General features: G+C 42.7%; 1 long non-coding RNA gene across 1 annotated transcript; it reads right to left on the bottom strand.

The window, feature by feature from the left end:
* Positions 1 to 61,415: 61,415 nt before the first annotated feature.
* LOC146351472 (uncharacterized) lies at positions 61,416 to 71,242 on the bottom strand. The gene is made up of 3 exons (XR_014789614.1): positions 71,133 to 71,242; positions 70,289 to 70,468; positions 61,416 to 65,263 (listed from the first exon to the last, which is right to left on the bottom strand). It is a non-coding gene; the product is annotated as an uncharacterized LOC146351472 (long non-coding RNA).
* Positions 71,243 to 72,089: the final 847 nt, after the last annotated feature.

The raw sequence follows: 72,089 nt of genomic DNA, 5'->3' as shown, positions 1-72,089 counted from the left end.
AGATTTCAGGGATTAGACCTGATAGACAGAGTGCCAGAGGAACTATGGACGGAGGTCCGTAACATTGTTCAGGAGGCAGCAACGAAATCCATCCCAAAGAAAAAGAAATGCAAGAAAGCAAAGTGGCTGTCTGATGAGGTTTTACAAGTAGCTGAGGAAAGAAGGGAAGCGAAAAGCAAGGGAGAAAGGGGAAGATATATCCAACTGAATGCAGAGTTCCAGAGAATAGCAAGGAGAGACAAGAAGGCCTTCTTAAATGTACAATGCAAAGAAATCGAGGAAAACAACAGAATGGGAAAGACTAGAGATCTCTTCAAGAAAATTGGAGATCTCAAGGGAACGTTTTGTGCAAAGACGGGTATGATAAAGGACAAAGAAGGCAGGGACCTAACAGATGCAGATGAGATGAAGAAGAGGTGGAAAGAATACACAGAAGAACTATACAGGAAAGCTCTGAATGTCTCTGATAGCCATGATAGTGCTGTTAAAGTGCTGCACTCAATATGCCAACAAATTTGGAACACTCAACAATGGCCGCAAGACTGGAAAAGGTCAGTTTACATTCCAATTCCGAAGAAGGGCAACCCAAAGAGTGTTCAAACTACCGCACAATTGCGCTCATTTCACATGCCAGCAAGGTGATGCTCAAAGTCCTACAAGCTAGGCTTCAGCAGTATGCGAACCGAGAACTACCGGAAGTACAAGCTGGGTTTCGAAGAGGCAGAGGAACTAGAGATCAAATCGCCAACATTCACTGCATCATGGAGAAAGCAAGAGAATTCCAGAAAAACATCTATTTCTGCTTCATTGACTACGCTAAAGCCTTTGATTGTGTGGATCACAACAAACTGTGGCAAATTCTGAAAGTGATGGGAGTACCAGACCACCTTACCTGTCTCCTGAGAAACCTGTACGAGGGTCAAGAAGCAACAGAAAGAACCAGACATGGAACAACCGAGTGGTTCCAAATTGGGAAAGGAGTACGACAAGGCTGCTTATTGTCACCCTGCTTATTCAACTTATATGCAGAGTACATCATGAGAAATGCCGGGTTGGATGAATCAGAGGTCGGAATTAAGATTGCTGGGAGAATTATCAACAACCTCCGATATGCAGACGATACCACCCTAATGGCAGAAAGCGAAGAGGATCTAAAGAGCCTCTTGTTGAAGGTGAAAGAGGAGAGTGCAAAAGCTGGTTTGAAACTCGACATTAAAAAAACTAAGATCATGGCATCTGGCCCTATCACTTCCTGGCATATAGAAGGGGAAGAAATGGAAGCAGTGACAGATTTTACTTTCTTGGGCTCCAAGATCACCGCAGACGGTGACTGTAGCCATGAAATTAAAAGACGCTTGCTCCTTGGGAGGAAAGCTATGGCAAACCTAGACAGCATAGTAAGAAGCAGAGACATCACCTTGCCGACAAAGGTCCGTCTAATCAAAGCTATGGTTTTCCCAGTAGTAATGTATGGCTGTGAGAGCTGGACTATAAGGAAGGCTGAGCGCCGAAGAATTGATGCTTTCGAACTGTGGTGCTGGAGAAGACTCTTACAAGTCCCCTGGACTGCAAGGAGGTCAAATCAGTGCATCCTAAAGGAAATCAACCCTGAGTGCTCATTGGAAGGACAGATACTGAAGCTGAAGCTCCAATATTTTGGCCACCTAATGCGAAGAGAAAACGCTCTGGAAAAGACCCTGATGCTGGGAAAGACTGAAGGCAAAAGGAGAAGGGGACGGCAGAGGATGAGATGGCTAGATAGCATCACCAATGCAATGAATATGAACTTGAGCACGCTCCGGGAGAGAGCACAGGACAGGAAGGCCTGGCGTGCTATGGTCCATGGGGTCACGAAGAGTCGGACACTACTGAACGACTGAACAACAACAACAAAACATTTCACCATAATGGAGAAGATTAACTAGGTGACCTGTGTGCCTGCTCAGTCCAGGTGCTAACTCTTGATGGGCAACTTCAAGGTCCCTCCTCTCTCTCCTTGTGCTTCCTTGACTTTAAACCAGACTTTGACTGGATAGCCCATGAAATAGATGCTTCAAAGAGAGGACTGTCCTTTGCCAGCTCTCCAGAACAGAACACTGTAAAATAGGACACCTAGCCACCCTAAGTTTAAGGCAGCCAAGAGTTTCTACTTCTAGGAGATTTTGTTAATTTTCTATCTCAATATGGATTATTAATTCATGCAGAATCAATATTTTTGCCAGTTAAGGCAAGAATAATATTAACTGATGACTACGTTATAGGCACCCAAGGTCTCAACAAAGAGACCGTTGTTAAGTCATGTCCGACTCTTCGTGACCCCATGGACCGTAGCACACCAGGCCTTCCTGTCCTCTGCTCTCTCCCACAGTGTGCTCAAGTTCATAAAGAGACCATGCCAGAGATCAAATAAGGAGGCTAATTCTTAGAGTGAGGAGGGGAGAGCCAGATGGGTATTTGCAGACAACTGTAGAAGGTAGAAGAAATGGCAAGAAGAAGCACATGGGGATGATTGGATCAGAGAGAGCCAGGTATGGGCAGAGGAAGTGACAACTTGAAAAGTAGGTTTGATTCTATTATAGTTTTGGTCTGGTCTGAGAGCAGATGATAGGACGTCACTCTTAAAAAACCCCCATTCTGAATAACAATTTGTCAAAAGTACCATCTCCAGATCTTATGCTAAATACTATCTCATGGGTGCAAGAAGTAGCACAGGCAGTAGGAACTGGTGGCACAGTTGTATAGGAGCAGGAAGGCATTTGATCCTGGGTATTTATATATTTGTTACATTTATATAATTGCCTTTCTTCCATAAAACTCAAGGTGACACACAGAGGATTTTTAGATGGTCTCCCATCCAGACCCTGACCAGGCCAAGATCTGTAAGAACATAAGATACATCACCATGTGCCATCAGACCATACCCTGGCATAAAGCTACACTTATTGTCCTGTCTTTCTAGCCCAACACTGTAGCTTGTTTCCCCGCTGAGTAGACGGGAGGCAAACCTGCATCAAGGCATGGAGTGTGTCAGGTCTGTATATATACTGTAGAGTACACTAATAATAATAGCAGCAATTTTTAAAATATCGCTAGAGTGGAACTAGCGCATGATTTGGACTTGACTTAAGGCATAATTGCTAAAAAGACTGGCCACTACTGAAGTCTGACTGTGGGTAGTTTCTAGATTAAGGCGTTAACAATTACATATTACTGTATTCTAGAAAAAAGTATTTGTTACTGTGTTGTTATAGCCAACGCAAGGCCTTCATTTGCTGTTATCATGATCAAATAGGGTCATCAGATGTCCCACTTTACAGAGGAGAGTCCTCTATTTTGGAGAGCTGGCAGAAGACAGTCCTCTATTTGAAGGTGTCCTCTGTTTTGTGTGCTGTCCAGACCAAATCTGGTTTAAAGTCAAAGAACCATAAGAAGACGAGAGGGGCAGGTTTGAAGTTGCCCAGCAATAGTTGGCACCAGGATCGCAGCTGGAGCAGGCATACGTCCTGATATATCCCTGCCTGTCACCTCTGATTCTTTGGCTCTACCACTTTCCCACCACTCGGTAGTCACTTGCAGGTAGTCCTTTATCATAACTATGCCTCCCCTTCTGCCCCCTGAACATGGGATTCCTTTCCTGAAGAGATATAGTGTGCCATTCTGCTCTCTTCCTTCAAGTCCCTCCACAAACATGTTTGTACAGCTGCATTTGTCCAGATTCACCTAGACATATAAAATTAGCATATGCAAATTTTATGTAAATCCGGGACCTTTTTTGTCCCCCTTTTCAGCAATGCAGGAGTGGCCACTCTAGGGCTACAGAGCGTATGGCTGAGATGGGCATCAAGAGCTCCTGCTGCTCAGCAGCTCAGGGGCGGAGCATTGAGCAGTCTTTTGTTTCCATCTGCTCCAAATGCTGCCCAAACCTCTTTCTTGTTTTGTTTTTAAATAATGTGTTTTAAGTAGGTTCCCCCACCCCATCCCATTTAATATCTAACAAAACAAGAGGGCCTTCCCAAAGGCGAGGTGGGATATACTCTACCAAAAGTCTTCTGGGATGTCTCTGCGTAGCTGGGCACTCTAGGAGTAAGCGCCCTGGTCCTGTGATGGCGATTTTTCACCTTGTGCAATGAAAATAACCAGAGCCAGGCCCTGGCAATCATATGATCTGCAACCAATTGTGTGGCCTCTAAAAGACCTCTAACACTTGTTGCCTGTAGGGTGATATTAGTTTATTCATCTTCCACTGCGGGTTACTTTCCCATAGATGATGGAAGAGTTTAAAAATGTTTATGGTGATGCCAAGCAGAGTTAACTGCCTGCATATAATCAGTGTCTTCAATCAGAATTTTTCTGGGAACAGATTTATCCTCCTTGTCCTCTTGGCATGACAAGGTGGAAAGTTTGTGGCTGCTCTAGATCCCAAATTGCATGTATGCCACCGGCAGCTCCAGATGCGGAGGAAGTCGATTTTGGAGAGTCGTAATGAAAGTTGCATTTTTGTAGCAAGTCATTCACCATCTGCACGAGAACGTAAGCATACAGTTCATTACCTATTGGACCTGGCAATCACTTGAGTTCAGTCCAGAGGAAGCATACAAGCTGGTGCATTGACTCACGAAATAACTATTATTTGCATATGCAAATTAGACCACAGTGCAAAAATTGAGTGACTTTACTAAAGCGATAAAGAAACCATACTGAAAGATTCCAGTCTAGAGAATATAATGCGCCACCTTGTTTGTGTAGCATGCCGCAAGGCAGAGAAACTTTATTTTCCAGAGGGCCATATAATGAGAGCCACTGTGGTTTAGTGTAGGACTAGAACTAGGGAGACCTGGGTTCAAATCCCTATTCAACCATGAAGCCCACTGTGTGGGTGAATATGGGCCAGCCATTATCTAACAATCTAACAGAGTTGCTATGAGGATAACATGGGAGGGGGACCATATACCTTCTGAACTCCTTGGGGGGAAAATGTGTTGGGCCACTTACACATTGGCAAAATAAGAGGAACTGCATCACCAAAAAAGAGGACAAAAGCAGACAGAAATTTGCAAAAGGTGTGCATATGCAAATGTATATGTATACATGGAAATTTAGAAATAATAACTATTATTACTGCTGTGCCTGCTCAGTCTGCTGTCTGGGCGCTAACTGTGGATGGGCACATACAAAGCACCTGCTCTTCCTTCTTGCAGTTCTTTATATTTAAATGGAGCTTGGACTGTGTAGCCTTTCCAATGAAGGATGCCTTCAAATAGAGGACAGTCTTCTGTAAAGCAGGACACATGCCCACCCTGGCTCTGAATTCATGGTAGGCTGATCTGGCTGGGAAAGTACTCCCACCAGCAAGGCCACTACCCTATAACCATATGTAACCAGAGAGATGAGATCCTTGACCTCATTTGCTGAAGGAGAAGACCTGATCAGGGTTAGGGGTAAAGAAGACCCAAGTAGGCTAAGGTCTACTATTAGGTTGGGTTGTGTATACTGCAACTCAATAGTAAGGTTGACCTGGGTAGCAAGGAGTTTAATTTCCCTTGCCTTACAGCCTGTGATGCAAATTTAAAAGACCAAGGAGGATAGACTGCAGTGTTCGATTTCTCCCTTCTCCCTACCAGCTCCTGGTCTAGTGAATAGTAATTGACAGACTTTCCTTGCTCTGGCAAGTGAATGAGGTGATAACAAGGCTTTCAAGTTTTACTATAGTTTATGACAGGTTAGCATAGAGGAAGTCAAAGAATGAGGAAAATAATCATGCACAGGCTGGATCCTTCTTCCCTTTGCTTTGAGGTTCCTACTTCAGACTAGGGGTTGGATCCAGGATCTGCCTTCCATGAGAGGATTTTTGGGGATCCCCTTTCCCCTCATAGCTCACCCCATTCAGCAGGGTCTCCTAACTCTCTGTGTAGCATTTTCAGGGGGCTGGAGCAGCTGCCATGGGAAGGAGGGGGTGGGGAAGTCCATGTCTGTCACTGCAGATAATCCAGTGTAAATCTGGATCCAACCCTAGTATCTTAAATGGTAATACTTCTTTGAAAGGTTTCATTTAAAATTAAAAGGCAACTGTTCTATTTCAGATGACTGAAGATCTGTTTGTTAAAGCTCAATATAAAGTTGAACTTGTGCAGTCAGAAGTAAGCACCACTGAATTCAAGGGAGGTTAGTCCTAGGTAACTATGCATAAATATAATTGTAAGATTTTTGTTAGAAGTTTGTTTTGTGTGTGTGTGTGTGTGTGTGTTATGATGGAGTTTTAAATCAGAATGATTGTGATGAAAATTAATGATAAACTGAATATTGTAGTTGCCTTTCTCTTTAAAAAGACCAAAGGTGACTAAATAAGAGAAAAGCAGGACATATGCATACCTAGAAGACAAATGAGAATTCCCATCTTAAATATTTGAACAGGTGTATCTGCCTCTAGTGTCAGAGTTTAGATCCCCCAACACTGACATAATGTTATATTGACATTGTTGCACCTGAAACAAGAAGCCAAAATAGTCCATTTCTCTTCTCATTTTTCTTTTTTTTTAAATGGCACACAGTTATGGTGGTTGGAGGTAGGAAAGTGTTGCCACCATCTGGAATCTATTGTCTGAAGTAACAGCATCATGATAAGTCCTTCCCTGATGTCCTAATTTGAGATGTCATTGTCACCCTAGTGCAGATGTTAGTGATTCACATACTTTGCTGGTATAATAACATTTTAGGCCCAGTCCCAATGTTACTTTTGCCTACTTAGGTGAGCAGAGAAATGAGTGAGCTAGAAGCCGACCTATCTCAGCAACAGTGACCTTTGATATCTGAATATATGATGACCAATGGAAGATAAGGCTGTGGTACATTTAACAGCTGTGTCAAAGGAGGAATTTCTGCTCATTATACCACAGTGAGAAAAGCTGTATCAACAGAAATCCTTTCCCCCTACACAGCTATTCTTTCTTCTACATAATTCTTTCTTCTACAGCAGTCTTCCTCAACTCGGTGCCCTCCAGTTGTTTTGGACTACAACATTCATCATGTCTGGCCTTTGGCTATGGTGGTTGAGGCTGATGGGAGTTGCAGTACAAAGCATCTGGAGGCATCAGATTGCGGAAGGCTGTTCTATACAACTAGTGTAAGAGCCCTGTCCGCTCTGTATGTCGTCACTCTAGTTTTGGAAGGGAAGATGTATGTTTCTCCGTTGGAGGTCATCCTGGAAGCAACCACAGTTGAGATTTGTGTGTGTCCCGATCCCATGCCACAGTGCACATATGCGTACATTACGTCTCTGAATGAAGAAAGCAGTCAAAAATAACATGCAAACCAGCATTTAATATCTATAGTTCCGTTGTTTACTTTATGCCCATTTTGAACAATGAAGCACTGCAGATGTTTCTAAAGAGAATTCCAGTTTGAATTACATGTGATTGACTGCATAAATAACAAGTTGTTGGATGCTAAAGAAAGAGTCACTAACAAGCATCTTTATTAAAGAAAATATCAGACAAATTAAATAAAGACTATGTCTATTTACAATCCATTCTAAAGCATTACTGACTAGATTAGCTCAATAATTGGGCCACACAGGCTGATTCATAAAGTTTAGATACCAGAATAACATCTTAAGACAATAGTAATTTAATTCCCCTCACCCTTCAAACATGTTGGCATAGATTTTCCTAGCTGTTTTACAAATAGTTATTAAAAGCACATTGTGAATCTGAGTTCCCTGTGGGCAAAATGTTTTTATGCTTAACTTTCATTTAGTTCAAAATTACAAATGGCTGGGGCTGTGGGAAGAAATCAGAAAGCCATTCCCAGTTATCACAAAAATCAGTTGAAGCCAATATACAGCAAGATCAGCAAAGGACACCTCTGAGTCTGGCTACAGAGTGCTGTGCAGTTGTTTCTGAAAGTGAAGTTACTCCTTCAGGCAGGAAAGACTTGATCTTTCTATGGACACTGAACATCTCAGAAATCAGGAACATCTATGGTGCTGGTTTTCAAATTTTCCATCTTCGAGGAACCCTTTTTATGCCAGTTTTCCCTCCTCGAGGAACCCAAGAGCACAGCTGAAGGTTCTAGGGCACATTCTAGGGTGTGCACAGTTCAGTTGTGTCACTTGTGTACACTAGCCTTCCTCATCCTGGTGCCCAGATGTTTTGGACGATGACTCTCAGCATTCCTGACCATTGGCCATGCTGACTGGGGTTGATGGGAAATTAAGTCTAATACATCTGGAGGGCATCAGGCTGGAATACACTGTTGCTACACTGGAAGTGAGAGGGCACCCTGAAACACACCCCTTCCAGTTACCTACTGCAGAGAATGATTGGAAATGGCATGCAAGCCATCATTTGAGGAAATGCTAGGGAGTGTTACAGAATGTAACCAGGGAAAAAAGAATGCAACAGACCTCACTCAGTTTTCTACATAAATGCTATTATGGCACTTGGCATAATTAAAAAAAATCTTCCCTTAAATGTAACATTCTGATGAAAAACCTATGCTTACACATGATTATTAGTATACCTAATGTTACATACTTTTGCAAGATTTATTAAAAGAAGTAAAGGAAAGAGGGCAATAAAGAGAACTAAGAGGAACTGAGGAAAGGCAATAAAAATATAATGGTATTCTTGGAACTAAATTTATTGGCCAGGATTCAAAGAAATATGTAAGTAGTTCCAAATCCCCAAGGGTGTTTGGGATAGCAAACTCCCTATATTGTGCAGCAAGATGCCTTCAGAACTGACCAGATTTTCAAAAGCACGGGAGTCTGGTTTTCAAAGAAAAAGTTTTTAAAAAATCCTTATGGACATGTCCTAGCTCTTGAGGATGCCTAAGGTTGCAATTGTACCTGGGAATAAGCCCCAATAAAATCAATGGGATGGTCTTCTGAGTAGACATCTATAAGATTGCACTGTAAAGTTCCTTTTTAGATTCCAGCCATTCTCTTTAGTTGATAACATGATGGAGGCTGGGACAATGTGATAGCTTCTCTTTACTCCCATATATGACCCAAAGTACCCCTTGGAAGGAGGATGTTATTTCTGAGTACATCAAGCCTGTTCATCTCCCCTATGTTATCCAGGAATGGAAGACATTTTAAAATGATCTTATATTTCCATTTAGCTTTGCAAAGCAGCCTAACTTTTAACTTGGGTTTAACTTGGGTTAGGCTGGACCTAGACATTCTGACACACACACGATTGTGTCCCTAAGCAGCAGTTCTGCAATCTCCTGCAGTAGTGTCTGGTAAGTAAGACAACATGTGTGATGGGACCACCTCCTTTTGTAAGTTTCCCCACCCCTTCATGCAGTAGTCAATGAAATGGAACACAATGAGGAAACTTGTCTTGTGATGACGTCACATCAAAGCCCATTTCACAAGCTGCCTCAGTGCACAGACTAAACCCATAAGGGGGTAAAGCCATGCTTCCAGGCCCTGCTGTCAGCATCACTATGCTCTGCACGATCTGGAACCCCTACCACACAGGGTTCCAGATTGTGTGGAATGCTAACGCCTATACTAGGGTTGGGAACTTGTGACCCTGCAGATGTTGTTGGACTATAAATTCCATCATCGCTAACCACTAGCCATACTGGCTGAGGCTAATGGGGAGTCTAGCAACATATGGAGCATTACAGGTTCTCCACCTCTGGCACATGCAGTCCAGATGTAGAAAATAGTCCACTAGCTACTTGACCTGTATGGAAGCCTTTTTGGAATGTGCATTCTGACAGCATGACTGTTATTTCAGCCTGCTGTGGTGTGGATCCAGAAGGAAGAGAGCATTGGTTTGTTGTTGTTGTTGTTCAGTCATTCAGTCGTGCCCGACTCTTCGTGACCCCATGGACCATAGCACGCCAGGCCTTCCTGTCCTGCACTCTCTCCCGGAGCGTGCTCAAGTTCATATTCATTGCATTGGTGATGCTATCTAGCCATCTCATCCTCTGCCGTCCCCTTCTCCTTTTGCCTTCAGTCTTTCCCAGCATCAGGGTCTTTTCCAGAGCGTTTTCTCTTCGCATTAGGTGGCCAAAATATTGGAGCTTCAGCTTCAGTATCTGTCCTTCCAATGAGCACTCAGGGTTGATTTCCTTTAGGATGCACTGATTGGACCTCCTTGCAGTCCAGGGGACTCGTAAGAGTCTTCTCCAGCACCACAGTTCGAAAGCATCAATTCTTCGGCGCTCAGCCTTCCTTATAGTCCAGCTCTCACAGCCATACATTACTACTGGGAAAACCATAGCTTTGATTAGACGGACCTTTGTCGGCAAGGTGATGTCTCTGCTTCTTACTATGCTGACTAGGTTTGCCATAGCTTTCCTCCCAAGGAGCAAGCGTCTTTTAATTTCATGGCTACAGTCACCGTCTGTGGTGATCTTGGAGCCCAAGAAAGTAAAATCTGTCACTGCTTCCATTTCTTCCCCTTCTATATGCCAGGAAGTGATAGGGCCAGATGCCATGATCTTAGTTTTTTTAATGTTGAGTTTCAAACCAGCTTTTGCACTCTCCACTTTCACCCTCAACAAGAGGCTCTTGAGAGATCCTCTTCGCTTTCTGCCATTAGGGTGGTATCATCTGCATATCGGAGGTTGTTGATAATTCTCCCAGCAATCTTAATTCCGACCTCTGATTCATCCAACCTGGCATTTCTCATGATGTACTCTGCATATAAGTTAAATAAGCAGGGTGACAATATGCAGCCTTGTCATACTCCTTTCCCAATTTTGAACCAATCGGTTGTTCCATGTCTGGTTCTTACTGTTGCTTCTTGACCCTCGTACAGGTTTCTCAGGAGACAGGTAAGGTGGTCTGGTACTCCCATCACTTTCAGAATTTGCCACAGTTTGTTGTGATCCACACAATCAAAGGCTTTAGCATAGTCAATGAAGCAGAAATAGACGTTTTTCTGGAATTCTCTTGCTTTCTCCATGATGCAGCGAATGTTGGTGATTTGATCTCTAGTTCCTCTGCCTCTTCGGAACCCAGCTTGTACTTCCGGTAGTTCTTGGTTCGCATACTGCTGAAGCCTAACTTGTAGGATTTTGAGCATCACCTTGCTGGCATGTGAAATGAGCGCAATTGTGCGGTAGTTTGAACACTCTCTGGCATTGCCCTTCTTTGGAAATGGAATGTAAACTGACCTTTTCCAGTCTTGTGGCCACTGTTGAGTGTTCCAGATTTGTTGGCATATTGAATGCAGCACTTTAACAGCATCATCTTTTAGGATTTAAAATAGCTCAGCTGGAATACTGTCATCTCCGCTAGCTTTGTTGTTACTAATGCTTCCTAAGGCCCACTTGACTTCACTATCTAGGATGTCCGGCTCAAGTTCAGTGAGCGCACTATCATGGCTATCAGGGACATTCAGATTGTTCCTGTATCGTTCTTCTGTGTATTCTTTCCACCTCTTCTTAATCTCATCTGCTTCTGTTAGGTCCCTGCCTTCTTTGTCCTTTATCATGCCCGTCTTTGCACAAAACGTTCCCTTGAGATCTCCAATTTTCTTGAAGAGATCTCTAGTCTTTCCCATTCTGTTGTTTTCCTCGATTTCTTTGCATTGTTCATTTAAGAAGGCCTTCTTGTCTCTCCTTGCTATTCTCTGGAACTCTGCATTCAGTTGGATATATCTTCCCCTTTCTCCCTTGCTTTTCACTTCCCTTCTTTCCTCAGCTACTTGTAAAGCCTCATCAGACAGCCACTTTGCTTTCTTGCATTTCTTTTTCTTTGGGATGGATTGAGTTGCTGCCTCCTGAACAATGTTACGGACCTCTGTCCATAGTTCCTCAGGCACTCTGTCTATCAGGTCTAATCCCTGAAATCTATTCCTCACCTCCACTGTATATTCATAAAGGATATGATTTAGGTCATACCTGAACGGTTTAGTGGTTTTCCCAACGTTCTTCAATTTAAGCCGAAATTTTGCATTGGTTTACATGGAGGAAAAAAGCTTCTTTTATCCAAGTTTGCCTAGAAACATCTCCTCTCTCTCTCTCTCTCTCTCTCTCTCTCTCTCTCTCTCATAAAATATAATCAAAACAGAGATTCTGGAAAGGGATAAAAACAAACAAGGACTCGAGGCCAAATGTGGCATTGGCTGGGATCCTGAAGTGAGCAGGCGAGAAATTCTCTCCTCATTTGCACTTGTGTAACAAGATTATGCTGCCTAAAACCTATAATTTCTCTTCTTTCTCATCACAAAGGACATGAGATTGATTTGGCAGGAATCATGTATTTCATGGAGCAACTGTCAAAATGGTGAAATGATTGAAGGGATTTAAGTCGGGTGACTCTTCTAGCAATAAGTGCCACAGAACTGAATGATTTATATGCCTGGAAGTGTTTGTTAGGTTACTATCATTTCCTAATTAGGACACCATAGTAACCACTTGGGTCACTGAGAGGGGCGGGCGGGGGAACAGGAAGCCAAAAAAGAGCATATACATCTGCAGCAAATCCAAGCAAGGTCTCCAATGAGCTTAGGTACCTCAGGCTCCGGGGAAGAGGCATGCAGGAAATCAGCGTATTGTTATGAGCATTATCAACCACAAATGGGAAACAATAAAATCCCCTGCCAGTTTGGACCAACAGAACTCAAATCCTGGCAATGCATTTCTCTAGATGGTGACAATATGTCTCCTTTGCCGCTCCAGAATCCAGTCTTCAAATCATCCCTGTTCCAAATACAAATGAAGTAACTAGAATCAAGGGAGCTTTATCAACTGGAAGACAAAATGAAAGCAATGTTCTACACCCTCCAAACAGAAACTTGCTGGCAGAGTCAGACCTTTTGAGGCGGCCCTGATAGCAATTGGTCAGCTCAACATATTGACAGGCCATTGGGCAAAAGAGCTATTGGGTGGCTGAAGCAAAAACCCAATCAGAATCTCCCCTCCCCCCTTTAAAGATGGTTGCTCAAGTGATGGTCATTACATGTTGGTGGTTACTAAACGTTAGCAACTCTACCTGCTCTTTCCCCTGTAACATATATTTTCCCAACTCTTCTCCATTTCCTTGGCTATTGCTTGTGGGGATGGGGATATTGCCTGGAAAGGCAGCCAAGAAATAGTTTAATTAATTAATTATAAATAGAAATAGACTACTTGCAGTGCGATGATGCCATGGCATGCAATTTGCATCAGGAAATGGTGCCAGGGGAGAGCAGAGCAGAAGAAGACATGGGTTTTCTACTTTTGGTGTTCACTTTTAGTTGGCCATAGTATCAATGCCAGCCTCATGCCCCATTGATTCTGGCAGAATTTACACACACCAGCTGTGCATAGGATGACAACCCACAACCACAATCCAGCAATTCCTTACAGGTTGAAAAGCTCCCTTGTGTCCAAGGGTTGCAACCTGATGTTTTGAATGGAGCCTGAAGATTCATGTACATATTCACTTGGGCTATTTGTATGTGCAGAATCTCAGTTTGTTCACTGGAGCACATGCAAAGCTCTGGTTTGGAGAGGGAGTCTTCAACCTGGACTGCTAATAGATAATGGCCTGGTTTGCATGATATGTTGTTGTTCAGTCATTAAGTCGTGTCTGACTCTTTGTGACCCCATGGACCATAGCACATCAGGCCTTCCTATTCTCCGCTCTCTCCCGGAGTGTGCTCAAGTCCATATTCATTGCGTCAGTGATGCTATCTAGCCATCTCATCCTCTGCCGTCCCCTTCTCCTTTTGCCTTCAGTCTTTCCCAGAATCAGGGTCTTTTCCAGGGAGTTTTCTCTTCGCATTAGGTGGCCAAAATATTTCAGCTTCAGCTTCAGTATCTGTCCTTCCAATGAGCAGTCAGGGTTGATTTCCTTTAGGATTGATTGATTTGATCTCCTTGCAGTCCAGGGGACTTGTAAGAGTCTTCTCCAGCACCACAGTTCGAAAGCATCAATTCTTCGGCGCTCAGCCTTCCTTATAGTCCAGCTCTCACAGCCATACGTTGCTACTGGGAAAACCATAGCTTTGATTATATGGACCTTTGTCAGCAAGGTGATGTCTCTGCTTCTTACTATGCTGTCTAGGTTTGCCATGGCTTTCCTCCCAAGGAGCAAGCGTCTTTTAATTTCATGGCTACAGTCACCATCTGTGGTGATCTTGGAGCCCAAGAAAATAAAATCTGTCACTGCTTCCATTTCTTCCCCTTCTATATGCCAGGAAGTGATGGGGCCAGATGCCATGATCCTAGGTTTTTTTAATGTTGAGTTTCAAACCAGCTTTTGCATTCTCCACTTTCACTTAATAAGCCATGGTAGTTTTTTAACCACCCTGTATGTGCTGGTCCGATTTACATAAATACCCTGGCCGGGGACGGCTTCTTGTGTTGTCTGAAACTGGTGAGGGTGGCTTGTTGGGGTAGTTAAAAAACCATCCAGAACCCATGGCTTGTTATGAGATGGTTTGTTAACCATCCCAGCAAGCCACCCTTGCTGGGTTCAGACAACATGAGAAGCTGTGGTGGGGGGCTTGAACCTGCAACCTGGCACCTGCAGGCACTGCAACCCACTGTGGCTTAAAGAAGACAGAGTGGGCTGCAGTGATCATGTGAACCAGGTCTGAGGAACTGGCTGAGGAACGGCGCAGGCCTGCAGCTCCCAGGTGTTCCCAAAGCACTCCCCTGCCATTGCCACTCTCCCTTTCCTTCCCTGACCTGGACCCACAGCTTTGTTCGCTCAAATCAAGCCTCCCCTGCTCCCCTGCCCTCTTCAGCATGCCACTTGAACCATATTTTTTCCATTCTGCCGCCATTGCAGGTAGTAAGGAAGCCCATAACAATACAACTGGGCTGGGACAACTGGGACAGGCTAACTGGTGATGAGAAAGAATATATACAAGAATATCTGATAGTATTTTATCCGTGCAGGCTAAAAACATATATTAAAACAATAGAGGAAAGTACAGTATTATTGTGCTATAACGTCCTACAATACCAGAAGTTTTATTTGGTACTGGTTACCATCTAGCAGTGGCACCTCGGAGGGGGAAGGAAGGAGGCTGGGGTGGCTATAGGAAACAGCATACTCCAGCTGCCCTGGTCTCCTCTCCTCCCCAACTCTGGGAATGCCCCCTTTCCCCCACCCCCACACTTTGTTTTCTGAGTGCGGAGAGGTAGCCGGCCCTAACCCCAAGCCTAAGGGGTTGGGGAGTGTGGTTTCCTAGTCCCAGGTTGGAACCCCATCTCCAGCCTCGTAGCTAGGAAATCGAACAATCCTTTGCCCCCCCCAGATGCTGTCTAGGGGCCATAGGATGGCTCTCTAAGGTGTGAACTAGGTAACTGCTGATCAAAAATGCACTGAAACGAATTTCACATTGATCCCTAAAAGCACTTTGCAATATTTACAGTATTGGCCTTGCCTGGCTGTCCAGCAACCTTGCGAGTGAAGTCACTGACACAAAGAGCTTCCAGAGGGACCACATGTACATGTCTGCCCATCTAGCAAGGATCTGAATTCTCAGGTCCCAGGATCATGTCCAGCGCTTTACTCACTGAGTAAATGCATTAAATGCATTACATTTAAATGCATTACATGTAAATGCATTACATGTAAATGCATTACTTTATGCTTAAATGTAATGCATTGTAGACACAAAATAGTAATGTTAACAGCAATCTTGTAAGTGACTTTTAAAGGGCCATTTTGGGGGACTTTTCCTGCCCCATTGCCTGGCATAACAAATCACAATATCCTGAAAGCCTGACATTCTCTTCCACCCAAGCTTTTGGTGGTTAGCAAACATATCAATTTCTTTGGGGAGTTGTTTTTATATTTGACTCAATTGTTTTGAATATTTCTTTCATTCCGTTGCAAATTTCTTAACAGAAGACATATTACTTCTATTTATTTTTTCAGAGTAGATTAGGGAGAGATGGAATAGGAGATGGAATGGTATTTGAATATGGGGGATTGCTTTAAAAGGGTTGCAATATGCACTGGTACATATAATCCAAAGATCGTCAGGCACCAAACAGCGTGTTTAAGTCACACTGACTTCATTGAGATTTAGGTGTTGATGGCCAAATGCAAAAGATGATGGGGTTCCTGCTTCTCTAATACTTGTGCAGAAGAGGGAATTTCATGCACGCTGTGACTGCTGAAATTCCCTTTCCTACACAAGTTTTTTATCTACTCAGAAGTAAGTCCCACTGAGTTCAATGGGACTTTCTCCCAGATTAAGGGTACATAGGATTTCAGACTTGGTGCAATGGGACTTCTGTTCAAGTAAACATACCTAGGATTGGGAAAGTTCTGTTGGAAACAATGAGCGTTAAGTCTACTCAGAAGTAAGACCTACTGAGTGGGTATAGGATTGCTCCCTTACAACAAAGCTGGATAAGGGCCAATGAGATTTATGCATGCTTCTTCAAAATTTGCATAAGCATATTTAACAAAATGCATCATTGATGTGACCAACAAGATTGACAATATTTTATACCTTTTGACTTTTATATTTTATTAAAGATATTTCTCCAAAGTCAGACATAGAATTGATCACAAACAAACAAATAACTGCAAGAGTCAAGGCACCATATAGACAGAGGGAGTACTGAATTCCCGGCTATGTGGGATTGGAAGATTTCGGGTATCAAGGCGTGCAAAACTTACAAATTTGGTACAAACAAGGGAAGGAAAGTAACAAATGAACAACTTTTCTAATGAACTTTTCTATTTATACAACAAATTCCAACAAAGGCCCTTTACATGGTCATTGTATATTGAAAATCTTATAAAACACCCCCTCCTCTCTTCCTTCTTGCATTTTGGGTAAGACAATAGTTTGTGGGTTGGATCCAGACCAAGCCAAGGCTTAGTCCCATTTAAATCAATGGGGGCAAGTTGACTACCTTAAGTCCCATTGATTTCAATAGGCTTACTTTAGGCATGACTAAGTCTGCCCAACCCATCATGTTTATTAACTTGTAATGTAAAATAAAAATGTAGAAACCAAACCAATGGTATTCTTGCCTGCACCACAAACTTTCCGATTACGTCGGATTGGATCCAAGATCTGCCTTCTGTCGATGGAAAGTTCCGCCCTTAAAGGTAGCCTAAAAATAATTTTAGGGTGCAATCCTATGGGGATAGGCAGCTGCCTCCGAACCCGGAGGCGACCGCCTATCCAATGCAGGGCAGGAGAAGGAACGTTCCCTCTGTGCTTCTCCTGTCCTGCATTTGTGGCTGACTCGGTGCGGGAAGGCGGAGCAGGGGAGGAGGCTGCCAGATGACACATAGGATGTTCCATACCAGCATTTCTGCCTTCCCCACCCTGGAACGCCCCACGTTTTGGCCGCTCCATGCTCCTCTTTGGAACACGGAGTGTGGGCTGTTCCACGCTGCCTGCAAGGGGGTAAGGTCAGTTCCTGGAAAACCAGATATCTTATGGCCGTCTAGCTGCTGACTAGTGGCCATAGGATGGCTCCCCCCAAGAGCAATCCCCCCAAGAAACAAACACAGAAGGGCTGTGCTTACGGAAGTTGCCTTCACTTGAGTTTTGGAGAATCCTCCCCTCCTTCCTGCATCACAGCTCATCCCATTCATCAGGTGCCCCTTCCCCTCTGTGCATCATTTTGAGGGGACCGAAGGGGCTGGCATAGGGAGGAAGGGGTGGGGAAGGCTGCTTCTGCCAGCCCATCTGCATGTGTCCAAATTTGGATCCAGCCCATTAGATTTATTGTTGTTGTTGTTGTTCAGTCATTCAGTCGTGTCCGACTCTTCGTGACCCCATGGACCATAGCACGCCAGGCCTTCCTGTCCTGCGCTCTCTCCCGGAGCGTGCTCAAGTTCATATTCATTGCATCCGTGATGCTATCTAGCCATCTCATCCTCTGCCGTCCCCTTCTCCTTTTGCCTTCAGTCTTTCCCAGCATCAGGGTCTTTTCCAGAGAGTTTTCTCTTATAGGATGGGTTTAAAATATGCCTGATTGCTCTTATCCCCAAGAGGCGTTCTGTGTTGCTGGAGACCAGCTGGGCATAGCGATTCCTTGGCAGCAGCCAAGCCTAGGCAGCGAGCGCTGTTAGGGTCCAGGCAACTGAATGGTTCTTTCAGAAGCTGTTCCTTAACATCCATCAAGAGCTGCTTTTCTTCTGCTGTATTGGCACACCAGGATCCCAGCACTTATGATCTGAATGGAGGTGATGGTGATTGTATTGAGGTTTTTTTGGTGCAGTGATGCCATTTCAGATTTTTGCAGCAAGGATGCTGATGGAAAGGTCTGCGCTGGAATATTTCCAAGATTTACAGTGCAATGCAATCCCAAGCATGTCTACTCAGGAGTAAATCCCTCTGTGAATAGTGGGTCATACAGTTTAATCACATGAATGTCTAATCAGATGTAAATCCCATTGAGACTTACTCCCAGGTTAAGTGTGTATAGGACAGCAGCCTAAACTGCCCCAAAGCAGTGAATTTTAAGAGCATTTGTTGCAAATACCATTTTTAAACATATAGTAACTACAGTGAAGGGATCAAAACACATCAGCCTCAGGTATGCTCAACCTTTACAAAATAAATAAAGGGATTAGTGCCTCTGGCATACGTAGTACTATAAAAGAACACATGGAGAGTCCTGCTGGCTCAGACCATCCAGCTTCCTGTTTTACACAGTGGCCAGCCAGGTGCCTTCATAAGACCCACAGGCAGGACATGAAGGCGAAAGCCGTCCCCGGCTAATTGACACCCACCACCCTATCAATGGATATTCACAGGTATACTGCCTCCCAACATTCAGCCACCGTTGCTAATAGGAATTGCTAGCAGTTGATGCATTTGCTTCATAATCCATTTCCAAGCCATCTAAGTCAGTGACCACACAGAAGCCCCCTGAAAGGGTAACTTCATATGTAGAACCAAGGAAGCGTCCAAAAATATAGAAAGTCTTGTGCCGTGTGAAACATGGAGGTATAGTGGAGTGTATGCATGTCTACTCAGAAGTAAGATGGAATGGATTACTCAGGTGTAAACGTGGGCAGCAAGTTCTGAGAGCATCCAAAATCCACCCCTCTGCCTGTTGTAGTTGTAATGATCATCATCACCATCATCCACAAAGCCGCAAAAGCATTCGTTTGGAGCCACATTTTTCTGTTTGAGCAATAATCCACATTGCAAAGAGCAGGAAACTGAATCAAATGGCTTTAAGCTCATAGCATCATAGGGTTGGAAGGGGCCTACAAGACCATTGCGTCCAACCCCCTGCTCAGTGCAGGAAGCCTGATTCCCAGGCGGTTCCCCATCCAATTACTAACCAGGGCTGACCCTGCTTAGCTTCTGAGATCAGACGAGATCAGGCGCATCCAGCCCTTTGCTTGAGTCATGAAAACAAAACAGTGTGTGTAGGATCCACTTATGCCAGGCAGAAATCCACCCACCCCACGCTCACTCCAGGCAAGAAACCATTCACCCCACATTCATGCCAGGCAAAAACTGACTCTCCCCCACGCTCACACTAGGCAAAAATCCACTCACCCTCACTCACCTGCTCATTGTGGTGAGATTAGGGATTTTAATATATCAAGCGGTGTAGAAGTATTATAAATAAATAAATACTAAATAATGTATTGTACTTTGATTTAAATTATAGCAATTATTTCTAAAGTTGTATCTATACATGTAAATTAGCATATGCACAGTTTATGCAGCTCTCTGTGCCCCTTTGTCCTCTTTCCTGATGGTGCATAAGTGGCCATCCTACACATTCGTGGTGTTCTTTCAAATCACACTGGTGTGCCCCACTAGGCACACTGTTGGAGGAAGATTTCTGCATGCCTTAGAGATCTTATAGCCTTATGAAGGGCTAGGATGTGGTCCAATGAGTTCCTCATGGAGCGCTGGAATTCAGACCCATGTTTGTGATTTATGTGTGATTTTACAATCATCTGCTGCAATGTTCCATCTCTAGTTTAGTGTGGACTACAGTGCAACTTCATTGATCCAAACGGCTTGGAGGGCATCCAAAATATCTGGAAATTCAGCTGTCTGGACAGAGAGGGCGACAGATACAATAGGACATGGAAATACTTTATCAGTCAAGCAGTACATTTGGGTGAATGTTTCCCCTTTCATGTGTTCTGTTCTTCCATGCCTAGGGCAATCGTGTAGAGAGGAGAACAGGACCATGCCTACCACTCCTGCCCCTGACGTTGCGAGGGCCCATTTGGCTTTCCCAATCTCTACATGTTCACCAAGATGTCTGCTAAGGGGCACCTCCACACATTACACAGGTGTTCCACATGATAGGCCGAGTGCATGGAGAGGGAGCAGAACCCTACATCCTTGTTGCCAACACAGCCAAGCCAAAGTTCCCTGTCTTGCCATGCTGTGGTGAGGACGTTTCAGCACAGCACAGCAAGACAGGGACGCATTCCTTTCTTGCACTGAACGTGCTGCTGAGGCTAGATCTACACTACTGCTTTATAGTGGTGTTGAAATGCACTGATAACTGTTGGGGCACATTACACATTCTATATACCACTATTGTAGTGTTACTCCCTGTTTTTTATTCCACATTATCCAATATACCACAACAAATGTCACTGTGTGTCCTACGAGGAATACATACGCAAGAGGGATATAGCGTTACCACGATGGGATTGTGATGCTATGGCTCAAGGTGTAGATCTGGCCATAGTCACACAGGGGACCAGTGTAGAATCATAGAATAGTAGTGTTGGAAGGGGCCTACAAGACCATCGAGTCCAGCCCCCTGCTCAGTGCAGGAATCCAAGTCAGATGGATTCCTGTATGTGAACACTTTTGCCTCCCTGAAAAATAGTCTCCTTTTTGGCACTTCTTTGGTGAGAATCCCCCCACCCCTTGCTGGGACGTCACCTTGAGAGGCTTCCACCATTAAAGGCAACCTTGAAATAATTTTAGATAGATAGAATCTACTAGGCCCAGCACTGTGTAAATGAAGGGTGGGGAACCTGCAGCCCGGGGCCAAATCTGGCCCTCCTGGGGGTCCCAATTGGGTCTTCTGGGGTTCCCAGGGGGCATGCTCCCTTCCTGTGGCTCCACCCTCTTTCCCCTGTCCACAAATCATTGGATAGTTTCCCAGCTGTTGTACAGTCTCTGCCCCATTCTAGAATATTGAAATGCCTCACCAAGGGCTCAGTTACTGGCAGTAAGTGCTTCAAGCTGCAGCAGGCTGGGATGTTTCGTACGTTTTTGTATCTTTGGCCCCACCCCATTGTCTTTGGCCCCACCCACCTTGGGAATATAGCCCCCCAGAGCTTCTCAGAAACTGAATTTGGCCCTTGGACCAAAATATATTCCCTTCCCCTGCTCCAGTGCAGTGTCAGGACCCACTGGCTCTGGATTCCCTGCACAGGCGAATATGAGCCACCATTTTAAATTTCCCACAATGCCTCAAAGTGCCTGTCATAGGGTTACTGTTGGGGATTCCCACCACTGGACTTCAGCTCTGACAGTGTCTGCAAAACTGAATCTGGCCCTCAGGCTAGAAGAGGTTTCCTGCCCCTAGTGTCAATGGAAATCTTCATCGTGGCAACAGCAGAGTTCAATAAGTAGCTCAATTGTCAAGGAAGGGTTTCCTAAACGAACAAATGAACCAACCAGACTTCCCTAAGAACAGGTTTGGGGAACCTTTTTTGGCTCAAGGGTTGAATTCAATTTCAGAGAAGCTCTCAGGGGCCACATTCCAACGGTGGGCAGGGCCGAAAGCAAAAGGGGAAGGGCCAGAAGGGGCATGGCTGATAAAAACACCAGCATATTTTAGCTTAATGTGTTCACTGGCAGTAAGAAAGCCTTGGGAGAGGCATTTCAACCTTTAAGAAGGGGGAAAAACTTCTCAAAAGCCAGGAAACTACCAAATGATTGGTGGTTGGGGGGAAAGGGGATGGGTCCTGGGAAAGTGGGTGTGGCCATCTGGGGCACTCTGGAAGGCCAAATTGAGATTCCAGGAAGGGCATATGTGGTCCATGGGCCTGAGGGTCTCCACCCTTGACCACCAGTGTAAAGGCCCTGTCTCGTGCCTGAGCAGGTAAGATCTGAGTAAATAAGAGCGCAATCCTATGGCTGCTAGTCGGTGGCTAGACGGCCATAGGATAGGTTGGTTCCCAGGAACTGACCTCGACTCCCTCCTGTGCTGCCTCATAGGTAGCAATGGCTCTGCGCGCCGTGCTTGGAAGAGGAGTGTGGAGCAGTGAAAATGGGACATTCCTGGGAGCGTACTGGGGCAGGGAGGGTAGAAATGCCATTCCGATGCTTCCGACATGTCAGCCGGCATCTGCCTCCCCACTCCACCTTCCTGCAGCTAGGTAGCCAAAACTGGCTATCTAGCCACGAATGCAGGGTGGATGAAGTGCGGAGGGGACGATCCCCTCCATGCTTCTCCTGTCCTTTATTGGATAGGCAGTCGCCTATCCTGAGAGGATTGTGTCCTAAAGCAACAGAGAGCAGGGCCTCTTCCTCAAATCAAAGGTCTGCCTTGCAAGGTTGTTGTAAGGACTAGTGAGATAATTATGTGAACTACTTAAATTAAACATAGGAAACATGCTCAGTATAACTATATTTCCACCATTAACAAAAAGAATTTGGAGCTTTTAAAAACACTATACTATTTATTATACTTACAAATCTTTTATTAGCTTTAGCACCCGACAGCCATTGACTTCTGCAAGTCTGTGGAAGCGGAAGCAAAACAAACGAAACCCTTGTACACCATCTAATTTTTTCCCTCCTGTTAATGTCACTGTAAATTTCAATGTCATATTCCTGTATGCTGCTGCCCTTAATCTGACAGTGTCAGAGGGATCTATCTTCATTTTCTCACTCTTTTCATAATCTAATGCTCAGCTCTAACATGCAATTAGTGCCCTCTTCGCCCTCTGCATACCAAGCAAGGCGACTTGCTACAGCTTTCGCTGTGCAATCCGTTTAGCAATGCAGCTCGTAATGAATATGTACATTTTGAGGACCTCAGCGAGGAGGGTCACAAGCAATCAACCTTGAATTCAATTACGCGAGTCAAGGTTAATGACTCGGCACAGTGGTCAGAGGCATTCAGAATACGGCAGATTAAATCAGCCTGTCAGAACTGACAACGTAGAAAGGACAGAATTACTTGTGTGAGAAACAGGGAATCATGTGAAGATAAAATGGTGTCAGTCTTCAGTGAAGATTACATGGGGTCTGCTGTGGCAAATCTGATTGTAAATCTCCCCTAGCCCTATAATATGATTACTCTACATAAAGACATGTCTAGATTGTAATGGAGAGTTTGCTAATAATGCTGTCTGAATGCCACCCTCGCTTGGCAACTTTAGCGTTACCTCATCTTCCCACATGCTGATAAGAATGTTATATATGGAGAAGCAGAAATATGTGGGTCCCCTGCTCCCCCATAGTCCACTGTATAGGCATGTCTTGGAACTTTGGGGAAGGGTTTTAGGTCCAAAATCCAAAGAGATCTGATAGAATATTTTGTCAAAGGATGATTTCAGCATCTTCACTTTATGCATTTGTCCTTCATATATATATATATACATACATACATACATACATACATATATAATATAATTACCATGGCTGGGATGTGGAAGAATTCTGTGCTCCGTAGGGCTAGCACTTTCGGATTTGGGGGATCATTAAAGGCCAGCAGTTTGACAGCTATGTAATTAAATATTATGGCTTGTATTAGGGATGTTGGAAAAATGTGTTTTGTCTGTGATTTTATCCTCAAAGTGTCTCGCAAATTATCACAGCAGGGCTTTGAAGGTTGCAACATAGGATTTACTGAGGAAGGTGACAACAAACCCCGAACCACCTGGACAAGCTGTGCTGGATGGCTACTTAAGGATGCAATGGAGGCAGCTAAGTAGACCTTCTTTGCTGACCTCACGGACAGAAAGTAGATGCGATTAGGTGCTCTCATATGTGTGCTGTTGGCCTCACTGTGAGTCTTATGCCACTTACACTCTAGCTGCCTCCCAGCCTGTTGCATTGCCTAGAGCTCACTAGAGAACCAGGGAGCACCTTGGGCTACACAGCACCAGAAAGGGCAGACAGGAGTGATTGTGTCAACAGCCTGTTGTGTCTCACCATTCCGTGGTGCAACTAGAAGCTCGACTGTGGGCTTCTTCACGTGGAGCTTTTATCCTGCTATTGAGATTGCTCATTCACGGAAGTTTGCGGGCCTTTCAGATGACATTGCAAGCCTCCAGAGTGTCTCCTGCACTAAATGACCTTTTAAAGTGACATTTTAAAGTGATATTTTAAACAGGTCAGAGAAAATGAGGCATCAAATTACCCCACTTGTGTTCCACTTGAGTTCCCTCTGTGAAAAAGGAAAAGCTGCAAGAGCGGTGAGATAAATGAAACATATGGAAGACTTAGATAAGGGGGAGAAGGAAGGGGAAAGGGGAGAGGGAAAAGGAAGCATGTGTAAAGGGAGTCTGTTGCGATCCTGCATTTAAAATGGTACCAGAAAGCCCCATTTTAAATGCAGGATTTTAGGCTGGTGTAGAGATGCTCAGGATCACCGGCTCTACTCGCACTATGGAATGGCACGACTAGATGAATATAGACTAGTCCAGAATAAGAGAGAATGACTACGGAAAAGCATCCTTAGCTATGTTCTAAACCTAACTGAATTAGAATGAATGAAATCATAAATCAACGAATGGAGTAGTAGAATCATAGACTAGTAGGGTTGGAAGGGGCCTATAAGACCATCGAGTCCAAGCCATGAAGTTGTACCACAATATACAGTGGAATTTGAACATTTTGTTGGATTAATTGAAAGCTTAGTCCACAATGGATTAAATGCCAAGGCATTTCTCCAGTGTCATAGATATGAAACATCATGCAGCTATATCAGTTGTGTCATATCACATTTAGCTAATTTGGAAGCTACTTTAGAAAACCAGCCACAGAGTTTCTTTAATTACGTTATGTTTCTTGATAGTGCAGGCAAGCAGTGAGACAGACCATTGTCTTTTACGGAACGGTGGGGCACCCTCTACAGAACAGCTTTCTTTCTTTCTTTCTTTCTTTCTTTCTTTCTTTCTTTCTTTCTTTCTTTTTCTCCCTCCCACCCTCCCTCCTATAAAGCAAATGTATGCAGCTTATCACACACAAAAATCCAAGCATTACTATAAACAGCACAGCTACAGGGAGAGCAATCCTATGGCCCCTGGACAGGGTCTGGGGGGGCCATAGGATATATTGGATTTCTGGATCTAACCTTGGATCCAGGAGTCAGAGCTCCCTGCCCCTCCCCATGCTCTTCACAGCTGGCATGGAGGGAACTGTGCTGGCTGCCTCCTCAAGCTCGCAAACGTGATCTTGGAGAGGAGGGAGAAGGGGCGGTTCTGTGGGTAGGGAGGGGAGGAGACCAGGGCAGCCAACTTATGAAAAATCCTTTGGCTGCCCCAGCCTTCTTCCCTCCCATTCCGCAGAGCCCCAGTTAGACAGGCAAAATCGCCTGTCCAGGGAAAATGCAGGCTGAGGGGAGCGCGGAGGCGACAATTGCCTCTGTGCTCCTTCCACTCCACATAGGATGCACATCAGCCTCCAGGTTCTGAGGCTGACAGCATCTGGATACTACTGCTCTCTAAAACATTTAAAAACAGCAGACAGCTTGGCTACCAGTCAGAGCCCCATGCAAACAAATGGACCTGGCATTTCTGGGACATCAGAACTGAGAGGAGGAACAATGATGGGCTTCTTCTTTAGACAGTTGTCTCAAAGCCTACAAGATGCAACTGCAATGTTTTCCCTTTTGAAATAACCTGTTTTTTTTTTTGCTTTGTTTGCTTTGTTTTTATTTATTATTACATCTATATCCTATCTGTTTTCTTCTGGCAAGGAATCCAAGGTGGCTTACGTGGTCCTTCTTCTCTCCATTTTAACTTCACAGCAACCCTGTGAAGTAGGCTAGGCTGAGAGTCAGTGACTGGCCCCAAATGATCCAATGAGCTTCATAGCTGAGTGGGGGACTAGAATCCAGATCTCCAGAGTACCAGTCCAACATTCTAACCATTACACTACACTGGTTCTTGTAATACAACTAAAGTTTTCCTGAAGTACTGGAGTTTTTGTGTAATGCCTTATGATATATGTAGAAGAAGTCCCTTTTAACCTGGGCGAAATCCTGGTGCCCTTAAAATGAATAGGGTATCTGACAAGGATTTAACTGAAGCAAACTGAAATAGCTCTGTTGCCAAGGTATACAGCTGTGCAAATTTTCAGACTGCAGTTATTGGTCCATATACAACTTGGGACATGAGTACCTGATGGATTAGCTGACCCCATATATTAAGATGTCTTCAGAGGCCTTCCTTTGGTTGCCACTGTCATCTGAGATTAGGCAAGTGGCAAGGAGGGAGAGAGGATCTTTTTGGTTGTGGCTCCCTAGTTGAGGCATGCTGTCCCCAGAAAAGTTCGCTTGACACCTACTTTTTATATCTTTGGAGCACCAGGTGAAACACTTTTAATTTCCCCAAACCTTTTAAAGATTGAGAGTTTTGCTTTCTCTGAATTTTAGCAAACTTGTTTTTATTGTCATTTCACTATTTTATATGGTTACTTTATGTATTGCCATTTAAATTGGTTTTATTATTGTTAGCTGACCTAGAAGGAAGAAATGTTTTGTGGAAGAGTGGGTGGGAGACATTAAAAAAATGTTTTTTTAGGGAGCAACAAAAATTCTGATACAGCATTCTCTCCCCGCCCGCCCCATATATTTCTGGTTATTATTTTTGCAAGCCTAGGTTACTGGTTTCTAACAATGTTTTGGCCACTTAAAACGATGTACAATGTCAAATAATAATCCAAATATCAAGTTATTCAAAGCAGAAATATTTTAAAATACTCCTATTCTCCATCCTAATTTCTCCAGGAAGAGGACAAATGGAAGAAAAATGTAGTGTTCTTGAAGCCTCTCCTTTTATATATAAATTGCCTTGTAGCTAATATATCATTCCCCCCCCCCCCCCGGCTAACAGCCACAGAGCCATCTAACTAAGCATTTAGGATCATGTATGTAAAACTGGGACAGTCCTTTGACAGATCCGGGACTTGCTCCCATGCAACAGTAGCTTCAGATCAAGTTTCTTTTGCTCCAGGGCTACCAGTTTGTGTTCTTATTCCCCAAGAGCAATCAAATTGGCTGCTGTCCTGGAGCCAAGAACTCCACATACAATTAGGAAGAGTTGCTTTGAAGCAGCTACCCATGTGAGCCTTTCTACACAGCTCACTAGAGGGCTAATTGTTCTGCTTAGCTGTGTTTACACAGCTCTTCCTGTAGCTCCAGTACGCCAGAAATGGTGCTGTCAAAATCAGAGCTGCCATCTTATTTATGGACTGAGTTCTTGATACTTTTCACAGCTCCATGATAGGTCAAAGTCAACAGGTAAAGCTCAGAATAGGAAAAAGTGTCACCTTTTTAAATTTCTCTCTTAAAAAGTAGAGATGCCCTGATGGGAAAAAAGGAGACAACCTGATTCTAAACTAGTTGTGGGGGCAGCCATTCACATAAAAGTAGTTTGAAGAACTGAATGTTTTGTTGACTTCCCAGTTCAACACACTCCTTGTGAATCAGCCTTGAGTTCTCTGGGAGCACACAGCTGGTTCACACAGCAAATTAGGGATGTACGGATTTTGTTAAATCTGTTCTGTCTGTGCTTCGTGGATAGGGATGTTGGAGGAATCCATCCGGGGGGCCAAGTCTCTCAAGCTTTTAGCAGCTTGGCCCCCCAGACTCTGGCTTGCTTGTCCACAAGCTGGCCCGACTTGACCTGTGCCAAGCCGGGCCAGCTCGCAGACTTCTGCCACCACCACTGCCATCACCATTGCTGGCTATTCTGTGCAACTCTCTCCTCTCGCTTTCTCTGTCTGCCAGGCAATGGCAGGGAGAGTGAGAGAGTTGCACAAAGTGGCCCTCGGGTGATAGCAGCAGCGGTGGCTGTGTGCAAGTCTCTTGTTCTCCCTGCCATTGCCTGGCACACAGAACAAGACCTTTGTGCACAGCAGCTGGTGGGCAATAGTGGCGGCAGTGGCAGGGAGGGAAGGAGCCATGGCACTGCTCTTCCTGCCACCCCACTGCCACTGTGCCCAACTCTCCTGCTCTTCCTGCTGGACACTGGCAGGGACAGAGGGAGAGTTGCACACAGTGGTGGCAATTCGTGAGTTCTGGTGGGGAGCCCACAGCTTGGCTTGCAAAAGCAAGCCAAACCAATCCACTGAGCCCCAAGAGAGCTGAATTTCCCTGTGCCGGACATCCCTATTTGTGGATTGTCAGGCATCTTTTGTTCTGTCATCCACTCATTGACAGAACTGGATTTTTTTTTAGGGACGTACGAGAATTTTGTTCCACTTGTGCAAGTGCACATTAGTGCTAATGTGCACTTGTGCTAATGAACATTAGCAGAAATGCTAATTTGCGTGAATCCTCCCCAGAAGTCAACAAATGGCATTCAAGTCTGTGGAATCTGCATGACTCAGAAAAAGCCAGTTCACTGCAGAGTAGAAATCTGAACTCATTTGAATCTGTTGTGGGTTTCTCAGATCCCTACATGAAAAGACATCATTCAGACAGCAATCATATGCATATTTACCTGGGAGCAACCCAGTGGGACTTGCATAGGATTGCATTGTGGGCTAGTCACTCTATGCTTGATGACTGTGAAAGTGTGAACTGATTCCATTGAAAAACCACTGTGTTTGAGGTGACAGGTGATCTCAATGGAATCTGCAACAATTGATTCATACTTACAAGTCCTCATTTGATGTTGCTGTCATCAAGGGCTGGTTTATCACTTGATGACTGCAGTGTGAAGTGGTGACTTACATGTGTGAATGTAAGTCCTCACAGGTATGATACCACAGACAGAACATTCATGGCACCTTATGTCACCTCAAGCATCACACTTCTCCATTTCCAGTCGTGGTACAGTAGTAAACACACGCAGAGAAACCAAGTTACATATGTGCTTGTGTGTGACCCTGACCCAGCTGATGAACAGTTCTGCATGTGTGAATTAGACTACAGTTGAGTCTAGAAACTGAATGCCGATTCTTTCACATTTGTGTTTTAACTCCTTCAAAGTTAAGAAGTGCTTTTGCTGATTTCAGTCACATTCAGATATATACAATTGCCCATTCAAATTGCACCAATATGCCCAGCATGCCGACGTATGAGGATGCCCATACAAATTGCACCAATATGCCTGAGTTTGAGGAAGTTCTCTGAGGGAGGACTGTAAGCTGTTGTCACTCTCATTACTGGATATATGAAATGATTTTGAAACCTGCCTTTTGGCTACACAACACCAGATGTAACATGTCCCTCAAATCATGATCTGGTTTCAGAGACGTAGTGTAACAACATCAGGTCCCTCAATATGTTATGCATTGCTTCAGGTACTCTCCTGAGAGCTGAAAGGAAGGTGTAGAACACTGAGGCAAGGGCTTCCTGATATTTTGACAGGCATCATTCATTAATTGTGCTGTGGTATTAATTGAAAATGAACATTCTAAGTTTGTGCATGCATATCGCCTGGTTTCTGCTGACACTATTGGTTCTATGTTAGCATGGATATAGGTCACAAAAGTGAGGAGTAAGTAACAAGATGACAGCTGTTAGCAACCACTATTTCTGTCCAGGCCTTCCAAATCCATGGAGGCTAAAGCTGTCAATGGCTGCTAGTCATGAGGGCTATATGCTCCATCCAGTATCAGAGGCATTATGCCCATGTACACCTGTTGCTGGGGAACACGACTAGGAGCGTGCTATCGCACTCATGTCCTACTTGTGGGTTTCCTATAGGCAGCTGGTTGCCCACTGTGTGAACAGAATGCTGGACTAGATGGACCCTTGCTCTGATCCAGCAGGGCTCTTCTTTTGGCTAGCTTATTCCTTAGTAAAATTAAAGTTCTATTCCTCTCAACCAACAAAACAGTCATTAAGATCTTATAATTATCTATCTGGCCAGCATGGTTTGCAGAGCTTAAGTAATCATGTTTGGTAGGCTTCTTGTTCTCACAGCATCTCTCTGGGCAATCAGATGAAACCCTTGCTTTTTATAATCCCTGCGTTGATGATATGGCCTCATTCTAACTTTGGACCTGGTCATACCGCTACTCCTATTTCTCTCAATGTAGCCAGGTTTGCCACTGACACCAGTCACACCTTAATGAAGGCACCCCTGCTAAGCTAAGCAGCTTTCTAGTTCCACTACTTACCCAACCCACTTGTGGCAACCTTGCTTCATTTCTAAAAACACTTTCTATTATGCATGGTTATCTCACAACACACACAGAGAACCAATCACATAAGTTACTAATCACTTACTGTTGGCATACACAGATTATTAGGAATAGCACTCCTATGAAATACAGTGAATTCTTATCAGCAATAAACATTACATTCATACTGTGTGACACTATGATATAGCCCCTCCATACTAGGACTATGAATAGGAACATAGATTGTGGGTTCAAGGTCAGGGCTCTGGGAGGTGGGTGGGTCTGCCCTGTCCCCATATGTCAGAGACAGAGATCAGAATTAGCCCACTTTGACATGGCCCCCACACTGCCCTTTTTTTTACAGTCCGGTACGTAAGAAGCCACTCATTTTGTCATTGATACCTTGCCTTTCACACCATAAAATTTGACTTAATGGGCTTACAGAAATTACTAAAATCACAACTGCAACTACAATCACAAGACCCAAAGACCAGAAAATATATCAAACCATAAAAGGTGGCTAAATACAAATGGTAAATTAAGATGTTAAAGTAAATTACTTTTCCTTCTAAAAGTAAAGAAGTTTGGGACCCTGATGAGCCTCGCTGGAGCTTCCACATACTGTGGCTTTTCCCCTGGTAAAATCCTGCTCCATCCCCTACGAGATTCAACTTTTTGAGCTGCTACTGTCTAAAACAGAGCCTCCCCTTCATGACTTTAACAAATGTAGGCACTTACCATTAACTATGGTCTATGAAAAATGAAAAAAAATGGATCAATCATAGAACAGCCACCTGCATTACGTGATATCATTCTCCCCTGAAAATGCTCCACGTACACAATTTGCTCCATATCTATGTTAACAATATAAAGGCTCTATTATATGACATAATGACATCCTATTTGAAAACTATTCATCTCTCTAGAATAGGGGTGGGCAAGTTGTGGCCCTCCAGATGTTGTTGGACTGCAACTTCCATAATCCTTCAGTATTGGCTGATGGGACTGATGGGAGTTGCAGTTGAAGACACAAGTGACCCACCCCTGCTCTAGAAAATGTATTTTTGACATGCCATGCCAAAGCTACATTTATTCAAATTCTCCATATTATAAATAACCCCCCTCCACCATATATATGTATGTATGTATGTATGTATATATATATATATATATATATAGAGAGAGAGAGAGAGAGAGAGAGAGAGAGAGAGAGAGAGAGAGAGAGACTACTCTTTCTGCAGGTGGGTATGCAGAAAGAGCAGTCTCCCTATGATATTCCCATCGGGAAGTGTTTCTATGTGCCTGACACTACAATTTTATTTGACCTTTAGCTAAAAGATCATAGCTTGGATTTGTTTTTCAGTGATCACTGTTGCCAATCCTTTATCGGTGTGTCCTTTCTGTCCTTTCAGTCAAAGTAATTTGTATGATTTTACACAGAGATCAGAACCCACCCCCTTGCTACTCTTGGTTACTTAATTTTAATCATCCTGTAGCCAGAAATGTTGGCATTATACACAAGTTCGCCAGAATGTAGCATTCCACCCTAAATGACATTTTACACATGACACATTCTCGATAAAATCAAGGTCATGTAAAAATTGAGTGTTTTTTTTAAAGACAAAGAAACATTGAGACAAACAAACTGAAAAGTTGCTAGCTGTCATGGTGGCAAAAATAATTAACATTTAAAATGTGCATGACAGGCGTGGGAGGGCTGATACTGTGGGCCACCATGGTTGCGGAATATAAAATTGCATGCTTGGCCTCAGGCTTGGTTAAATTCCCTTCGTTGCATGGGCCCTTTAAGACAGTTTTTACTGTACAAACGAGTGGCATTTTAAGTGAGGCTTTTACATTAAATTAAATTAAATATACAGAAGCTGGGTAATTCTGAGTTTTCACCAGTAATTTGTACTAGAAGTTTGAGTGATGCCACCATGCATGTTTGAAATGCAACAATTGGTTTCCTGATCCCATGAATTGATTTCAGCTGTGGCTGCACAAGCTGTGAGATGTGCCACTGCAGCTGAGGGGTGGTGCTGTGCTTGGCAAACAGGACAGAATGAACTCGCTGCCCCCTGCCAGCCAGGAAACCTGCACTCTCTCCCGTCATATCGACTATGGCTGCTGCACATCATAGGATACAAGGTGGTGGGAGAGGAGCTGAGTGGAAGAACAGCAGCAGCCTGATGGAATGGCTTCTACCAGGCAACAAGTGATGGAGGGAAGAGCTTGGTGGAGGTGGCTTCTCAGCAGCCACATATCCTACTTTACAGAGGACAGCCCTCTATTTGGAGATGTCCTTTATTTGAGGGGCTGTCCCGTCCATGTCTAGTTTAAAGTCGAAGAACCAGAAGCAGGGGGAGAGCAGGGGCCTTGAGGTTAAATCACATAGTTATAAATTATTTAACTATTAATTCTTCAACTAATTATTAAATAATATAATCATGTAATTGTTTAACTATTTAAATTATAGTTATTTTTTCTAAATTTTTCCCAGTACATATAAATTTGCATAGGCAAGTTGGCACCCTCTTTTGTCCCCTTTTTTGGTGGGATATTTCCTCTTTTTTTGGCAATGCGGAAGTGGCCACCCTGCTTCTCAGCAGAGTTGATGGGGTACCTTGCTTCATTCTCTCCCTTTGCTGTAGCCTGATGTAATGGCTGCTGCCAGATGAGAGCTGCTGGGGGGCCGGGGAACCTGATGGAGGCGGCTTCTCAGCAGAGCCAATGGAAGCCAATTCTGATTTTGTAAGCTGTCCTGAGGGCTCACTGAACCTTGTGGGGAGATATAAATACATCCAGTCAATCAATCATGATCTCTTGTGACATTGTAGAAAATGCTGGGGTGCATGTCTCAGCTTGGATATTGCAGCTGTCTGATGGCCACTTTGTTGTTGTTCAGTTGTTAAGTCATGTCCGACTCTTCGTGACCCCATGGACCATAGCACGCCAGGCCTTCCTGTCCTGCGCTCTCTCCCAGAGCATGCTCAAGTTCATATTCATTGCATCGGTGATGCTATCTAACCATCTCATCCTCTGCCGTCCCCTTCTCCTTTTGCCTTCAGTCTTTCCCAGCATCCACTTCAGATCCTGGGAAAGCCACTTTGCTTTCTTGCATTTCTTTTTCTTTGGGATGGATTTCGTTGCTGCCTCCTGAACAATGTTACGGACCTCCGTCCATAGTTCCTCAGGCACTCTGTCTATCAGGTCTAATCCCTGAAATCTATTCCTCACCTCCACTGTATATGCATAAGGGATATGATTTAGGTCATACCTGAATGGTTTAGTGGTTTTCCCTATGTTCTTCAATTTAAGCTGAATTTTTGCAAGAAGGAGCTCATGATCTGAGCCACAGTCAGCTCCAGGTCTTGTTTTTACTGACTGTATAGAGCTTCTCCATCTTTGGCTGCAAAGCACATAATCAATCTGATTTCGATATTGACCATCTGGTGATGTCCATGTGTAGAGTCACCTCTTGTGCTGTTGGAAAAGAGCGTTTGCTATGATCAGCGTGTTCTCTTGGCAAAACTCTATTAGCCTTTGTCCTGCTTCATTTTGTACACCAAGGCCATGCTTGCCTGTTATCCCGGTGATTTCTTGACTTCCTACTTTGGTATTCCAATCCCCTATGATGAAAAGGACATCTTTTTTTGGTGTTAGTTCTAGAAGGTGTTGTAGGTCTTCATAGAACTGATCAACCTCAGCTTCTTCGGCCTCAGTGGTTGGGGCATAGACTTGAATTACTGTGATGTTGAATGGTTTGCCTTGGATTCGTACTGAGATCATTCTATCGTTTTTGAGATTGTACCCCAGTACTGATTTTCCCACCCTTTTATTGACTATGAGTGCTACTCCATTTCTTCTAAGGGATTCTTGCCCACAGTAGTAGATATAATGGTCACCTGAATTAAATTCGCCCATGCTTGTCCATTTTAGTTCGCTGATTCCCAAGATGTTGATGTTCAATCTTGCCATCTAGAAATAATAGCAATTAGTTAAATTGGTTCCAACCCCTTTTCTCAGTTGGATCCAACCCCAACTACATTGGATCCAGCACGCTGTTTGTTTTTGATTATCTACAATTTCAGAATTGAGTTGCCTTTTGTGCAAGGGTCTCAGATAAATTAAAACATAACTAACAGCTAACTGTGTAAAATGTCTTCAGTAAAAACAAATTATGCATTTGACACATGCCGACAGAACCATCAGGCATGAAAATGCCCCATATGTAAGTTTTATCTTGTTATTATACAATTGCTTTAAGCCAGGTCCTTCACCGTGATTTCAGTGGAACTTACAATTTATTTTGCCGGATGCCTAGGAGCACACGTTCTGTTTGCTGTTATTGTAAAACAACAAAACAACGGCAGCAACCACTGCATTCTTCTTCTAAAACATTATTTTGTTTATTTGGGGCTTTTACCATTTCTTTTCCACATGAGTTAAAGAACTAAAAGGCTTAATGGATGCTGGCAGATCACCGGACAATGCCTGCAGTGGATTTAGGGAAGTGTGATATTTACTTGGGGTCTGAGAATGAACTGTAAGATCTTAAATGTATTAAAAGGATTATTTTTCTTTTGGTTTAAACAAGTATATAAATGTTTCCCTTTCCAAGGTAAATATTTAGCTCATCTGTCAGCTGCCTTTGGAAGGCTAGTGTTATCATAAATAAGGCTCTTTCCTAAAGTAAAGGCAATTTTTGATGTAGAATGTGGGTAGCCATTTCCCCATTACTGCTGCAACATCTCAAATCTGCCACACTTCAGCATAGTCTATTTCGAAGATTGTCTAACAAGAACTGCCTTTAGACAATGAGTTTGATTAACCTCTTTATTCCTGTTATGGTTCTTCTAATCTCCTAGCTCTCTACTTTCTGCTTCCTTTACTTTTTTATCCCTTACAGGGACTGCTGGGAATTGTAGTACAGCAGGGAGAGCCGTAAAGAGACTACACTACACTTCCTTCTGCTGTACGTCTAGAATGACATCATCATACTAGAACATTCTTGCACATAAGTATCTGTCATCCTTTTGCAAAACATGCGCCATTTTTCCAAGAGAAAATATGTTGCTATTGTGATAATGTAGTGTTATTTCAGCACAAAAGCTGTCTGATGGAATCTATCATGATAACAAAAGCTAAAATTATTTCGAAATTTTTGAAGTCTTCCGCAGTTTTTCAAAATCACAATGGAAATTTCAAATTCAAAATCTGAGTTTGCATTTTGTATGTGATGGCAAACTATAAATTCAACTGTTTTAGACTAGTTGGCATCTCTTGATTGTCTGGCATGATCAAGTTGATACAACTATGCATAGTGTGGTGTATAGAGTGAACCTTTTTTTTTTCCTGCTCCCATAATACTAGAACTCAGGAGTCTCCTTCTTAATTTTCCCTCCACATGTTCCAATAACTTTTCAAGAGCTTCAGCTATTGGGTGGAATAGAAATGTAATAAATGAACAAACAAACAAATAAATAACTTGTGGCAGGGGAAGAGGGCCCACAAATGTTGGTGCCACCCCAGGGTCCCCATCCACATTGGTTCCACTCCCAGACCATTGCATATTGTGAAGGGGGGGGGGAACCTACATGTGTTTGGTTGAACTTGCACAGGCTCCTCCACACAATCAGGAATCCCAAGCTTCCCCCTTCAGTCCCTCCACCCAATGTGCCAAGGTCTGGAGTGGAGTCAGCCATGGTGAGAAAATTGGGGTAGGGCCAGCATTCTTGGAACACATGGAGGGTAACTTCTGAAGGGGGTCCATTGAAACCAATTGGCAGCAGATTTTGGACAGACAAACACAATGTACAATTAATTAATGGAATTCACTCCTGGAAGGTGTTGTGATGGTCCCTGTCTTAGATGGCTTTAAAAGGGGATTAGACAAACTCATGTTGGAAAAATCTAGCCATTGCAACTAGCCATGACAACTATGTGTAACCTCCATGTTCAGAGGCAATATGACACTGAACACCAATTGCTTGACCAACAGTGGGGAAGAGCTATTGCCTTTGAGGAATCTGGTTGGCTGCTTTGGAAAGCTGGATTAAATGGACTTTGGGTCTGATCCAGCAGGGCTCTTCTTATACTACTGTGTGCAGAATAATGGATCCACAGGGATTCCTTGGCAGACAAAATATGGAAAGTGTTCCATGAAGTAGAAAGCTTGAAAACCACTGTGATATACCACTGATTATCCATTATCAGGACTACTAAATAATCCTATTGCATGCCAACTATTAAATATGGTAGAAAACAGTTCTCAGATATCAAATATTGGAATAAAATATTGTTAGGTGTCAAATACAGATATCCAATTATTGAAGAATATTTCTCAAATATTCTAGCATTCAGATAACATCCACAGAATATTTGACATAATAATTCAGAGATATGAATTTTGAAGAGAACTGTTGGAGGCAAATTTGTTTCAGCTCTAAACTGATTAACACTGAATACTATCATATTGGTATGTCTATAGCAAGAACCCAGACTACCACACATTAATTGGAAAGAGAAGAGTAATTCATAAGTGGGACAGAGGGCTTGCTTTGAAAATTCTTTACTGTTGAATTTCAGTGATAATCCTAGAAGTGAAAAGTAATGATTTCACCATTCCTGGCTCAGAGTTGGGTATGCTTGACCTGGAACAGAGACTATTAAGAGGTGATATGATAGCTGTCTTCAAATGTTTGAAGGGCTACCAAATAGATAATGGAGCAAATTTGTTTTCTATTGCTCTAGAGAATAGATCCAAACCAATGGGTCCAAATAACAAGAAAATAGATTTAGACTAAACTTTAGGAAGAACATCCTGACAGTATGAGCTGTTTGACTGTGAAACAGATTTCCTCAGAAAGTGGTGGACTTTCCTTCAGTAAAAGTTTTTAAGCAGAGGCTGGATGGCCACCTATCAGGAATACTACAGTAGTGGATTTCCTGCATCAGGAAGAGGTTGGACTAGATGACTGTCGAGATACCTTCCAATTCTACGATTCTACTACAGCAAAGACCAATGATGAAAGCTTCCACTGTTGCCTATACTTTCCAAGGAGTGACTCTTGGACTAAGTGATTAGAAGCACTTACTTAAAATGAGAGTAATTAGGTTATTGAGCATTAGAATGGAATGCCGTTGGAATGAATTAACTATCTGAATAGAAGGGTGATCAATCGCACAGAGTTTTAATTGGTGGGATGGATTTCATCGAAGAGTGGAAGGTATCCTCTTTCCCTTCCTATTTCTGCCGCCTCAAATTTGACTGCACCATGAAAGGAGGTTGTTCTGTATTGCTCTTGGAATGAAATTTCCTTGCAGTCAATGGGGATGGTTTCAGTTTAATTGCGCACAATATTAGTAATTGCCATTGGGTGAGGGGAGCCACAAGCTGCTTGTAATTTACAGAATCAACAATGCAATTTGTTTCCTGTTTTGAAGCAGCAGCTCTGTTCATTTCAGAGGAAAATAATTGCAGTGGTGGGAGGGCTGAGAGGATGCCACTGGTTTGTAGTAATAGAAAAGAGCTTGTGTTTCTTGGCTACACTTACAATATAATTGGCTTGCAGGGTGAGGAGATAACAGCTGAGAGCTAGAAGGAATGGCAGGAAAAAGAATGCCAACTTCTGGATATAGGATGGTCAATCACTGTATTAAAAAAAAGGGAGATTGTTATTTAGAATATGCAAAAAGTGTAATCAGAATGTAGGGCATGTACTTTTGTGTATTCCTCAAAGGCTTTGGTGAAGGAAGAAACCTTGTGTCGCGGCAACATCAAATAGCAAACAACACCTCGCTGGATCAATTTAGAGGCCACTTCATAAACAGATGTTTGAAGAGCTCTATATGTATCAGAGTTCCAAGGTTTTGGCTGGGAGAAATCTTTTGACAGTGATTGATGGATATGCAATGTTGTTAAAGCTCTTTGCTTCCTCAGTGTCCGGGTAGGAAACTGCCTGGGAGCACCATGCAAGTGACACAGAGCTTTCTGGAATAGTTGTGGTTGTTGTTCAGTCATTCAGTCATGTCCGACTCTTCGTGACCCCATGGACCATAGCACGCCAGGACTTCCTGTCCTGCGCTCTCTCCCGGAGCGTGCTCAAGTCCATATTCATTGCATCAGTGATGCTATCTAGCCATCTCATCCTCTGCCGTCCCCTTCTCCTTTTGCCTTCAGTCTTTCCCAGCATCAGGGTCTTTTCCAGAGAGTTTTCTCTTTGCATTAGGTGGCCAAAATATTGGAGCTTCAGCTTCAGTATCTGTCCTTCCAATGAGCACTCAGGGTTGATTTCCTTTAGGACTGACTGATTTGACCTCCTTGCAGTCCAGGGGACTCGTAAGAGTCTTTTCTAGCACCACAGTTCGAAAGCATCAATTCTTCGGCGCTCAGCCTTCCTTATAGTCCAGCTCTCACAGCCATACGTTACTACTGGGAAAACCATAGCTTTGATTAGACGGACCTTTGTCGGCAAGGTGATGTCTCTGCTTCTTACTATGCTGTCTATATTTGCCATAGCTCTCCTCCCAAGGAGCAAGCGTCTTTTAATTTCATGGCTACAGTCACCATCTGCGGTGATCTTGGAGCCCAAGAAAATAAAATCTGTCACTGCTTCCATTTCTTCCCCTTCCATATGCCAGGAAGTAATGGGGCCAGATGCCATGATCTTCGTTTTTTTAATGTTGAGTTTCAAACCTGCTTTTGCACTCTCCTCTTTCACCCTCAACAAGAGGCTCTTGAGATCCTCTTCGCTTTCTGCCATTAGGGTGGTATCATCTGCGTATCTGAGGTTATTGATAATTCTCCCGGCAATCTTAATTCTGACCTGTGATTCATCCAACCCGGCGTTTCTCATGATGTACTCTGCATATAATTTAAATAAGCAGGGCGACAATATGCAGCCTTGTTGTACTCCTTTCCCAATTTTGAACCAATCGGTTGTTCCATGTCTGGTTCTTACTGTTGCTTCTTGACCCTCGTACAGGTTTCTCAGGAGACAGGTAAGGTGGTCTGGTACCCCCATCTCTTTCAGAATTTGCCACAGTTTGTTGTGATCCACACAATCAAAGGCTTTAGAGTAGTCAATGAAGCAGAAATAGACGTTTTCCTGGAATTCTCTTGCTTTATCCATGATCCAGCGAAAGTTGCCGATTTGATCTCTAGTTCCTCTGCCTCTTCGAAACCCAGCTTGTACTTCCGGTAGTTCTTGGTTCGCATACAAGCCTAGCTTGTAGGATTTTGAGCATAACCTTGCTGGCATGTGAAATGAGCGCAATTGTACGGTAATTTGAACACTCTTTGGCGTTGCCCTTCTTTGGAATTGGAATGTAAACTGACCTTTTCCAGTCTTGTGGCCACTGTTGAGTGTTCCAAATTTGTTGGCATATTGAGTGCAGCACTTTAACAGCATCATCTTTTAGGATTTTAAATAGCTCAGCTGGAACACTGTCATCTCCACTAGCTTTGTTGTTACTAATGCTTCCTAAGGCCCACTTGACTTCGCTTTCTAGGATGTCTGGCTCAAGTTCAGTGACCACACTATCATGGCTATCATGACATTCAGATCTTTCCTGTATAGTTCTTCTGTGTATTCTTTCCACCTCTTCTTAATCTCATCTGCTTCTGTTAGGTCCCTGCCTTCTTTGTCCTTTATCATGTCTGTCTTTGCACAAAACGTTCCCTTGAGATCTCCGATTTTCTTGAAAAGATCTCTAGTCTTTCCCATTCTGTTGTTTTCCTCGATTTCTTTGCATTGTTCATTTAAGAAGGCCTTCTTGTCTCTCCTTGCTATTCTCTGGAACTCTGCATTCAGTTGGATATATCTTCCCCTTTCTCCCTTGCTTTTCACTTCCCTTCTTTCCTCAGCTACTTGTAAAGCCTCATCAGACAGCCACTTTGCTTTCTTGCATTTCTTTTTCTTTGGGATGGATTGAGTTGCTGCCTCCTGAACAATGTTACGGACCTCCATCCATAGTCCCTCAGGCACTCTGTCTATCAGGTCTAATCCCTGAAATCCATTCATCACCTCCACTGTACATTCATAAGGGATATGATTTAGGTCATAGCTGAATGGTTTAGTGGTTTTCCCTACGTTCTTCAATTTAAGCCGAAATTTTGCAAGAAGCAGCTCATGATCTGAGCCACAGTCAGCTCCAGGTCTTGTTTTTACTGACTGTATAGAGCTTCTCCATCTTTGGCTGCAAAGCACATAATCAATCTGATTTCGATATTGACCATCTGGTGATGTCCATGTGTAGAGTCGCCTCTTGTGCTGTTGGAAAAGAGTGTTTGCTATGATCAGCGTGTTCTCTTGGCAAAACTCTATTAGCCTTTGTCCTGCTTCATTTTGTACACCAAAGCCATGCTTGCCTGTTATCCCGCTTATTTCTTGACTTCCTACTTTAGCATTCCTACTTTAACATTCCAATCCCCTATGATGAAAAGGACATCTTTTTTTGGTGTTAGTTCTAGAAGGTGTTGTAGGTCTTCATAGAACCGATCAACCTCAGCTTCTTCGGCATCAGTGGTTGGGGCATAGACTTGAATTACTGTGATGTTGAATGGTTTGCCTTGGATTCGTACTGAGATCATTCTATCGTTTTTAAGATTGTACCCCAGTACTGCTTTTCCCACCCTTTGGTTGACTATGAGTGCTACTCCATTTCTTCTAAGGGATTCTTGCCCACACTAGTAGATATGATGGTCACCTGAATTAAATTCGCCCATGCTTGTCCATTTTAGTTTGCTGATTCCCAAGATGTTGATGTTCAATCTTGCCATCTCATGTTTGACCACCTCCAGCTTACCTTGATTCATTGATCTGACATTCCAGGTTCCTAAACAATATTGTTCTTTACAGCATCGGATTTTCTTTGCACCACCAGACACATCCACAGCTGAGTGTCCTTTCGGCTTTGGCCCAGCCGCTTCACTCTTTCTGGCGCTACTTGGAAATTCCCTCTGCTCTTCCCTAGTAGTATATTGGACACCTTCCGACCTGAGGGGCTCATCTTCCGGCGTCATATCTTTTAGCCTTGTGATACGTTCCATGGGGTTTTCTTGGCAAGAATACTGGAGTGGGTTGCCATTTCCTTCTCCAGCGGACCACATTTTGTCAGAACTCTCTGCCATGACCTGTCCATCTTGGGTGGCCCTGCACCGCATAGCTTATGGCTTCACTGAGTTACGCAAGCCCCTTCGCCACAACAAGGCAGTTCAAGGCATCCATGAAGGGGCCAGCTTCAGCTAGGGAAGGCATATTTGGCCATGGTGACATATGCCTTAATTACCTTTCATTTAATAGATGAAGCTTTGCCACCATTTTCCCCTTGATTTCCACCCTGCATCCCACTCTACCCCATGTATGCAGGTGGTTAAAAGGCACCAGAGCCCTAGCAGAAATAAAGGTAAAAAACTTAAGTATTGGTGGCAAAGGGGCAGATGAGGTGAGGATAGGTGAATTTCACCCATTGGTTCATAATACTGAGCCAGATCTTTGGCTGCAGTTCTGCACAGCTGTGAAAACCAAATGTTTACATATGCGTATACCAAAATAAATTGGTCAATGAGATTGCTTTATTAATTGGGTGTCCGTAATACCAGGTTATAGTTTCTAACTCTGATTATAGCAACAATTAAGTATTGGCAAGTTTAGGTTCTATGGTTTAACTTGCCTTTTAGGTGGTCAGTGATGACTGCGTACCTAATGGCAATTGTGAGGAAGGAGACTGTTATGTCACTGTTGCTATCTAGGTTGCCTAGTTAGGTAATTCCTAACCAGAAGGGAGACCATGCTCTGATCTGAATGGCCAACTCCCCACTGGGACAACAAGACTATGCTATTGTAACATTTGTCTTAATTGGACAGCTGAGGAAAGATAAATCAACACAGAAGGAATCTCCTGAGATTCTCCCATATGCTGAGGGGAATATTTGCTGACATAGTGGGAAGGATGAACATATGAAACAGCCATTGGTGCATCTAGCCTAGCACTTGAATAGAAGCATACTAACGTAATTGGAATTAAAACTACTTAAAGTCAGGTACTCTTCGCCTTTCTGGTTTGTGAACTGGGTTGACAAGGGAATCAAGACAGCCACCATTTTGTTTTCCCTGATGGCTCAGTCTAAGCAATTGGGTATCACTGAATTCTGAAGATGATAATAGAGAAGAATGCAAGGCATATCATTCTAACAGGATTAATAGCATAAGTGGATAAAACAGCAACAGAAATAAACAATGATGGTTTCCTTTAATTATATCCTTCTCTTCATGCCATATTATTGTTAGTGAGATTCTTTTCCATGCCTAAATATTCCAATTGATTTCAATGCCATTATTCAAATGTGTTGAGGCTACTTACATAGGACCTAGGCGATATATCTTTTCAAAATGATTTTTCTTCATAAAATGTGACACCTTTGAAAGTATACACAGTGTTTTCTGAGAGAACACTGAAAGTTAAATAAAGCTTTCAAAAGGATTTATCAGGTAAATGTTATGGATTGCTGTAATTTAATTTATGGGATTAGTTTGACTTTCAATTACCAGGCTTCACACTGAATCACTTTATATCTTGAGCTCTGTAACCAGCACTCCTTACACTCGATCTTTCATTTAGAGAGGGATTATCAATAATTAGACACTGTGGCCTTATTGATCAACACATCAATACCCACATTAATCATCAACAGCCTAAAAAACAATTCACTCTTTGCATTAAAGGGAATTGGTGCAATCAAATTAACATCCTTTGCTATACACTGATCACAGTCTGTGCTTTTAAAAGTAAAGTTAATTTTTTGAAGTAGGCTTTTAAGAAATAAGGTAAATTAGCAGAGTGAATTTCAGGTATGTGAGCCTCAAAGACTTTTCATAGTGCCTCCTCCTTTCACCACAGCTTTGTCTCATTACTTATTCCAGGAAGATAATTCATCATCATCATTCACATTAGTATGTTTCACATAAACTGCAAAATTTGGAAAACTGCAAATTTTGGAGGATAACTGAGTTTTGGTTCATGCATTGGTTTGAAAGTGTGAAACTGGGTAAATTGGCATCGAAATGTGCACTGAATAAACTTTTCCCTCATCCCTACTGGCAACCATTAATTTTAAAAGAATTAGAATTATACTCGCTGGGCACTATCTGCTGGGCAATTCTCTTGCACAGATCCCATCAAAATGAATGGGAGCAGCCGAAGAGCATGATCATTCTAATAGGGCTTACTCGGGAAACCTTCCTGGTGGATTGTGCCCAAACTCTACTGATGTGAGAAATCACCTAGGTGCTGTACAAACATTGAAGAAAAAAGATAGTCCCTCCTGCAACTGCTTAGTATTATTAAACAGGTTTTCCAATGCGGTCAGAAAAAAAGGTACCATTAAGGAATAAATATAATGGCTTGTTCCCTTTTGAGTGGCAACTATTAAGCAGCAGAAGGGTTTTTATTTCTGGTTGGCATCTTATTTCCCTCTTAAGTCACCCCTCTCAACAATATGGGCAATCTCAGGTAGTACAACTATGGGATGAAGCCACCAGTAAGTTATAAGATGTAAATTTTCTTGAAGATCTACATTTCTATGCTCTAACTGTGTTGAATGTGGCTTTTCTGTCCCATATAGTATATCATCCAGATTCATACCATGGCTGTGAAACAGATTTTTAAAGAACAAACAAACAAATCCTAATCTGAAAGACTATAAAAAGGACTATAGGATATATTTGGTTCCCCACTCCTCTGAAATGTGGGAATACAAGAATGTTTGTCAGAAAGACAATGACTTTTCATGAAATGGTGATGTAAACTCAATGTGTGTGTGTATGTCGCTTTTAAAAAATTAATTTTTAAAAAATTTTTTGCAGTGAGAAGAGACACATAACATTAAGTAAATAATAATATTAATGATCGTAACAATAGTTTCATAATCTCTCACAAAATAGAAACATTCCACTAAGCATGTAGGTCTGTGGTTTGCTTTCTCCCTAACACTTAAAATGATATGGAGAAAGACTTTGATATGGGGCACATGCCAATAATTACCTATATCAGGGGTATCAAACCTCAGGCCTGTCTGACCCTTCAGAGTTCCCCAGATGGCCCCACTCCTTCTCCTGGCCCCATCCTTTCCCCAAACACCAATCATTTTTCCTGGCGCCCCCCCCCCATTTTAAAAGGAAGAAATGCCGCTCCTAAGGCTTAGTTATTGACAGTAAGAGCTTTAAGCTAAACTGTTCCATATATTTTGCATTTTGGCCTGACCCGTTTTGCCTCTGGCACTGCCCCCTTTCACCTTTGGCTCCACCCACCACTGGACTGCAGCCTTCAAGAGCTTCTCTGAAATTGAATTTGGCCTTCAGGCTGAAAGAGGTTTGATAGCCCTTCTCTATATCCACCATGAGATGATACAGTTGTGCGGAGGACTGTACCACATTCCCTCCTGTACATTTGAATGTCCTGCTTGCTCAAACCTTTAAAAGGGAGGAAGTATGAGAACAATTGGTGAAAGGGAGTAAGGGAGTACTAGAAGTTGGTTTAGGGGTGTGCAAGCATTTTGTTGTTTAGTTACTCTGTATATTGGAGGGAGCAATCCTATGGCTGCTAGACAGTGGCTAGACGGCCATAGTATATGCTGTTTTCTGGAAAACCGACCCCCCCCATCCGTGCTGCCTCTGAGGCAGAGTGGAGAAGCCCCGTCCTTCGCGCTCAGAAGAGGAGTGCAGAGCAGCTGAAAAGGAGTGGGGCTGGGGGCGTTCCAGGGCGGGGAGAGCGGAGCTGCGTGTACGACACATCCAATGTGTCATATAGCAGCCTCCTCCCCCTCTCAGCCCGCCCCCCCCCCATGGCTAGACAGCTGAAAATGGCTGTCTAGCAGAAAAAGCAGGGCAGGAGAGGCGCAGAGGGAATGATCCTCCCATACTTCTCCTGCCTTGATTTGGATAGGCGGTCACCTCTGAGTTCGGAGGCAGCCGTCTATCTAGATAGCATTGCACCCTTAGTTATTAAAACCTCATTCATTTAGTTTTTCATTTATAAAAACTGCAGTCATTTTCATTCAGGGGCAGTGGAAGATGTTGCCCTACTGCCAGTGTTGGAAAGAGCAGTGGAGGGGTGTCATCTTGTTCTTTGCCTCAGGCAGCAAAATGACTTGGGCCAACTTTGTGGCAAGGAATAGGGTGGCTAGGCAGCCTACTTTACAAAGGACAGACCTCTGTTTTGGAGAGCTGGCAGGGGACGGTCCTCTATTTGAAGGTGCACTCTGTTTGATGGGCTGTCCAGTCCAAGTGTGGTTTAAAGTCAAAGAACCTTAAGAAGGGGAGATGAAGAGCTTTGGAGCTGACCATCAACAGTTAGCACCTGGACTGAGCAGACACACAGGTCACCTAGTCAGTCTTCTCACTATGGTGAGAAGTCTTGTACTTCTGTTTAAATAATAGTTATTATTTCTAAATTTGCACCTTTACATATAAGTTCGTGTTTGCAAATGTCATGGAAATAGGTGTCCTCTTTTGTTCTCTTGGTTGTGGTGTGTGAATGGCCACCCTACTAGGAAGTCAATGGAGATGCCTCTGGAAAGTGAGAACCGTTGTGGTGAAGATGACTCATCCTCTTCTCCATTCCCCAACTGAGGTGTGTGTTGAGGAGATTGACTAAGGTTTCTCCATGTGAGGAAGAACAATAGAAACATTTTTGCAACAGATAGGGACAGACTGAGAAGGAGGCACTGAGTGAGTTTTGAGCTGTAGAAGGCAAAAAGCATCTACTTCTGCTTGTCCCTGGGAATGTGATGTAGGGTTTCTTCCTGGGGGATCTGTTCTGCTCCTTGAAGAAGTGCTATGCTCTCAGCCTTCACTATGTGCAACTTGTTTATCTGTAAATAAATGGAAATATTGCATAAATGTCCTAAGTCTCCCACGATCTCACCTTCCCAAGGAAACCAAAAACTGGGAAAGCATTGCACCAAAAAAATCTCATTGCTTGGGGACGTGGAGAGCCCATAACAATGATGAGGAACTGAGATTAGAAGACCAGTAAATGCGTATTAAACACAATGTTCAATGACATACAGAAAGAACATTAGCTTCCTCTAAGGTTTGTTTCTCTTTATAATTAACAACCGCACCATAAACATTCATTCTGTAAAGAGAAAACTGACAATATTTTTGCCCTTTGGACCCTACAGCTTGAGAAGAAAAGTAATGTTTTAATTTGGATTTGTTATCCTGCCCTATGTTGTTGTTGTTCAGTCGTTCAGTCGTGTCCTACTCTTCGTGACCCCATGGACCATAGCACGCCAGGCCTTCCTGTCCTGCGCTCTTTCCCGGAGCGTGCTCAAGTTCATATTCATTGCATCGGTGATGCTATCTAGCCATCTCATCCTCTGCCGTCCCCTTCTCCTTTTGCCTTCAGTCTTTCCCAGCATCAGGGTCTTTTCCAGAGAGTTTTCTCTTCGCATTAGGTGGCCAAAATATTTGAGCTTCAGCTTCAGTATCTGTCCTTCCAATGAGCACTCAGGGTTGATTTCCTTTAGGATGGACTGATTGGACCTCCTTGCAGTCCAGGGGACTCGTAAGAGTCTTCTCCAGCACCACAGTTCGAAAGCATCAATTCTTCGGCGCTCAGCCTTCCTTATAGTCCAGCTCTCACAGCCATACATTACATTACTGCCCTATACAAAGGATTAAAACTAGGGATGCTGCCGAAACTCAAAATTACATGCTTTTGCTAGAATTTCTTGCTAGAATCTATTATGTTTGTAATGCCCATATGTGCACTGAGCTTGGATGGCTATCTAATGAATTATAATATTATTGTTATTCAGATTGAGATTGATTACAGGCACCTCGGCAGTCTGCATTCCTAAGGGGGCAATCCTATGCATGTTTAGACAGAAAAAGTCCTACAATACCCAGCATCCCCCAGCAGCCATGCTGGCTGGGGGATGCTGGGAGTCATAGGACTTTTTTTTTCTGTCTAAACTTGCATAGGATTGTGCCCTAAAGCATCTAAATTCTGTGCATGTCCTGATGGTGATTGGTTTAACCCTTTACTTACTTAGGGAAATATAAATGTCACATTCTTGTGGAATGATGTCACTTAACCCTTTATTTACTGTTTTCCAAGCCAATCAGTGTAAAAGTTTGGATTTGAAAGCCAAAGAAAGAGAGACATCGTTTCCATCCCTTGTTCAACATTTGTGGCTTGATTTTCTTTCTGGATCTAGCTAATCAACTGAGGCTACTGAGCCCATTTCTCCTTAGTATTGGCCATATTTTTTTCTGCCTTGGTAAGTAAAAGTTTATTTTAAACCTGGATGCTGGTGGGTGGCACTGTGACAGGTAATGGACAGGGAATCTGAGGTGGTGGAGGTGGAGATTGGGAGGGGAGCAGTGCAGCCCGGTGCAGCTGGCAGGTGAGTGGGAGATCTGTGTTTTGGCAGATGGAAGCGCCACTTCTGTAGCTCCTACTCACGCCACTTGCACCACAGCTGTTCACATCAACCCCACTGGCTCCATACTGACTGTAGGGTAAACAGGAGTGCACATGACAATAGTCAACCAGAGGGGAGATCATAACGCAGTGACGCATGCTGTCATCTTTCATAGCATGATGCCATACTACAGTTTCCACCTTTGCTGACATTCATGTGCAACAATTCGTATATATATAACGAGATTTTAGAATAATGGAGAACTTTCTTCTAAGATATCCCCCTTCCCACTGCCTCCCAACTTTCTTCCAGGATTGGATGGAGGAATTCATAGCTTGAATTACGATTTCTATCAATTCTCCCATCGCTAATTAAAACAGGTTGCAACTCTTCCTAAAAACAATCCCAGAAACATAAATTCTCTATAATATGATAAACAAAAATCAACCCAGTCTACTGTGGTATTCTTGCAATACATCTACTATATACAGTCTATCTACAAATGCCTGGGGTCTTTTGGATTAGGGTCAAATAACATGTTACTTTAAAGATGTAAGTAGGAACTACATCCTTTTAAATTCTAGAACAGGGTGCCTGGGGGCTGCACATGCATATGTGCATGCGTGCGCGCGCACACACACTGATGTGGCTGTACACATACTGCGGTGGGATACACACACTGGGAGCAGCGTGGATCATTGCTTCGGTGCCACCATTAGCAATGCTCAAACAGAGATTTGGGCTGCTTCTGGATCGCTGGGGAAGTAAGAAGGCTGCAGCAGCCTGAAGTTCATATTGCCAAATAATGATCCATTAGACCAAGGGAATTTGTAGCTTTCCAGATGTTATTGGGCTGCATGGCCAATGGTGATGGATGATGGAAGTTGCAGTCCAACATCTGGAGGGTCACAACTTGTTCACGCATGCATTAAACCTTTGCTACCTACATTTAGCTGATTATCCTGTTATTATGATATGCTGTATATAGAAAAAAAATTGTTAGATTGAAACTATAGATTTGGTTGCTGAATGCTTATAATTACTTCTTGTATTTTCCCTTTCATCCTCATTAACTGCCTTTCTCCTTCTCTTCAGTGGGTAAGGAAGTATGTGCCTGTGTTGATCCTATATTTGGGGCAGCTGGGATTAAGGTAGATGCAGATTCTCAAAAATGCCCTTATAATCTCTTCCCGATTATTCGTTCCATAACTTTCAGAAATCTTGTTAGTTCCTAGTTCTGGCTACCAGACATGCACATGATATATTGCATCTGCTTGTGCTTCTTCCAAGAGACTGCATGAAAATAGCACTTACATTTCCAGTCGTTTAGAACTTACTAAAACAAAAATAGCATTGCAGAAAATGCTTACTTTTCAGTCGCACTGTCCACTCTGCAGATGTCGATCTCCGGCAGAATGCCACTGTCAACAGGCTCTATTCTTTTCACCTCATCTTGGAACATAGCACATTTCACATAATGAAATACATCATTTCATGACTCAAAAATGTCTTGCAATAAAACATCTTGCCAGATTCCTCATCTAAGGTCATGCCACTGAAGTAATCAGGACGATGTCATTATGAACCAGCCCTTAAAGAGTGCAAAGCTATATTAAATTAAAGAAATCTGACTTCATTTTGCTGTTTAGAAGTTTCACATTTAACTGAACTACTGCTACTGTATTAATGTTCCCAGTCATATGAACCTTTTAAAAGATTGTAAGCCTGTGGGAAGGGTTTGCTCTTTTTAATACCAACACTGTAGAGCAGTTTGCTATTGAGGCACTTTACTGTTCTAATTAACCTCTGATGAAACAAATGTTATATATGGGCTGCTTCAGGGTTTAATGGAACTGGTAATACCCAAAGCATCAGTCTTCCCTGACCTGGTGTCTTCCAGCTGTGTTTGACTACAACTCCCACAATCTTTTACCCAGCAAACGAACAGATGGGAAAGTATGTGCAATTCATCAATCTCTGTTTTCTTTCCACTCTTTACCCACTTTTGAGCAGTTGGAGTAAGGATCAACTGTTTTGAATGTTCCCCTACATTTAAAAACAACAACACTGTCATGCAAGTAAAAAACTAGTACTGCAAGGAAAAGAAAGGGCTAGAACACTTCTCCCTGTTGTGCTAGCTTTCTGACTGCAGGGAAGCATTTATGTACATGAATATTCAAAAATGCTATCTCCCACTTGCAGTCTAGAGTGGTCCACTACATTCTATCACAGCAGCATTCTTCCATCTCATTCCCATCACATTCCGCTGCATGTATATCTCAAGTCCCATTGAAATCAGTGGGACATTGGGACTTAGTAATGATTAAATTGTGACTTAGTAATGACAGTTTCTTTGGGAGGAAGCAAGCCCTTTTGAGCTTTGTTGGACTTATGACCAAGTCGACATACCTATGATTGTGCTGCGTTGTGTCCTTTGCAGGGCCTAAACTTCACTGAACTCTGTAGGATGAAGCTGAGGTCTCAATCCTCTTTCAGTCTGAGGGCCAAATTCAGTTTTGGAGAAGCTGTCTGGGGCAGGTAGGGCTTAATACAAAAGGGGGCAGGCACCAAACCAACCAACCCCCCCAATATCAGCATATTTTAACTTAAAGCTCCTACGGCCAGTAACTATGCTTTAGAAGAGACATTTCAACCTTTTTTAGAATGGGAAACAAACACACAAAAGCCAGAAAACCAGCAAACAACCAACAGTCAGGTAAAGGGAGTGAGAGAGCCGCAGGAGGCTGGATCGAGACCCAGGTGGGCTGAATCTGGTCCGCGGGCCCAAGGCTGAATACCTTTGGAGTATAGAATGCTTATAATGGTGCTGTGCATTCTCATTCCGTTGCTGTCAATAGGACTTTGTCATGTGCCTAATCTTTGCTTGATTGCACTCTATGGGAAGGATATGAATAACTGCTTTAGACATACCCACTGGATCCTTTTCCCCACTTTGAACAGCAAACTTCCTAATTAATTAATTAATTAATTAATGTGCAATACTTCTATACTGTTTAATATAATAAAATCCTTAAGAGGTTCACATATAAATATTAAAATCACATTTAACATACAATACTAAAAACAATTCCAGTTCCAAAACAATACACAGCAATACAAGGAGTAATACGATGGAGCAGCATATGATTAACTGCAATTAATCACAAGCCAGGGAAAGCCTGGGTGAGCAAGTGCATTTTCAGGCGGCGTTTGAAACATGCCACATTTTCTGTCTCCCAAACTGCATGGGCGAGGGTTTTTCAGGGAGCGGGTGCTGCTGCTGAGAAGGCCCCGTGCCAAAGTATTGCGTGGTGACAGTCTGTTGGTTTTGGAACAACCAACAAGGCCTCTTCTGACTATCTTAAAGGTCAGCTGGGTATATATGAAGGCATATATTCCTTCAGTTTCAAAAGCAACTTGTCATTTGCCATAGGGGTAGGGATGAATGAAATACTTACCTCCAGGTTCTGGGGGGCGTCTGTGGGGGGGAGGTGATCCGTCCCTCCCCCCAGAATCCTCCCCAGCCTGCTCCGCTCTGCGGCGAATCCGCGGAGCCGCCGGCCGGGCCCATCCGCAGCCGGACTTCCGTCCACTGCCGGGCTGCGGCCGCAATTGGCGTCCAGCGTGTCCCTGCTTTAGCCGTGATAGGCTACGTAAATATTTATGTAGCGTATCACGGCAAAGAGCAGGGATGCAAATGGCATGCACTACGCTGGACACCATTTGCAGCCACAGACCGGAGCAGCAGATGGCAGCGGACAGACTGGACCGGCTGGTGGCAGGTAGGATCCATCCCGGTGGGATTTCGGGGGTGGGTGGGGGGTTGTCCATTCCTCCACGGACTCCAGGGGGCCGGATTCTAAAGAATATTTATTCTTTAGAACTCCTTATCGGAGTCCATGGCAGATTTCTCCGCCATCCCTACATAGGGGTCTGTTATTCAAAAGATGACAGGCCAAAGGTTCTTTGGGTATGTTGAACCGTTATTTTGTATTTATTATCTTTTAATCCCACTCTTCCCTCAAGAAGCTCCGGACAGCAGACATTGTCCCCCCCGCCTCTTTTTATCCCCACAACAACCCTGTGAGTTAGATTAGACTGAGAGTTACAGCTCCAAAGTTACCCAGTGAATTCCATGGTTGTGTTGGGATTTGAATCTGGGTATGCCTGGTCCTACTTTGACACTGAGCATTTCTACATGAAGCTGTTAATCAGCTGTTAATCTGCTATATCTACTTTCAGTTTCATCGCAGAATGGAGATCCGAGCACTACACAAAAAGCATTTCCTTTCCTGTTTTTCTTCTACAACCTCTATGTGGCACTGTGGTATAGCAGAATAGCACAAGTACACAAGTGAAAAACGTGTTTTCTTTCACTTTTACAATTAAATACCACACCTTGGAACACCGTGGATAGCTCCTTTAGAGTTCTGACTGCAACCCAAAGCATTTTCACTGCCCCACTGACATCAGAGTCACCAGTCTCCACTGGTTAATGGAGCAGCCTGGTTAAGTCTGTGGTGTGGATATATCTTGAGCAAGGAGATTTCTAAAGCAGAATGTCACCAAACATGTCAAAACAGGGCTTTCATGCCCTAATTTATAGTAAAAAACACAGTTAAAATTAAGAGTGAATAACTTTCAAAATATTGTTCCTACAGTTCAAGTTCATTTCACTAATATTCTAAGGCTGCAATCCTATAACAATTACTATTAAAAAAAAATAGGATTATGCTCTAAAGCAGCCATCCCCAACATGGACCAAGCTGGCTGGGGTTGATGGGAGCTGCAGTCCAACATATCTGGAAGCACGAGGTTGAGGAAGACTGCTGTAAAGCAATGAATTATATCCCAAAAGTGAAACATGTAAAATAAAAACTGTTCAATGTCCTGTCCACCTTGTAACCTTATCCCATGCATGTTTGCTTAGAAGTTAAGTCCTACTTTGCTTTACGGCACTTTCAATAAGAGTGCAAAATACTGTAGCTGCTACTCTACTTTCTATATATTTGTAAAACAGAGGTGGGGGGGAATCATCCCATGTTTTTGAAGCAGCCAATGTTATTTTTGGTTTTAGCCAAAACAAAACTTCAGCAACATTTCCCCCAGTTAGTTGATTCTATGACTTTTGTGTAAATTTGCTCACTTATAATGTTTGTAAACTATTGAAATAGTACATTTTATTCTTCCATATTGCAAAACTATAATTAATATGTTTGGTGCTTCGATGTAGGCGTTGTACTGCAGATACTGGGCTGGATCCAGACTTAGCCATGCTTACAGCAGACCCATTGAAATCAATGGATCCAGTTAGTCATGCATAGCTAACAAGTCCCATGGTTTTCAGTGGGTCCACTCTAAGCATAACTAAGTCTGATCTAACCCAATGCGCTGAGACTTATACATAGTAACAGTGCTTAGAAGTGCAAATCAATCAATGAGAATTCTTATTTTCCCAATGGATTGGCTGAAATTAATTCATCACATGGCATGTGCTGTCACTTTGCCCCTTCAACCACAAAGAACAAATGTAACAGGCAACTCTGTTGTACCCAAAAAATATTGGTTTCTCAATTGGTGCTCAACACACAACCTAGTAGGGCCCACAGTTGATATTGATTTAGGATTCAGAACGGATGTTGCCTTTTCTTCCCCCACTTTTTTGTTTTGTTTTGACAATAAATTAATTTATGATATACAAACCCAATAATTTAACATGGGAAATGTACTAGCTTGGTACAATGGATAATGTGCTTGAAAAATGCTTTCACCAAGTTTCTCATTCATGCTTTTGCTGTATATTAGCAATCACAACCTCCTGCAACCCCCCCCCCCCACAACACTGTTTGCAGTAGATCATATTCAGATGGCCAGATTTTCAAAGGGGCCTGAAACCAGCCTTTAATTTCACAGGTGCCATTCCCTTTAAGCATGTGGAAATAATGAATTGAAATTGTGCACACAAGATTAGAGGCTGCAGCCTGAATCCCCACTCTGCTTTGCATGCTGGTTTATATCTCTTTCTGTCGGAATCTCTTCCTCCACCTCTTTTTCCCCCCTCCCCTCCCCTCCTTTTTTTTTTTTTTTTGGCCACGATATTAAATAGGTGTCTTTAATGGGTCCTTTGACACTACCAGCAGTTGAGCACAAAGAAAAGAATAGGCCCTGTAGTTTGCGCTGATGGTGATATTTGGTACATGTGACACCGAACAATAAAACTAAAGTTAAAAGACTCATAAAAATAGCAGTTATGAGACATGAAGTGATCGGATGGAGAAGGAAGGACTTGCATAAAGAGGCCTCGGCTCTTTGATGTTTATTACCACCGCTGAGCAAATAGGAACAATGCTGTTTTTCATGAACACTTCTTAGCATTTGGTATTTAACATTTGTTTCCAATTTTTTAACAGTGAACATCGTGGGCTTTCATTATGCCATTGTCTTTAAAAATTGCATGGGCCATCATGGTTGTAATTTATCTTTTGTATGATATAATTTGGAGCAGTTTGGGCCAGAAAGGAACATCTGCATTGAAAAGCCGAGGATCTGGACACTTTTAAGGGTTCGAGACTGGGACATGTTAGAAGGTCAGTTTCCTCGTAAACTTCCTGATCGCTCTTGGTTTTATTCATTATATTTGACATATTAAGCTTCTGTATCATGGCATAAAGGGACACAATATTGCAGCATATTGGCAAGCTCATTTGCTTTTCACAGCTAGTGTTGTGTCCAAATATCAATCCCTCGGGATAAACACGTGTATGTAGACTGTAGGAAAATGAGCCTCAGCGGCAGGTGGCCTTTTGCAGCCTAATGAACACAGCAATCTGTTACTATCACCGCGCTGCTTTTCACCAGACAATTAGGCAACTAAGCATGTAATTATTCAGGCCAACAAGAAGAGCCTCTTCTCTAATTTCATCTTTTCATTGCTGTTTACTCACCCACACTCCCCTCGTTAATGAGAGATTTTCCAGTCTATGCTAATTGGTTTCAATAACATTCATTTCAGTTGAAAGGGGAACGATTCTGTTAATTGGAGAATCGAAAGCGTCTTTTCATTTCAAGTGCGTCCTGCTATGGAAATCTGAATCCTCTCAACAGGTTCGAGCTAATGAAATTAAGTTACTCTGCCATTGGTGGCGTAATAGAAATAAAGTAATTTATTTTCATTGAAGCATGTGCTCGAGGTCCCGAACAATTAATACAGCTTGTACTGGGAAGAAATTGGAAATCACGATTCTAAATAAACAAGAGCTGGTCTGATTTTCCCTTCCCCCTTTTAGGTTTGCTTACTTAACTTCCTTTGGTTAAGCAGCTAATCTTTTCAGTCCCATTTTATAAATATATGTAATGAGAACAATGATCTTTTTTTTAAAAGACATCTTAATTTTAGAATAGTTATATCAGTATAATTAAATGAGGGACAAGCCGTCATTAATCTGTCAAATTAGTAGGTTTTTTTAATGATTATTTTTTTAAAAAATGCATTAACACAACTTAATGCATTGGAATAATCCAAATGGCCATGTGAAGATGATTTAAAATGTGGTTATGTCACTGAACATTTGGCTTCAATAATAATGGAAATCCCAAAGGCATTTGAGATGATGCTTCTTCGATCTGCACATGGACAGAAAACTATTCGCATTAATTGTTTTCCCTACTGCCAACATGCTCAGATGCCTGGACACCATCCTGCAACACTTTGTCCTTCAATAGAGACTTATTTTATTGTAAGAAACTCTGAGAATTCGGAGAGTTAGAACAAAATGTTTTTGGGCAGAAATGTCGGTATCTGACATCAGGCTACTAAATCAACATTTGCTTGTCCAGTATCTTGATCTCAGTACTGAGCACACAGGTTAATTTCTGAAAGAACAGGTGTGAGGGCTCAACTCAAGCATCTCTAGAAGCCATATTCTTTGATCTAGAACCTTAATCCCAAGTTCAATCACATGTAAACAATTCTTGGTAGGAAACATAATGAATAAATGAATGAGCAACCTAGTAAGGAAGAGTTGACTGTTCTTAGTGTGTGTGTGTGTGTCTGTGTGTGTACACTGAGGTGCCATTTTCTCCATTTTCTTTATTAGTGATCGGTGAACTTTGTGTCATAATTTGTAATTTGCTCACTTAGTTACAGATCCAACATTATGAATTTGGACAAAAGTTCTGTTATTACAAGTTTCTGGATTACCTTTGAATTTTTGCACAAGTGCATCACCAAAGTGCATCAAGGGAATATAGCATGTATAATATGGTGCCGCCGCCCCCCCCCCCCGACACACACACTCCATGCATCACAACGTAGTCCATCATAAAATATCCTTCTCTGGTTGGCTGTTATCACATACACTTTGTTTAAAGCAATCAACATCTGAACATGTGCAAAGATGGTGGAATGTAGATACTTTGTCATGCAGAATGTGCATATGCAGAAAATATAAATAAACTTGTAATAAATCTTGGTTTAAATTATGAAAATATTAAAATTTGTTGGAACAAAATTGGGGATTGTTATGCATTCAAGAATTATGAATCTACTAGATTTAATTCACAAGCTGACTAATTTTGAGCTTCAGCATCTTCACTATTTTTTTCTTTAACATTACACATATTTTCAGAACTGAGCCCTGAAACAGAATACAAGTAACCCTGACTCAAATTCAGAACTGAGCACTAGCATTTCAGGGTACTTAAGAATTAGCCTTCACCTTCTTTCCTGCTCTCTCCATCTCCTTCCTTGTATTAGAAGGAATATCACAAGAAAGAAATGGACTCATGGAGCAGTGCCGTGGGAACTAAAGGAATAGGTCTCCCTTAGTGCATGAGGATGGAAATGGTGAAAACAAAACCCTTGGAGAACATCCTGAGCATCCAATGGATAATTAAAAAGGAATATTAGTGGAAGCTTTCCTCAACTTACTTAGCAACTAAGGATGCAATCCTATGCATGTTTAGACAGAAAAAAATCCTACATCTCCCAGAATGCCCAAGGCAACCATACTGGCTGGGGGATGCTGGGAGCTGTAAGACATTTTTCTGTCTAAACGTGCATAGGATTGCACCTCACGTTACACTGTTGAATGTGGAAGAATTATATATGGGGGACCTGGCTGCAGATGGAGGTCAATGGTTACTAGATTTATAGAAAGCTATGGTTTATTGATTACCCTCATGGTTTGAAGAAACAAATCATGTTAGGACTAATATCCCATGTTTGCCTGTAGAGTTGCCATGGACAGTTGCATAAAACTGGCCTAGTCATTTATTTGTTAGTCATCTTGTGAGCTTTATCATAAAAAGATGGGGTAGAAATTCCACTGATCCAATCAACCAATAGTTCATTGCAAGATGTTGAGCCTCTCTGTCTTTCAGGGTAATTATCAGTTCACCATCCCTTTTGTTGGATAACAGCCAGTCATGAAGCAGAAGAGAGTACTGATACTGGTACAGCAGGATACCCACATTGGTCTTACAACACTCCAAAGTTGTGGCATTAGCTCTGTGGGGCACCTATGCTTTGAGACAAAAGGCATTCCCTTACCTGATGTCTACTAACAACCATTGGGCTGAGTGACAAGTCCTGTGAACACCAAGATGACATGGGACTAAATTAGCAGAGGCAACAAGACAATGTAGCAATGAAGGAAGGAAGGCAAATGAATAGAAGAAAGACATTAATGATAGGAGTTTAAAACAGGGTTGTACGACTGTGATGCAGGCTTGTTATGATGCAGGCTTGGGGTTCTTCACATGTGCAGGCACACACACACTTTCACATCAGCACACACACACTTTCACATCAGCACACACACACTTTCACATGCATCCCAGCGATCCTGATACAGATCACACTTCAGTTGCTGCTAGCAACTCCTTTTTCCCAGGCTAAACAATCCCAGCTGTTGTAACCTTCCCTCACAGGGGAGATGCTCCAGCCCCTTGATCATTTTAAGTTGCCCTTTTCTGCACTTTTTCTAGCTGTGCAATATCATTTTTTTAGGTGTAGTGACTAGAACTGTACACAGTTTTCTAAGTGTGGTCGCACCATACATTTGTGTAAAGGCAGTATAATATTTGCGAAGAGAAAATATTTGCGAAGAGAAAATTCAGTCTGGAGAGGCATACGTAAGTGCATTCGTTCCACCTCTGACTTCGGGGCCCTGAATTCACTGGAATTCGGCCTCATTGGAGTCCACGGCGGATTCTGCGGACATCCCTAATTATGCCTAACATGGAGTTTGCCTTTTTTACACTGGCCACACACTGGGTTGACATTTTCATAGAGCTGTCTACTACAACACCTAGATCTCTTTCTTGGTTGGTCACCACTAGCTCAGTTCTCATCAGGTTATACTTGAAGTTGGGATTTTTTGTTCCAATTTGAACCACATTTGCCATTTGGATGCCAATTTTCCCAGTATTTAGAAAGGCCACAGGCTGACACAGATTCAGTAGCTATTGGTGACATGGACTCTATCGATTAGGCAAAAGGAGAAGGGGATGGCAGAGGATGAGATGGCTAGATAGCATCACCGATGCAATGAATATGAACTTGAGCACGCTCCAGGAGAGAGTGCAGGACAGGAAGGCCTGGTGTGCTATGGTCCATGGGGTCACGAAGAGTCGGACACGACTGAACGACTGAACAACAACAACAACAACACTCTATCGATTAGATAGACCGATCGATTGATTGGTTGATAGATAGATAGATAGATAGATAGATAGATAGATAGATAGATGATAGATAGATAGATAGACAAATGGATAGTTGGAACCAAAGATCCTGTGAGGAGAATTCCACTCATAAACCATTCCTATTCATGAAAGGGGGCAGATTTTCACCCCCTGCAACTTCTTGCATCCCCCAAATATCTGGTTTGGAAGGTTGAATGGCTTTCAAGACCAGTGTAGGAAGTAACACAGGAGGATGTAAAGGAAGGAAGAACTGGCAAAAATGGCTTCCCTTCTCCCTTCTGTGAGTTGGAGCTTCTGTTGGATCACAGCCCCTTTTGTGGATAGATAGAGACCTTCCATTCTGGGAAGGAGTATAGGATCTAAACCAATTTTACTTCTTTATATAATAATTTCTACCCCTCTCTTCTAAAGCATATGTACACATCATTTGGGGGGTATACAACAATTAGAATCACAGTAGCAAATGAAACACAAAATATAAAACAAAATACAGTGGATGCTGGCAGAAGAGATAAAAACAAACTTTAGATTAAAAAAAAAAATCTACCCAACAGGGCGAAAGCCCATGAGAATAAACAAAGTCTTTTCTAGCTAGTGGAAAATGGTTAAAGAAGGAAGTCATCTTAACTTTAGGGGGAAGGAATTCCACACTTTGGGTGTGGGCCTTTGGCCACAGAAAAACCCTTAACTCTTGTTACAGTCAACCATGCTTCCACCATTGGTGGGGTACAGAGAAGCTCCTCTCCACCAGTGGCCGGTGGCTCTGATGTCAGTGGGATGGCCAATTGGAGCCACCAGCCTCCTTTAGAGTTCTGACTGGTTCTGACTATAACCTGGATCAGATTCACTGCCCCACTGACATCGGACCCACCAGCCTCCACTGCTCCCCACCAGATCTTAGGCAGTGTGCTAGTAGGGGAGAAGACATTGCTTGCAGTATCCTGGACCTGTGCTGTTTAGGGCTTTAATGGTAATTACCACTTTGAAGTATGCACAGTGCAGCTGTTGTAGGATAGGTGTAATACAGCCTTCCACAACCTGGTGCCTCCAGATGTGTTGGACTACAGCTCCCATAACTCCCAGCCAGCATGGGAAGCCTGGTATAATGTGATCACCTAGGCAAGCCCAGACTAACATTCTTACAGCTACGTTCTGCATCAGCTGAAGGTTCCAAAGACTCCTCAAAGGGAATGCTACGTAGAGCACATTGCAGTAGCTAAGGCATCTGTTACAATGGCCAGATTGGACTTCCTCAAGAATGGGTGCAGTTGACACACCAGCCTATGCTGAGCAAAGGCACCCCTGGCACCGCTGCCACCTGTGTCTGCAGATGCAAGGCCGTATCCAGGAGTACCCCCAAATGATGTCCTTAAAAGTGTGGTTTTGTTTTTGCTTTTAATGTAGATTTCTGCCCGTCCTGTCCTGAAGACTTGTGCTAGGTAACAAAACAAGCCACTGGCAGAACATAATAAAACATTTAAGAATGCCCTGCAGTTCTCCCACTCTTTCCCTACTTAACCCTTATCTCCAAAGGTCAGCTCAAAGGTCAGCCCCAATACAGAGTATCCCTTTGTTGTTGTTCAGTCGTTCAGTCATGTCCGACTCTTCGTGACCCCATGGACCATAGCACGCCAGGCCTTCCTGTCCTCCGCTCTCTCCTGGAGTGTGCTCAAGCTCATATTCATTGCATCGGTGATGCTATCTAGCCATCTCATCCTCTGCCGTCCCCTTCTCCTTTTGCCTTCAATCTTTCCCAGCATCAGGGTCTTTCCCAGGGAGTTTTCTCTTCACATTAGGTGGCCAAAATATTTCAGCTTCAGCTTCAGTATCTGTCCTTCCAATGAGCAGTCAGGGTTGATTTCCTTTAGGATTGACTGATTTGACCTCCTTGCAGTCCAGGGGACTCATAAGAATCTTCTCCAGCACCACAGTTCGAAAGCATCAATTCTTCGGTGCTCAGCCTTCCTTATAGTCCAGCTCTCACAGCCATACGTTACTACTGGGAAAACTATAGCTTTGATTAGACGGACCTTTGTCGGCAAGGTGATGTCTCTGCTTCTTACTACGCTGTCTAGGTTTGCCATAGCTTTCCTCCTAAGGAGCAAGCGTCTTTTAATTTCATGGCTACAGTCACCGTCTGCAGTGATCTTGGAGCCCAAGTCTGTCACTGCTTCCATTTCTTCCTTCTATATGCCAGGAAGTAATGGGGCCAGATGCCATGATCTTCATTTTTTTAATGTTGAGTTTCAAAATGGCTTTTGCACTCTCCACTTTCACCCTCAACAAGAGGCTCTTGAGATCCTCTTCACTTTCTGCCATTAGGGTGGTATCATCTGCATATCTGAGGTTGTTGATAATTCTCCCGGCAATCTTAATTCCGACCTGTGATTCATCCAACCTGGCATTTCTCATGATGTACTCTGCATATAAATTAAACCAGCCTAAAAGCCTGTATTTAAAACGGGGCTTTCTGCTTCCGTTTTAAATGCAGGATCACAATGGACTCCCTTTACATGCGCTTCCTTTCCCCCTTCCCCTTTCCCCCTCCTTCTTCCCCTTATCTGAGTCTTCCATATGTTCACTGATCTCGCGCCTCTTCTTGCGTCTTTTCCTTTTTCACGGAGGGAACTCAAGCGGAATACAAGCGGGGTAATTGATACATCATTATCTCCAATCTATTTAAAAATGGCATACGGATCATTTAGTGCAGGAGACGCCCTGGAGGTTAACGGTGTCATCTACAGGGCCTGCAAACCTCTGTGAGTGAGCAATCTCAATAGCAGGGTAAAAGCTCTGTGTGAAGAAGCTCAGAGTCTTATAAATACTTCCAAAAAGTGTCCATGCTTGGATCTTTGTGGGTGTGTCCTGGGAGAGAGGGCCATAATGGGGAAGGGCAGTGCTAAAAATACAATTGGTCAACCTATAATGGTGGTGCAGAACCTCAGCCCTGGAGGCCAAATATGGCCCTCTGGCCATTGCAATCTGGCCCTGTGGGGTGCCCCAGATGGCCCTGCCCCTTGCCCCTGGCCTCATCCCCTTGCCCCAACTGCTGATTTTTTGGTGTTTTCCTGCTGATTGTTTTGCAAGGTTTTCCCCCCATTCTAAAAGGTTGATGTGCCTCTCCTAAGGCTTAGTTATTGGCAGTAAATGTTTTAAGCTAAAATATGCTGGTATTTTGGCTGCACCCCCTTTGCCTTTGGCCTGCCCCATCTTGTCTTCGTCCTCGCCCACCACTGGAATGTGGCCTCTGGGAGTTTCTCTGAAACTGAATTTAGCCTTCAGGCTGAAAGATTCAGCACTTGCAATCTATAGTTCCAGAGATCGTTGACTATCAGTTTCTACTCTAAGATTGTTGACATGGGTCACAAGGGCAGTTTTGATGCTATAGCCAGGCCAGAAGGCAGGTGGGCAGGTGTCAAGGCATCTGGGTCCCTTGAAGGTGCTGGGCAACCATTTGCTCAACAGCCTTTCCTCACAACAAATGAAAGTTAGAGATGGGTCTGGGCAGGAGCTTCCTGGGGAATCTTCCACATTCAGGTTAGGTTTTCTGAGCAGAGGTGGAATGCCTATGGATTTGAGGCCATCTGGCAGCCCAGCCTTCCTGAACAAGATGATACCTGCCAATAAGTAGCTTACCGATGCCAGTTCATTTTGATGGCTTCATAAATTTTTAAGCAAGCTTTCCCCAGCTTTGCCTCCTATTATTCTACTCAAATGAGCTACTGGAAGACTAAAACATAATTAATGCTATGTAAGACAAAACTGGTTATCTCTCTCTTCTTTAAAAAAAAAAGAAGCTTTAATAAGCGATCAACTTTGTAATATTTTATGTTTTAGTTCCAGCTAATTACCTGGTAGGAAAGGTGCCATCCTGCCTGCCTGCCTGCCTGCCTTCCTTTCCAAAGTGTGCGAGTCTATTAAAGTGGTGTGTGTGTGTACTCACACACACATCTTGTCTGCTTTAATTATAAGTATTTGTACATGAAGGTGGTAGTAGTGACAGTATGTAAATGCTATCACTTCCCCCACCTCTGCTAGTTCCTAATGTGTATAATGGGGATGGAGTTATAAAACAATACACTGCATTCCGTTATGAATATTTCAAGAATTATTTCTTTATTTTGTGCATAGCTCATAGTGCTGACATTTGATTTATAGCTGCACAGATGTACCTGGGGTTGCTAAGGTTACCCAGTTTCATTCACCCATAGATATTTGAGATCTACATAATCCCATCACATCATCCACTGCATTTCAAAGTGATGTTGATAAATGGTACCTTGCTTAGATGATATTTCCATTTAGATATGATATATCTCAGAATTCCTGTCCTTTAAAATATTGTCGCTGATGAAATTTTACATTATGTGCATATACAGAAAGCAAAGTTAACAATTCCAACTCCCCAAGTTTGAAAAGACCCCCCAAAATGACTAAATAAGGAAATATTTGGAATTCTAATCTGTTGAGATTACTTTTCTTTGTGAATGTAAATTGTTATTCTTAAAATGCTATCAGATTATCTTTACAAGAAAGGACACATGGAATCTAGTCCTCATTAAAAAGCAAAGCTTTCATGTATTTATTTATTTATTTATTTATTTATTTATTTATTTATTTATTTCTATACCGCCCAATAGCCAAAGCTCTCATATAGCTCAATGGCTAGCAGCCACACCTGGCAAAAATCCGTGGATCAGTGAATTGTAAATATTTTGATTTCACCTTTCTGAGGCGCTCCAGGTGGCTTTCACAACATAGCTTAAAACACTATACATTATACAAGATTAGCCAAGAATAATCTAAATGTAAAATCAAAACTAATCGTGGCACAAACTGTTTTTGCTCCAGTAGCCACCACACCAGCCCTCCAACCATAATCTTGCTCAGGTGGAGGTTATGCCATCTCACAAGGGCAACCAGAGATAAAGCTTCTTGCTACTTCTTGCTATAGATGCTCTACCTTCCCAAATTGGGGGACCCTGAAAAAGGAGGGCTCACGGGAAGAGAAACAGTCTGTAAGATGCGTAGTTCATAGGAGTATGAAAGGCTCTAAAGGGAAAAACCAGCGCTTCGATTTTAACCTAGAAGTAAACCAGCTTCTAGACGCAAACCAGAACAATAGGCACAAAACCTATGCCCAGAAAGATGATCTCTTGCTGAGATACCCTGAAACTTGGAGCTGGTTTTGTGGAGCTCTAAAGCATAACTTCCTACATTATATCTTTAATAGGCACAGTATTATGTCACAATATGTACTAGTGTCTAGTGCATACCAAATTTTTATCTAATCATGGAATGTACTGGACAATCTACTGGTAAGAGGCCTGAATGCTTTGCCCAGGATGGAAACACATCTGAGTAACAGTTGGATTTTCTATTTCCAAGATGGGGGAATCCAACAGTTTTCCCTTTATGGTTCCCAGAATCCCTAGGGGAAACTCTTGGTCCAACTTGTAACCATCATATGACCTGCAGAGCCTAATTTGAATGTCAGCAGACATCTTCACCCCCGCTCCAGCTTGGGACTCTGAACATGCAGACACCGTGACTTCAACATTAAGTATGTTTTTCCCCTCCCCTCCCCGTCCCCATCCCCATCCCACCCCCCTGTCAAATCTGCTTATTGTAACATCTTGCCTGATGAAGAGATCTTGAGATCTCGAAAGCTTGCACATTTCTTGTGATCTTTTGTTTGGCCTGATAAAGGTATTACACTAATATGGCTACTAGACAGTTGTATCAGTTGGTTCCAAAATATCTGTCTTATTGAGGAACTGGATCTCAGCAATGTTTTGGTGTGAACTTTTCTTCTTTTTAATCTTAAAATGCTAGGTTGGGGGAGGGTTGAGTGAAATGTGTTGTGACAGCAAACAGTTTACAAATTTATGACATTCTCTGTCTGAAACAATAGGGAATTGAAGTTAATATTTCATGCATTCTTTGTGGAGGTGCAAGAGAAATGGCTCACTTCCCTTTCCTCTGCTCAACACTGGAAATTTGGACTAAAGATGGATCTAGTCCAGGCTGAGATTTCTGTAAGAACATTGCTGAAAACTGCATGTTACTTAAGGGATCAACACAGGGTATTATGGAAGCACCTGTAGCTGATCCTTTTAGCCTGTGCTTTAGTCGGCGATCACTGCACAGCATTGCAGAGTTTATGGCAGCCTTCCCCAACCTGGTGCCCATCTGATCCGTTGGACTGCAAGTCCCAGCATTCCCAGCCAGCATGGGGAATGCTGGGAGCTGCAGTCCAGCACAGCTGGAGGGTGCCAGGTTGAAGAAGACTGGCTTACAGCGTCCTACTTTGTTGGTAATATTCATCAGCAGTATCTAAAGATCGAGCCCAGCATTGTCATCTGTTCTGAGAACGTTGCTATCATTTGTAGGCTGCTCTGTGTTGTGCTTTTATGTGGCTGTGGTGCTGTCTAGTGGGCATCCACAGAGGACCAGTTTTGGTAGGGTTCACCCATTATTCTGTGGAGAAGAGAGCGCTCTGTAACAAATAAGAAATCTACAAACATCTTCCTGCTGCTATGGAGCCCCCTAGTGGAGCGTATGATATGCAAGCAAGCACCATCAGAAGCACAGAAGCAATAACTTATGCAGAATATCCACATGGATGAAGTCTTTCTAGAAAATACAGAACCACCACCACCGCAACATATATACCATACTTTTTTTTTCTTTTAGGGTTCTTTTTTGGCTTTACTGAGGGATACCAAGTCTTGTGTATCCACAAAAGTGTCCACGTGGAGGGTGCTTTACGGTCTGTGTCAATGAAGATGAAGCAAGTGGAAGTACATTACTGGTCAGAGAACTGGGCTATTCAGCAAAACACGGACCCTTCTATGTTCTTCCCAGAATGGAGAAGTAATAGATTGCTTTTAATTCTCTGACTAATGGCCATCATCTGTTCAACTACCTAGATGGTTAAAACAAAGAAAGGAACCATATAGCAATTAGATGGGTGGATTTAAATTTGGAACGATCAAAACACTCCTGTTCCCAAAACAATGTCCCAAACTCCTACAGCCAAAGGATAAGTTACATTTTCCCATCAGCATCCAACTGCCACTTCGTGCTAATGAGTACCGTGCTTCTTGAAAAGATAGTTGAGGCAGTCTTTTGTCTTTCCAGTGTGAAAGACTTGACAGGTGTTAAAAATTAGTGTTCAAGAAATACCTTTAGAAACACACACATACACACAACCCAAACATCTTCTGTCTTTTTTTTCCATCGATGCAGATAGATATTGCTGGCCAAGGTATCCATCCCCAATGGAGAACCTTTCATAAGACTGACCCTCTATTTTTATTAAGTTATTTTAAGCCAACAATAAAGTTGCTCATGCAAGGAACTCTAGGTGCCCAAACAATTAATTAACACAGTAACAGTGAAACATAATAATAATTATCCAGCTACAGTAAAGCTTTGTTTTATATCTATGGCATAACTGTAGCCAGGCAGTGGTATTAAAAAGTCATAAAGAGTTAACAAATTAACTCAGCCTGTCAACTCAAGCAAAAGAAAACTCCCTTTCACACTTCCCTGCCAGCCATATCGTAAACTCTGTGAAATGTCTCGAGGGTCGTCAAGTTCATGTTATTTAAGAACCAGGGCAGGCAGTAAGGAGCAACATTTCGCTTGGGCAGGCACATGCTCTTCTGTGTATATCCTCCATTTTGGAAAGCTAAGGTTACATCCAGCTCAGAATATTGGCCGATGGTTGCAGCAGCGGTCGCTTGACTTTGGTAGAGAAGTGGTTTCCTAGGAAAGGAAGCATTTTAAAGGGCATGACCAGCCCCACAAAGACCCAGAAGTGGTCTGTGGAGATGACAGCAGATTGCAGTTATGCTACTGGAGGAGTGAATGGATTTTGCCTGTTCAGTTTTGTTGTTTATATATTGTAAAATTATATGCTGGAAGTATCCTTGGGAAGGTTTTATCCTAAAAGGCGGCTTACAAATATTTTGAATGAATGAATGAATGAATGAATTATTCTTCTGTGGTTTGGCTGTTCCTGGTCCACTTTTATTGTTTTCTGATTGTTCGTTGAGAGTTGCTATAAATTATTTCAGAGAACTGGTATATGTGGAGTTTGCTTTTACCCTACCTTTCCTTTTCTTATTCATCACATCCCCCCTTCAGATAAGCTGTTTGCTTTACCTATGAAATGTATATTCTTTTAAGGGTGCAATCCTATGCATGTTTAGACAGAAAAGGTCCTACAATTCCCAGCATGGGTGGCTGGGGCATGCTGGGAGTTGTAGGACTTTTTTCCTGTCTAAACACACATAGGATTGTGCCCTAAAGCTATCTATCATCTATCTATCTATCTATCTATCTATCTATCTATCTATCTATAATCTATCTATTTATTTATTAAATTTCTATACCACCCAATAGCCAAAGCTCTCTGAGTAGTTTACAAAGATTAAAAACATTTAAAAATACAATAAACAGATTTTAGAAACCAATTCCACGAACAGACAATATACACAAGAACATATATCTAAAAGAACTTCAAACAAGCAATCTCAAAGCAAACAACCATAACTATATGCCATTCCAGGATCAACCAAAACTTATCATATGCTGCCAAATGCCTCGGAGAAGAGAAAGGTCTTAACATGGCACCGAAAAGATAACAATGTTGGTGCCAGCTGGGCCTCATCGGGGAGATCATTCCATAATTTGGGGGCCACCACCAAGAAGGCCCTCTCCCTTGTTGCCGTCTTCCAAGCTTCCCTCAGAGTAGGCAGCTGGAGGAGGGCCTTAGATGTTGAGCGTAGTGTACAGGTAGGTTCATGTTGGGAGAGGCGCTTCGTCAGATATTGTGGTCCCAAGCCGTGTACGGCTTTATAGGTTAAATTTTCAAATGTGTGTCATTATTGATAATGATGATGATGATAATGTCTGTAGCATATTCAGTGTATAAAAATTAAATAGTTTATTTATTTGATTTGTACCCTGTCTTTCTACCAAGAAAAATGGCACTCAAGGAGGTTAATGGCACTCAGGGTGGCTATCTTCTTTCTATCTTCGTTGGAGAGCTCGTTCTCCAGAGAGGGTAGAGAACCATATTTCCTTATTCGAACACATGCAACAATGATTACAACCACCAATCATTGTTGTTAAACAAATAATATGGAAACAAACAGAGACATGGAACAAGGAGTGTTATAACTATATTAAAAAGTTTGAGTGTATTTGGTGATCAAACATACAGGTTCTCTGTTACGTAACAACCTAAATGGTATGAAATGGTAGAAGAGGAAAATGCCTCACAAGGTTGTTAGGAAGTAGTTCCATGGTGTGTGTGTGTGTGTGTTTAAAATGCTTTGAGATTTTGGACTGGAAGGAAAACATTATGTTTTGGAAATATTAAGAATTATGTTGCCTTTTCAAATAAGGTCATTTGAAGCACTTAGCTAGGAAAAAAAGCTGGTGAGAGGTACGGAAGAAAAGGTGCTTTAAAACCAGGTAATAAAACTATAAAGTTAATGAGGGAACTGTGTTCCACTTTATAGTATAGCCACTTTATAAAAACCTTCTTAGGAGCTAGGCTTTCAGAGTAATACAGTACACACTATAAAATGGATGTTTGATATAGCTGGAGGCCAAGAAAAACATTGTATAATTGTAGTACGCAGCTCGCTAAGTAAAATGATAGCTTTTAAAGGATGAAATATAGCATGCTTTGTCAGAGTCACACCGGCCTCCAGCTTGATATTGCTTCAATAACAGTTTCTTCATTTCAATCGCAAATGCATCTCTGAGGAGATTTGTAACAAATATATTATCTGCCTGGAAAATAAGCTGTTAACTAGACCTGGTGCTGTTATTCATTCTGAATAAATTACCTGACCATTTTGTCCCCCTCCCTCACACACACATTTTTTTTTTCTAGGACAAAGAAACAATTTAAATTTGGAAGGGAATTTACTATTATTAGGGATGCCATGAAGTCTGAGAACAGAACCCCAGCCCCAAAACAATGGACCGGGGACTGACAATGCTAAACCTGGAGTATACCCACCATTGTGCCACAATTAGACGTTTCTGGTGTTCTTAGAGTGATTGACATGGGTTCTAATCCTGTAGCTGTTCTCCCCTTTCCAGTGTTGGGATCTCAGTAGGGGATAGTGGTAGGAAAGCTGATTTTCCCCCTTTAAGGTGGCCAGATGCATGCAAGCTACATCTCCTGATATTCCTTTTTCTTCACAAGTATTAAAAGTGCTGGAGACCTATCCTTGTTTGTATCTATTTCCTTTCCAGTGTGGGGTCTCAGCAGGGATGTGGGGAGGGGTATTGGGAACTGAGTGGAAACCTTGTTCTCTTAGCCACAGGATTTCCCTTGAAAATCCACCGATATTCTAGGCCCCAATTTGCTGTGCCTGCCTTCTGCATGGTCCATCCCTTCCCTGCATCTCACCATATTGGGGAAAATTGGGACCAGGTGATCTCTATCCAGACAGTGCTAACCCTCGATGGCCATCTTCAAGGCCTCTGCTCTGCCTTCTTATGGTTCTTTATCTTTAAATCAGACTTGGACTGGGCAGCCCTTCAATAATAATAATAATAATAATAATAATTATTATTATTATTATTATTATTATTATTATTATTATTATTTTACTTTCTTACAGCACCCAATAGCCAAAGCTCTCTGGGTGGTTTACAAAAGATTTAAACCTTAAAAATACAATATAAAACATAATATAAAAACCATTTACATGCAAAACAATTTAAATAGAGGATTGCCCTTTCTGACAGCCCTTCATGTAGAGGACTGTCTTCTGTAAAGTAGGACAGATGGACACCCTAGATTGGTCAATACTTTTTATATGTCATATATATATATATATATATATATATATATATATATATACACACATAAAAAGGTAAAGGTAAAGGTGTTCCCAGCCAGTCGTGTCCGACTCTAGGGTGTGGTGCTCATCTCTATTTCTAAGCCGAAGAGCCAGCGCTGTCCGAAGACGCTTCTGTGGTCATGTGGCTGGCATGACTGAACACTGAGGTGCATGGAACGCTGTTACCTTTCCCGCTGAAGCGGTACCTGTTTATCTACTTGCAATTTCTTGCTTTTGAACTGCTAGGTTGGCAGAAGCTGGGACTGAAGACGGGAGCTCACTCCGTCACGCAGCACCCAGGTCTCGAACTGCTGTCCTGCCGACCTTCCGGTGTGGAGTTCAGCATCTTAACCACTAAGCCACCGCGGCTCCATATATATATATATATACTCACACACACATACATATACATACATATACACACACACACATACACACTTCCTCCTCCTGACAATTGTCTGCGCAATGAAGCACTTCCTGTGTACAAACCTGATATTTTGCCTTGTTGCTGCTGCCTCATTCTCCAGCCTTGAAAAATCTCTCCTTCTTCCTGGCCCTGTCACCCCTGATGCTCCTCGTTGCCATGTTCTGCCTGCTTTCTTCGAAATGATCTCAGCTTGGCTTCCAGTTTCCGATTATGCCTCCGCCTCATCCTTCAATTAGACACCTTGGCCTGGCTCTCTCACTTAGGAAGAGAAGATACTGCCAGACAGGGCTGTTGCCGGCCCTTTGGTGAGGTGGTTCTGAGTACTTCCACAGTGTGACAGCTGCTTTTTAAGCAAATATATGAAGCTTCCTTATACTGAGTCAGACTATTAGTGAATCTGGCTCAGTACTACCTACTCCAATCAACAATCGCTTTCCAGGATCTCAAGGTGAGGCCTTTTCCATCCCTTGTAGTCCTTCAACAAAGGTCTTCTGCATGCTAAGCATACATTCTGCCACAGATATGGTGGCCACTTACACATCACCCAAAAAAGAGGGCACAGATTTGCATAAAATTTGGATGTGCTAATGTATAGATGCAAATGTAGAAATAATGATTATCATTTAGATTGAAATCCAGTACATCTTACCATAGCGGGAAAGACCATGACTGCTCAGTCTGCTGTCTGGGTGTGCAACCGTAGGTGGGCAGCTTCAAAGCCCCTTGGCTCTCCCTTCGTATGGCTCTTTATCTTTAAACTGAACAGTCCTTCAATCAGAGGATGTCTTCAAGCAGAGGACTGTCCTCTAGGGTGGCCATGTACACATCACTAAAAAAAGAAGAAATGAAATGCATCAACAAAAAAGAGGACACAGATTTGCCTTAACTTTGTATATGCTAATTTATATGTATAGATGCAAATTTAGAAAGAATTACTATAATTTAATAGAAATACAAAACATCTCACCTTAGTGGCCTGGTGAGCTGTGTGCCTGCTCAGTCTGCTGTCTGGGTGCTAAGTTGGGCAACTTCAAGGCCCCTCCCTGCTGTGCCTTCTTATGGCTCTTTATCTTTAATCTTGACTTGGACTGGACAGGCCTTCAAATACAGGGCACCTTTAAATAGAGGACTGTCTTCTGACAGTCCTTCAAGTCAAGGATACCTTCAAATAGAAGAATATCTTCTGACAGCTCTTCAAGTAGAGGCCTGTGCTGTGTAAAGTAGGACACAGGGCTACTATAGCCACAGAGCAGCAATTTCTGTCTTTATCAGCAACGAAGAGGCCCCTTCCAACCCTATGAATCTATGACTGAATGATATTTTTATGGGTGAGGTGGGGGCTTCTGCCTGGGAATCGTGAAACTGCTACTATGCTGGAGTAACCATAGATTATGATATAATTAATGAAGAAGGCATAAGTAAAACCAAAGATCCTGGTATGCATGCAAAATTCATAGCCTGACAATATTATTTTAAAAGCATCAAATGCTTACCCTGTGATGGTGCCGTTGCTGATTAAACAGGAGGCAGCCATCTTAATGCCCCAATTTCAGACACAATTCCCAGCTATATTTGTACGTACAACACAGTCTTGGGCTGGCTGTTCTGCTTTACACTGACATATGTTGTGGAGATAGCCAGCCAGCGCACTAGATTAAATCAACATTTGAACGCATGCAAAATTTGTTATCGCGCCTGCCCAGCAAGGAAGTTTGTGCCGCGTCACGCAAACTTTATTTGACTGCTGCTAATTATAGGCATATAAAAATGGTTAATTCTGCAGAGGTCTTATGAAGCAGACACAAGTCTGTAGTTGTTGATTATTATAGGCTATTATATATTGATAGGTTAGGATTTATTACTGAAAGTATAAACCGATTGTTCTGGACTGGATGGTAGGTGTGCTCTGGGGAATAACCCGATGAGCTGTTAGCTTGGGGTAATCTATCAGTAGGAGGAGAAGTGTGTTCTATCAATTAAAGGAACAAGCAATTCTACTGATTTGCTGCTGGCAGACTAATAGAGATAATGGGTTTTACTGGACAGCATCAGTACACAACAGTTGGGGAAAGACAGCGATATTAGATAAATATATTTTATAAAACCCAGTTCATTAAAGCATTAGGACTGCTGCTGTACAGATATGTAACTGAAGGACACCTGGCACCAGTGTGTCTGGCATGGACAGAAATGCAGGAGATGCAGCGCTGTGGTAATGGAGAAAAGTCTGTGCCTTTCACTTTAAAGGTATACATTAAGAGGCATATGGCAGAATTGAGATATTTCTATTTAAGTATATTTATTCTTGATATCATAATCCCCCCCTCCCCCCTTGATACTGTTTATAGCCACAGAACTTGAGTTGAGGCGCCCTCTCCCACAGCCATAAATACTTCCTCTGCCACCTTTGCTTAGTGAATGTAATAATGTTATTCCCAGTACGGGTATGT

The sequence above is a fragment of the Heloderma suspectum genome, chromosome 3 (genome assembly GCF_057233095.1).
Source record: "Heloderma suspectum isolate Gila_16-S chromosome 3, 16-S_ref, whole genome shotgun sequence".
Taxonomy (NCBI): Eukaryota; Metazoa; Chordata; class Lepidosauria; order Squamata; family Helodermatidae; genus Heloderma; species Heloderma suspectum.
Note: the sequence above shows the minus strand (reverse complement) of the source record. Positions and strands in the feature narration are given on the sequence as shown.